A 72089-nucleotide genomic window follows, 5' to 3' on the forward strand; every position below is an offset into this window, starting at 1 on the left:
AAGTTTCTGGGAAGCTTCAGAAGAAATCCCAGCAGACATCTCAGAAATGACTAACCACTGTTTCTCAGAATTGTTTATCTAATGTCACTATTAACTTGTTAAACAAAATGTTATTCATCAACATATAGATTACAAAAACAATGCCCACTCTACTGTTTCTCATAGCTCACCACAGACCCTGAGGTCAGCAAGCCTGTAAATAACAGAATGTAACTCATCTTTTGAACTGGCCTGCCTGACTGTATTGATATCAAAATGTAGAAGTTACACCTGAATTCTGCCACTTCTCTGTACCTTTCCAATGCAAACTATTACTTTTTCCATTAGAGTCAGTGAATTCAGAGCAGTCCTGAGTCACTGAAAACAGGAGGGAAAGAAATCTGTGACAAGAGCTCATGAAATCACAGCTTGAAGAATGTAAATAGAAAACGACTGCTCACCATCCAAGGACAGGAATTAGGGACCACTTCAATGATTAAGGAGCAACTGAAAACAATTGAAAGAGAGATTTTCACACCATGGGATGGTAAATTCTGTAACACATTGCCATAGGTTGCACACATGCCAAAAATGTATGGTTAAAAAGTGATGAGGGTATCACAGAAAAATGCAGGGACAAATAAAGGTATAATACCAGCTCTAGCTGTAAAAAAAAAAAAAATAATAAAAAAACACCAAACCAAAACCCCAAAAAACCACAACAAAACAAAACAAACAAACAAATAAACAAACCCAAAAAACCACACCAAAACAAAACAAACAAACAAATAAACAAAAAAAATCAAACAAACCCTAACAGCCCAAACCTTTAAAATTCAGGATTGCCCTAGTCTGTTACTCTTCTCTAATCCTGACAGCCCAAACCTTTAAAATTCAGTTCTGTGGAAACTGGAAGTTTATATCCAAGAAATTTAGTAAAAGGATTGCCCTAGTCTGTTACTCTTCTCTAAGAAGCTGCTGTGGGCCACAAAGACAGCATATGGAGTTAGATAAGCCTTGATCTGGACAAATCTAACTATTCCAATGTACCCATGAGCATCAAGACCAAAATACCTGGTGGCTAGGATAAAACAATAATAGAATTTAAAAAAAAAAAAAAAAAGTGAAGTTACCCATGTGAATTTAGTGAAATTTATATTCCCTGGTTCTTTGAAATTTATTTTAACTGGCTATATATGTTAATGTATCCAAGCTATATGGAGGCTTCCCTTTCAGGAAGCCAACCTTTCTTGCTGCTTCTCAGAAGCCCCATGTGAATTTAGTGAAATTTATATTCCCTGGTTCTTTGAAATTTATTTTAACTGGCTATATATGTTAATGTATCCAAACTATATGGAGGTAAAAACCCCTTTCAGGAAGCCAACCTTTCTTGCTGCTTCTCAGAAGCAATGATTACATCATATGTTATTAATTTAATGCTAAGAGTACATTTGGCAGAAATGTATTTAGGAGAAAAATGTGAGCAAAATTAAAGTACAGGTATTATGCAGGTTTGACAGTAGAGATTTAAAGAAGCATGAAATTAAGTTATGCTAAGAGGTGATTTTTTAAATGGCTGATTTCCACCAGAGCAGTACTGTATTCATGTCAAGTATTTTTTGCTCTCAAATCCATAGCAAAGAGCATAGCAGGCTCCAGAGGCAGCAGAAAAGATTGGTAAAGTGGAAATGCTAAACATGGGGAGATTAATACAGTTTTGATTAAATGACCAACCAGTTTGAAAAGGCCAGATCATCTAACTTTTTAATACATAAAATAAAGTGATCGTTAATACAAACAGTGAAAGATTAGAAATTGATCTTGAACTCGGGAGGGAAGCAAAGAGCTTGCAACCATAGCACAACACAAAGACATTTAGAATTTCTTAGCCAAGGAAAAGGTGACCTCCAGGATTTTAATTTTGAACACACTGCTTTCCACTCCTCTATACCATGAGGCTTTCTAGTAGAGCCTGCATTGCTTCATGCCAGCATCTCACAGGAGGAAGAGGCATTTGGACTAAATGGCAGAGCTGGACAGCAGAGATCACTGCTATGTTTCCAGGGTCACAGAGTAATTCCAGCTGGAAGGAAGTTGGGGAGCTCAACCAGCCCAACCTCTGCTGACCAACCTCATCTTCCACAGATGCTAACAGGTTTCCCTGCCTCACTGCTACATTTACTCCATGCCCACACTACCATTTCCCTAATGCTTTTCCTGCAAAATAAGCATGACCAATTGTCTCATATAATAACAGCGTATTTTTTAACGCATTAAACACTTGCATCTTCGCCTGCATCCCCAAGCCATGTCCGTTGTGCTGGCTCTTGGCAGCAGCTCCAGCTGACTCTGCACAAGCACTGCAGCACTGTCACACCTCTGCTGAAAGGGGTCCAAAAGTGGGCACAAAAGCAGACTGTTTCCACACTGGAGAAAAGCCAACGGCCACATCCCACAAGTGCTCTGTGTCAGCACAGATACCATTTAACACGTTCAAAGATGATTTAGAAGTGAATAGCAAGGTGGCAAAGTTTATGGATGATATGAAAACTATCCAGAGTAGTGAAAATGAAAGCTGCCTGTGAAAATTCATCGAAGGACCTTTCTCATCTGAGCATCGCAATGACAGCATAAATTCAGCATCAGTAACTGAAAGAAACACAACTGTGGAAAACCAACCTTAGGTAAACCTAAGCAGTGGCGAGCTCCAAATTAGCTGTTACACACAGAAAGAAATCCTGCATGATACAGGCTATTCTCTGAAAGTGTCAGTGTTGTGTGAAGTGCCACCAGACAAACAAAATGTTGCAATTTATTAGGGAAGGAACAGATCAAAACTACATTTTGCCATTGTATAAATTATGACGTTGTTTTCTGTATCTCAAAAGAAGACGTGGAAAGATGTATAGAGATACTGCTCCAATGAGTAGACATTCAAGACAGCTTCTACAGCTTATAGAAGAGAGAAAACTGGTAGAGAGAATGACGAAGGCTATAGAAACAAGAATGACATGGGGAGAAAGCATAAATGAGCCATGGTTATTCACCGTTTTTCATGTCAGTATGGAAAAAAGACATCCAATAAAATTAACAGGCAGTAACCTGAAGTAATTCAAAAGGTAATATTTTTTTTGTAACACATGTAGTTGATACCCAAAATTTTTTAACTCAAGACTTTTGGCTGCTTTTTCTGTGATCTGCCTCTCCAAATCACCACTGACCACTCCCTCCTATGGGACAGGAGCAATTTGGACTGCTACTGTCATTCAAGGTGCATTACTCATTTAATGCTGCCATTGTCTGCTCCAAAGTCTTTTTTAATCCCTACTCTCCAAGGACACACTTGGCTTTGCCAGACATTCAACATGATTCAACAATACATTTGTCAAATACATAGTTGTATATTTCTTTTATATTTCTCTTAAAAATATGTCACTATTTTATAGTTTTAAATAATAGTCTATTAATTATATTTGCTCTGATTTTTCATTCAGAATTTATTTCCAGTGCACTCGTTTCTAGAATAAATGAACTCCACGAAACACAGTTGCATTAATATTCCCTCAATATTTGAACTGGTCCATAGATCCGATTTCCTGACACTCCAGGCAAGCATTTCCTGAACAAAAGCAAGTGGAGGTGTCAGTGCTCAATTCTTTGTAAAGTCCCACAGTCAAGAGGATTTCACCAAAACATGGGAGCAGCCAGAAACAAATGTTTCACCTTTAACATGCCTGTCTTTAGAAGTAAGTACTGATGCGCTCACTGTATTTCGGTCAGAGGCAGTAGCTGTAAAGAGGACTAGGCAATGATGAAATGCAGCCTAATGTTTTCACCATTGCACTGTCTCAATAAATAGCTGCATTATCCCTAGTACAGGGAAAACCATGTCAGGAGCAAGCAATTTCTCCCATCAATGGCAAATAAATCTAAATACAATGCATCTAAGTCAAAGAATTATATGAGATAGTGTAGTACTCTGGTGCTTAAATTCATTATATTAAAATAATCTTAAGCATGAGTGATCTCAGTCGCCAGTAGAGTTAAAGACTCTACACTGAACCAAGCTTATCTCAAATTCCTACGTCTCTAGAAAATACTTTGTAGGTTTTATATGGATGAAAAAAATAATACCATTTTTGTTTTCTTCTGCTGTTTGCAGATGGCAGAAAAATAAAAGGAATGAACATAAAGAGAACCCAAACTGTGTCACAAAGATCAGCACCAACGCAGAATACAGAGGAAGAAACAGACTGAGCTAATACATCCACTCCAGCACGATGCAGTGCTGCACAGGAACACTGGCGCCAATCTGGAAGCAGCATCATTATGTTCATGTGCCATAAAAAGTCTCATTCGGGATGTTGCTGGCTGCCTCAGTGAAAAGAACCAGACAAACCAGCCAAAGCCATCTCATTTCCCTGCAGACAGCAGACATGCCTGTGCATTACGCTGTCTGATGGGGTAGGGATGGACCAAGACTGTCTTATTCAGTTTCACTGAATCTCCTCTGGGTTTGAGTAAGACCTCTGCTTGAGCATGGGCGATGCACAATAACCTTTTAAATCATTAGAGGAAAGGAACTACATTTGTCAACAGCAAAGTGCTGTTGAACAGCAACTACAGAACCTCCACACACCAAAGAGGAAGCCCGTGGTCCTAGTGGAAGTAAATTAAAATTTTTCTGCCTATAGGTCAATTCTCCTGTTATGATCTGTTTCAGGGTTTGCAGAAATTTGTTGGTACAAAGGTTCATTTCTATCAGCAGCACTGACCCAAAGAGGTACATTTTTACAATAATGGTTTGTTATTTTTATTACTTTGAAATGACTGATGGGCAACTAAACGTTATAGCCATCAACAAAAAGCAATCAATTTTTCTCATTATTCTATATGATTGCCTCATTGCTATTTATTTAACCTCTCCTTCACTGCAATGCCTTGTGAACGGGACATAAATTTTTACTTGGTATCAAGGCAGGCATGAGATGTGTCCTGCACTGAACTACCATGGTGAACTACCCAGGGAAATTCTGTTTTGACCTCTGAATGCATAAAGCCTGTAACTCAGTCACGATAGACCCTTTCCAAACCTTTTCACATGTTCTAGGATATCTTTTCCACAGGAGCCTTTTCTTCTTAATGTCATTTCAACCCATAGTACTAAAACAGACATTACAGAAGACAGAGAAACTTCAAAAGTTCTAGAGAAAACTGCTTTATGTTGTAGCCAATATTTGTTAAATCATGAAGTTATAAGCACTGCCTAAATAGGAGAGGCAGCCTTCCAGGAGACTGATGCAGCGCTTTCTTCCATGGTAGAAATAAGTCCGGTTTTCCTAAATAGGATTAACCACACAAATCTCATAGAAATTTAATCATAAGCAAGGCACAGAACACTAAGGAAATACACCAACAAGTATATGAACAAATTCTGTTACAAGCAACACAAATTTTAGCCATAATTATCCCACAGAAGTAACATTTGGTAATTTTGTCTAGTCCTTTGCATTTACAAATTCTCAGCCAGTTTTTGAACAGTCATTAATTTAGTCTCATGACTCCACCTATTTCCCAAATATCACTATCATCAGTTTAGAGAGAGAGAGAGAGAATTTTCTCACGAAATAACAATTTGTTCAGGGACACACAATCAAATAAATATTCAAAAAGCTTAACCTCCTTGCCTCTGTTCAAAATTAATTTATCATCCACTTTCAGTCTGTAAGTGAGGCTACAAACTGAACTAAATGGATTGTCCCCTGAGGTAATGTTCCAGGAAATAAAAGAGTAAGAGAAATCTTTAAAAATAATAAACACTGTTGATCACTAATTATGCCAAGTAGATGAGAACAGCAATAAGAGGAGAGAAAAAAAAAAAAACAAACCCAACCATCAAAAGGTTCTTCAGATACAAATAAAAAGAGAATAGGAAGTGTGTGGGACTAGCCTTCAGCAAATATGGATTAAATAACCCAACATGGGCCCACACACACTAAGGTGATATCCAAACAGGAATTTATGCGTTTGGATATTCAATACAATGACAGAATTGGATATCCAACTCCATAGATCAAATTCACAACTCCATAGACCAAATTCACAGCTCCATAGACCAAATTCACTGGACTAAATGCTTGAACTCACCGTACATCAAAATGTAGGGAGCTGAATGTGATTCTGAGATCCAGCCAGCTGAAGAATGGGATGCCTCTGTCACTCAGTAGAAAATGATGAATGGAAGAATGCACGTGCCTGAAACTCACCCCTGTCATCTCTTCTCCATTTAGCTGTCTATGCCCAGATGCCTATGAGAAATCAGTATTCAAAACCAGCCATTTATACACAGATAATGCTTTTTTGTTCCAACAACTGGTCCATTTCTCTTTTTAGAAAAGCAGTGGCTGCTTCCATCTTCCCACGACAGCCCAACAGTTAGGCAGTACCACAGCTGGCCAGACAGCTTGAGTCCTAAGACCTCTACAGCCATAAGTATTTAAAACCATAGCTCATGCATCCCAAGAACAGCCCTATAATCAATCAATAGGCCCAGGAATAAGCTATAGAACAGCCGGAGAAGAACATTGTTCAGTCTAGTAAAACAAAAGCATTTAATTACTTTGTAAACATGTCCAGGTACAAACCAGACAGGGAAAAAGCAGTTTAAATTAGCAATCAATACAACTGCAAATGTGTATTTACTACATTGGCAGCTGAGCAACTGGCCATAAATAATTTTGAACTGGTAATTAAAAAGACAACTTTTCAAACACAGCATTTTGTAACAGCTTCCCCATAGAAGGACAGGAAAACCTGTCCAGCCTCTAGGATATAGCCTGAAAATTTTCTTGGGGCATTTTAGGAGGTGTTGGCAGGAGCTACTGACCCAGGTCCTTCCCATCCTCCATTTCTATGCTGCTTTTGCATAGCAAGCTACCAGCAACATGGCTCCTGGCTTTTTAAATGACTGGAAGAGCCATTAAGGATATCTATGTAAGAGCTGGGAGAGTTGATACCAATTAATTCACAGTAAAACATTTAAACAGACAATGGAAAAGCATGCCATGAGTTCAACCTATTCAACAGAAACTGCTGAGGACAAACAAATGCACAACTGTTGCTGTAAATCTGGGAGGGTATTTGGGGGATGAACCTACTCATCCTAAGGGTCTACACTTTGAAGCTACAAGAGAAAGTAGTCTCAGCCAAGATTTAAAAGAATGAAGGTAAACATTTAAAACAAACAAACAAACAAACAGGGAGTTAAATTTAAACTCCTACAGTTATATTTAGGGACCATATGGCCATATTTTCAAAAACACAGGGATGATTTAAGAGCGAAAGCACTGTTAAAAGGCACCAGGACGCAGACACTCTAGAAACTGTTACCCAGCTGAGTGTGCATATCTTCAAGAATTAGGATTTACGTAACCTCATGTAATGATAGTTCTGCAAAATTACAAACAGCCTCTAAACATCTGTTGACGTTCTCAGAAGCTGTATTTTAACTGCTCCTGTCAAATGGCACCGCATGGCAAAAGTGGCTCAGTGTTTTTGTTGTGTGCCTGAACAGCGACAGTCAGCTTGCTGAAAACGTACCCTGCTGTGGGGAATGCAGATCGGTGTATTCTTCTGCGACCCCTGCTTCGCATTTAAAATGCTGTGATTGACCCAGAGGGTAGGCATAACCAACCTCAAGTCCACCATCAGCTACCAGCAGGTAGTAAAAGCAGTCCTTCATTGGCTATAAAAGGTCTCTAGAAGCACATATTGAGGTATTTCAAAAAATAGCAGTTCAGGGGTTTGGAATAGAAATTCCCAATAATTTTCATGAGAATTCAGCCCACGGATTATTCAGGCAACTGTGGACCTCTCAGGCAAAGTGTCTTCCACTGTACTTTTCTGTTCAGTCAGTAATTTTTCCAACACCATTGTACCTGGATTTCACCATTACACCCAGCCTTAACCGGCTTCCCAATTTCAACATAAAGAGCAAAACCAAAAAAATGAACAAGCAGGGGAGCTACATGCTCCTTTTTTTTTTTTATTCCTTAGAAATTTCCTCTTCACGTGACATTTGTGATAAACTGGTTTGGAAAACAGTAGGGCTGCCCATGGATCTATCTGTCCTTTGAAATTGATCCGTTTTGTAAACTAACTCTGAAATTTTGAATTTTCCTTCTTGTCCCCATACATAAACTATCCAGTTATATGTTTGAGGATTAAGGTTCTAGTTCTTTGCACCATGTTCCACACCGGTAGGATTCATCTGGATAAATTTTATGATTCTTTGTCCCTTTCCCAAAAAGAAAAATTTACTACTAAAGAAATGAATCTAAAAAACATTTCAGGAACTACTTCAAAAAGTGGTTAGCTCATGCCATCAGACAGCCTTAGAAAGGCAACTGGCTAGAAAAGCATGAAAAAGATATATAAATAATATAAATATAAATGTTATTCTAGTTTGTGTAGTGGATTACCCATATGTGATGGATTACCTTTCCGTTAAAGGTTTTCCATGTCCCACTGGCTGGAACCACGTACAACCACCGTGTCTCATGAGAACCTAAAATAATTTACTTTAATTCTTTAGGAAAACAAATTGTGCATGATAGTATGTTTGAACAGATGTTAGTGGGTTTGAGCATTTCTACTTTGTTGGCATTTTTCTGCTACCACAGTATAAATTTTCAAAATTGCACAAATTTTTCCAGTGTATTAATTTTATTTACTGTAAGTGGTTGTTTAGCTTTCATTAGTAGTGGATGCTTCATATATTTTTGTTCAGGAACAAAAGAAGATCTAAACATGTATTTGTTTGTGGTGATTACACTTTCATTTCATTTTTCTTTTAGTTTAGCTGGCTTGCAAAAAAAAAGCCCAATTAAAATATAACCTGGTGGTTTAATTACATATACAATCTATCTGAACTCAGTCAACTAGTGCAATATTAACAACATGGAGACAGTCTGCCTCCTTGGTCATCAGCAAGGCAAAGCAAGCTCCAAACACAGGTGAACTCGAGCTCCTCTCCCTCTCTTCCCCTGCAGATCTACTGCAATGCATTCCTAGGAGCGAAAAATCAGGCAAGGGAAGTGGGAGACCTGCATGGTTGAGCAGGGAGCTTCTGAAAAAAGTCTTACTGAAAACTTTGATGTGTGAACTCGCATACCTGCGATCACCAAGCCTTTGTTTGCAAAATTGCTTCCTTCTACCTGGGTTTTCAGCATGGTACTGAATTCCAGCTTGCATCCCAGACCTGCTTTATGGCCACATTAATTTAGTGAGGGTGAAGACGGTCCACAATCCACTGTTTATGAAATATTCTTAAATTAAAAACTGTTCACAGCCAAATCAAGAAAGATTTCTGAAAAGAACAGTGGATAAAGCTTATTACATTGATTCATCTAGCCCCAGGCAAAGCTGTAGTAGTAATTTCCTTACACAGTAAATTTTGCAAGAAAACCTGTAATTATTTGCTCGGTTATATGGTAAAATAATCACCGCAGACATGTCTGGTACAATTCTATTAGGACAGATTGAAGATAAGGATGCAGTAAGAAAGCAATAAAAGAGAACACATTCAGCACTATTGCCCGTGATGGCTTTCAGGAAGGATCAGTATGCTCTAAGAATGTAAGAAGAAATTATGACTTATTTTCTTTTGCCCCTGGAAGCTTCTTTGCATAGAATAGGCAAAAAGTAACACCAAAAAAGAAAAAGATGGAATTTACAGAGAACCACGTCACCTGAGAAAGGTAAAAAACTTCTCTGTACAGATAGTAATTGTGGTTTCAGTGCAAATCAGATAACCCTATGTATGAGCAGCCAAAAATATAATTTTCATGTAATTAGTGAATGTATGACATTTGTACATATTGTGTAGTACAGACATATGCACTGCTGTACATAACTTTGATCAAACAACCCAGATGGATGTAAAAGCAAAGTCTTTGGTGCTATTAAGGCTTAAAAAAAAAAAGAGGGATCATTTAGGCAAATTCCAGCTATCGCATCTACATCACCCACAGCAATGATGGTAGCACAAGGTGCAGACCAGTTTTCAAGCACAGACACTAGGTTCATGTGTTAACTCCAAAATTCACGTGCACAAAATACTGTTTTCTAAGCATAAAGTTGCATATAATTCTCATTCCTACAACACCAATATGCAATACAAATCATGCTACAATGTAGGAAGTTTATCCAAGCAAATTGAAGTAACGTGAAAACTCCTTCAGAAACTTCTGAATGTTATTCCTTGATTTTTTTTTTCCAAGGGTATAATTGTGTTATTTTTCTCCCAAAGTAAAAGATGGTAGAATTAATACAGCAAGGGTCTACAAACCTCTAAAAGCTATTTCCAGAAAGAAGAAATAAGCAATCCTGATTTAAAAAAAAACACAGAAAAATTCAGTTTCTGGTGAATCTGTAGGGCGGGTCCTCTGATCTATAATCTTCCCATTATTCAACCCACAGACCACTGGAACTGATCTTGATCTCAGCTAACAACCAAATTCTTGTTTGTTTATGTTAAACCAAATATTCTCAAACTTTGAAAGTTTATTCTTTGCTAGGTAAATAATTTCCTACCTTCGTAACTCTGAAAAAGCAAAGATTTTATTCTTTCTTAGTGATTTTGGGTGTTATCATTCTGAGGCAACTGAAAGAAGATGGCTTTTTTTGGCTTAGTATTTGAGAATTTTGGCTCTGGTCAACTCATCCAAATCTGAATATTTATGAATTAGCCTTTCCCCAAAGACATTCAAAGACTGTAAATTACTTAAAATTACCATGAAAATGAAGCTACTGGGGATAATATAAGCTTCATATCTGATATAAAGAAAATTATTTCTCTCTCTGTTGATGATAAATATTTTTGCAATGAATAAAGAGAGTCATAAATAACTAAGCTGTGGAATACTATTTCCAGGTGTTGTTTTTTTTTTTTTTTTTAATTAGTAGCCAACATAATGCCACTGTAAATTGTTTAATCAATAAATTCAGCTACAGAAATGAAAATGTTTAAATATTCAACTTAAAAAAATATTTATTAACCATAAGAAAATATAATCAAGGCAATAAATCATCTCTTAAAAACATAATTATTCTGACCTGAAGTATTCCTATAATAATTATTCATGAGTAATGGAAATGACACTCTCAAAATTAAATTCTCACCCTGTCTAATAACTGCTTGTAATCAAAAAAAAAATCATAAGCTAATTAAAATTCACTGACTTTCACAGTGAAAGAATATAAGGAACACAAACAAAGTATGCCATTTAATTCAATCACCAGTTAATTCAATGGAAGACTTTCACAGTGGAAGAATATAAGGAACACAAATTATTCCATTTAATTCAATCAACAGTTGATTTGATTTTCTATATAATCTTATAAAATCTTAAAAATTGAGTTGTATGGATTTAAAGAACCTTCTTTCATGTTGCTTTTACTCTTGTATTCAGCTGGGTAAATAAGAACAATAAATTACTGATGTTAGTAACATTAAAACACTTGTATGCAAACACTTCTTAAGATGGTATCATGACAGCGCTTACCATGCATTTTGACTGCAAAATGAAAATCAAGGACTCATTACGAAAAGAAACCCTACACTCAACTCCTTGAAATTTCCCTGAAGAGAGCTTAGTAACTGTTTCTTTCCAAACCCTTAGCCCCTCTCTCCCCATGGTTTCTCCAAAGCTCCCCACCTCCATAAACCACCACTGACTACCCCACCTGTCTTTTGATGTGATCTCTTGGCCTCAATGTCTTCTCTGAGGTGTCCCACATCCCCTAGGACATCCTCCACTGTTGCTAGTGACAGATTGAATGTTTTCATCTAAAACTAGAGGACGAAGAATTTCTCTAGAAGTAGAGGAAATTTTTTTTTTCCTGCAATAAGAAGTATTTTAAGATTTCTACTTCTGTCAGCAACAGAATAATCAATTATTCTTAGAGCTGTAATGTGCACATTGTTACAATTTTCTTTTCAGCTGCTACTAGACCCTTTCTTCTTTCTCTAGACAAATGCCTAGGCTCTTCATCATGACTGTACAAAATTTTTACATAAAATTAAATAGCGTATATCAATGGAACATTGTATTTAATACAAATAGCACCATTACTTGGCTACAGAGGACCGTTTGGATATACCTTTCAGCTTTTTAAATAATTCCAAGAGCACAGCTGCTCACTGTCTTGGAGATGTATAATCAGATATTCTTTTTAATGCACTGTGAATCATTACTAGAATGAGGTTTTGTTCTTTCTTTTCATAGGAAAAAGATTTGAAGTTTCACTGTATTAAAAAGACGCAATCAAATTTGCTTTTCTTCCCTCATAGTAACACTCTTTTCCCTTCTCTCTTTTATTCCCAGTAAAAAGGCTTTTTGCCTCTTACCCTTTTCTACCTCCTTGGTGTTCACTCACCATCCTGAGCATGTGTGTATCCCACCAGCGAGCCTCTATATTCATCAGTTCCCTGCTATTTCCTCTAGGATTTGGCTGTGAAATGGGGAACAGCTTTCTCCTGAAAATTGCAATGGGATGGCTGTTTGAAGTTTCCCTACCATTGCTCTTGTGAAGGTGAACGCCTTAGAATAGCAGAGCGGCAGGAACAGAAGAGGCACATAGTAGCTGCACACAGTTAATAAATTTTCAAGAACTCATTAAAAAAATTACTGCATTTCTTTGGCAGAAAAGTATTCATGGCTTACATAACATCCATCACCAATATGATGAGATTTGTACCTTCCTTATGGTCTGGTATTCAAAGACAAGCAGTGCCTATTGCACTATGGCATCTTTTCCTTTTGTTCTCAAGGACTCATTTTTCAGCAGGTTTGAGTTATTCTTTCTCATCTTGTTTTTATGGTTTATTCATTAAGTTAAAAAAGTTGAGCATTATATGAAGCATTTGTCTTTAAATTCAACAACATACCTCTGCAAAACATACTAATCCCCCTTCTTTATTCTTTAGGGCATATGTGTGTTTTCTTCTGGAAGATAAAAAAATATGATATTACACTAAATTATGGTCATATGCTAATGAGAAAAATGAAGCTGAAGATAGGATTTTGTGTGTGTGTGTGTAATGCATCTATTTTTCTGACTTGACTTGTGCTTCATTGGAATTACTCAGAAGCACTCTGGTTGCAGTGACACTGTGAAGTCCTCCACTTCAATGGGACTAATAACCAGAAGTTTTATAAATCAGACGATCGCAATTTACTGTTTCCAATAAACGTCTGAATATATGTGCAGGTTGAGCTTTGCACCAAATTCAAATCAGTATACTGCATTACCTACAGAGGGTGGAAGAGAACAAGTTATTAAATTTCTGTTCTACATTTGAATTAGTCTGGCACTCCACAGGACAATAGTTTGATATTGGCTTAAAAAAGGCATATGAATTTAGAAAGATTTGCACAGTTTATAGTTTCAGGAAAAATAAAAGGTGAACACCACCTGGTTGGCTCGCTTCTGACTTTTCAACATTATTTCCAGCAGTTTGTCTCTTAATGATGTGCTTTTTAATGAAATTATGGAAGTCATTCCAGAGTAGAGGTGACATCCAAATTTCTGATTTTTTATCAGCTTCAGCATCTTTATATCTAACTTAGCCCACAGGGCCCTCGCTGTGTAAGGACAGGACAGGCCATGGTTGAGATTAAGGTGTGCTGTAAGAGGTCAGTGGCGGCACATATGTCTTTCTAAGATAGCTTTTGTCCTGAAAAAGACACTGAGACCTGGAAAAATACCATGAGCTCTTCACCACAACTAGAGGCTCACTCTCCTCTCTCGTTTCATTTGCATAGTTGATCAAATAGCTTGGCACACCAGGCTACTGAGTAACTTGTTACCATTATCAGTGAAAAAAACAATTTTCAGGGAAAAAACAATTTTGGATTGGAGCTTTCACATCTGTGCTGAATGCTCACCGCGATACATACATCCTTCCAACATCCCCCACACTTTGTGGTCTGATGCACTTTATGAAAAGAGAGGACATGCAGGGTATTGTAAATTACTCTGCATGGTATACTGCAGTAACATTGGAATGCCCTCTGTAGGGTCATGACTGTCTAGAACTGGCCATCATTTTCTTAAAAGTTCAACCAGGGACCTGGAAGTCTATCTTGGGGAAAGTCAGCCTATGTGCCCAGTGACGATCCCCAGTATAGGCACGTTCCCCTACCAGCTGGGAGTCTGACCCACAGGACTTGATGTGCACAGTTTTTGATGTTCCTACACATTCTTCAAACTATAAGCCACTTTTTTAATACAGGGATTTGTAAAGTGTTACAGTCTTCTTTCATAATTAAGACTTCTCCTGTGTTTGTTCTAAATAAAATAGTTCAGAGATTTTCTGATCTTGCAGAAAATCCAAAAAATTTGAGGACAAAACATTTTTCTCAGTGCACACACAGAATCACTTTTAACAGTCATTCTCCCTGTTAACCCTGTACTAAAAACATTTAAGTCACCCTAAACTGCCTTTGAAGAATCAATTGTGATTCAGTACTACTCATTACCTGTGAACCGAGAAATGAGAGCACTAAGCTGGTGCCTGAGCTTGCTTGCAGAGCCTGCCCTAGGAAAGGACAAATGATTGGCAAGTTATATACAAGCAATAATAAAATCAACATGGTTGGACTGCTGTAGAAGTTGTCAGATCTTGGATCGTTGTTTTAGATATGCTTTAGAGGAGACCACCAATTTTTTGTCTACACTACTGGAGCAGAAATTTTTAAATTGATAATATCCTCTGTTGGTTTTATTCATTTTTGGTACACTGAAAAACTCCATCACAAAGACATCAGGAAATGGACTAGACTCTTATCTCAGTAAATAGTAACTCTGGGTACCTCTACAAATATAAACTGCACCTGAATAAGTCATTAAAGCAAATGTTCTCCAGTAGCAGATCAGGAATAAATAAATTCCACATTAGACATTAATTCTTTGTTGTTATAAATATTCTCTTACCTCTATTGCTATATAATCTATGTAAGGGTTGTGTAAATGGGATGTGCCTGGGTAAAAAGCAGTGTGTTGCCAGAGTTGGAGCCCAAAGTTAGAGCAAAACCTTCATTCTTTTTAGTCACAAGACTTCCGTGGAAGGGAGTAACAAGGGCAATTATTATTTTATAGAGTTTTAAAAAGTGCTGAGCGTGAAAAATGAAGCAGACATCTATGCCTGAAAGAGCTCACAATTGAAATAGCTAGCAAAAAGACAGTTATCAGATGATGGCTAGAGGACGTGATACATCAAAAACTAACGCGTTTGAGCCAAGAAGATTAGCATGCACCATATTAGTTCCACTATTTTGTATTCATCCATCATCTGGGATCTTCAGTTTCAGAGAGTTTAGAGCTCCATACAGGTAGCATTAGAATCAGAGGTTGCTGGGAAAACAGCTGGTCAGAAATTTTCCCTTGAAACAAAATTTTATTCAAAACACCAGCAACCTGGTAACCTTTCATGAATGTAAATAGGGTTTGAAGGAAACCCTGCCCAGACTCCTAGCAGAAAGATGCCTTGAATCTTGGAAACACTAATTGGAGTGAGAGCTCTGAGAAGGCTGCATGCTATGAAAACAGGGCGCAGAGCTTTGAATTCGCAGGGTTTGTGTCTCTAAGAGGGTTCATATGAAATGGTGGTCGAGATGACACCTATCCAGAGAATACACTTGCAGCTGCTAGGGATCTTATCTATCCACTGTCCTAAAAGGAATTTCCTGTCAACTGGTATCTCACCCTGCAGTTAGGAGTTGTTTACCCAGGCAATTTAAAAATTCCTATCTTTGCAGGGATTTTAGGACCTGGCTACAGGGTCAATCTTGCAGACAGTGCTTGCTGAGAGAATTACTTCTGTGATAAAACATTGGAATCCATCCAATTTCACCAAAACTTATACCAACAGTTGCTTTTATTTGTGCAATGTCTGTCATTTTGGCTTCAAAAATTAAGGAAGATAAAGAAATTGTAATGTAATAGGGGCAATGCCAACTCATTTCATGTTTAACTAATCAGCTAGCAATTTGCAAGAAATTTCAGGTTGTATTGACCTGGATCAGATTCAAGTAAGTGACCTAGAAATAAACAGCTATGTATCTCATTACAGCTCCCCTCATCCATCTTGTCCTGTGGCACTTCCAGGTTGAGCCTGAGCCAACAAAAGAAATTATATTTCCTTTGCTTTTAAAGACATCACAGTTTTTTGCTCAATGACCAAAAAGAAAAAAAGTCCAGATTTCACCATTATCTGCCAAAGGACATGCTTTTGAACCATGCATCCTATCCTAAAAAAAAATAATCACGGTTTACAGAGAAAGGCACACACATTTTCTATTTACTCTATCATTACAGAATTAATTAATTGTATTTTGCTATAAAGAGAAAAAAATGTCAGAAAGTTCCTGTTCATTTCAGGCATCATAGTGCTTCACATTTTAGCTTACTGCAGTATAAGCTGTAATGGATCAACAGATTTGGCATGCCCTTTGTTTACTAAACTCATTACTATGTTTTACCTGCTCACATTCATCATGCAGGGACAGAAGAAAAATCTAAACTGAAGTCCCAGTCCCTAAGTATGGGTGCTACAAAAGAACCATGTTTAGAAAAAAAAAGAAGTCTCTTAGTTGTAATAATTAAAAAAGACAATCTGGGGTGGGGGTTAAGAGATTTAAGATTTAGTCCAGATGTTGGACTATATCCAGTCCACTGCATGAGTGGAGGGATATGCTAGTTAAGGCACAGCACAGGAGGAAAGGGGAGAGGGGAAAAGGTGTACTAAAGGAGAAAAAGAGGAGAAAAGAAAGATCAAAGGAAGAGGAAAGGAGACAAGGACTTTGACAGAGACATTAGAAATGCTGGAAAGGTCTCTTATTTTGTAAGCATAGAGCAAAGCTTTCTTTTATGATTACTTTTGATTTATTATTATTTTTTTGGTAAGTCTATAGATTAAATTCTCACTCTGATGCTTTAATTCATGATAACCAGGCATTTGTTTTATTTACAGGAAAGCCTGTCTGGTGCTGTAAAGCAAAGACCACTGCTGTGAAGCCAGCACACGCAGGATTCAATGGTTCCTCAGAGATTGTAAATTGTACTAATACAGAGGAACTCTCTCAATGAAATAAGTTTAGGAGGCTCATGGGCTTGGAAATACCTCCTCCCTGGCTTCAGGAAATAAATACAAATATACAAGTAATTGGCAGTTGCTAACTTCTGAGAATTAAGTCTATTCACATCACCCTTTCTTTGCTGAGTAGGCACCAATACTATCTCACAGCCATGGTCACCATCTTTCTCAAAGCAGCACACACACATATATTTACATAAATAACAGCCTAGCACACCTTAGCCTGGAACAAACACTATGGAGAGGGAAGGTAAAACGGTGATCTGTGAAATCACACATGCTATGGGAAAGGTAAATGGTTCCCTGCCCCTTCCAGTACCAAAACCATAAGCCATTAAGTAAAATTTCAGAATGCGTGTCCAAAACAGCTAAAAGGAGGTGATTCTTCACATAGTGTACAAAAAGCTGTGGGCTGCTTAGCGTAGGAAACTGTGAATGTAAAATTTTACACGTTTGTGAAAGTGACTGAACACATGCAAGAAAAAAATCTTCTAGGAAAGTGTTTCTGAATCAACTACATGATCAGCCCATGATAACCTCCCAGCCTCCAGCAAGCACGTCTCCTGTTCTCATGTTCTTGTTATTTATTACTTTCAGCATGACAACACAGAGCTAGATAGACATTTTGTCAGAGTCATTACAGTGACTCTCAGATTCTTTAACTAGAAAAACAAATGTTTTTATTACTGTTCCTTGTCACAAAGAACTGCCACCGACTCTTCTGTTAAACTGGAAAATTACACTGCAATGCAATTAATGACGTGCTATTTCCAAGAGAAAGCTTTAATACATTAATAAAGAGGACATTTTCAGATGTTAAAGAATATTTAAACAAGCAGTTTCACCACTTGATAGTACCATGCAGGTTGTAAGGGAACCTCCTTTACTCATTTAATCAAACCTTCTGCTCATAGAAAATCTAGTAAAAGCAGGTTGCTCAAGATCATTTACAGTAGCATTTTGAATAGATCCACTCCTATGCTAAAGAAAAAAAAAAAAAAGAAAAATTGCTGTATCCAAGGTTGTATTCACTGCCTTTAAACACGAGGCTCCAAGAGTCTGGCTTTGTCTTCACTGCTGCCAATCCAGAAGATAGATATCTAATACTGAAAAAGAGAAGGCACCTTTCATAGGCCCTGTGTCTGGTGACAACTTGAAGAGTAAGTACAGGAGAAAAACTGTTCCCAGTGGATTGTGACTATAATAGGAAACTGGTTTTCAATTTCATTTTTTTGAGACCCAGACTTCTTACTAAAATCTCTTTAGAACCTCTGGTATCTGAAGCCTACAGCCTTTAATTTAAAGTCTGATTAATTCATAAAAAATCCAGATTAAACTCCATGATAAGTACTTATAGGAAATTAATCCATACACATTGTATCACCTCTCAGATTGGAGCTTCATCTTGTTTATAACTGCATGACTGTCCTACTTCATCATGTCATTTAAAAAGCAACACTCAGAAGCATGTGTAAATTTGTGTCATTCCTTACACCTGCCAAAGTGTCTCATTTACAGTAATCAATATCAAGCATATATTTTCTTATGGTTTTTCTCCTTTACAGACAGTTAAGAGGCACCAGAAATTCAGTCTCACTGCTATTTACTAGTAAACAGTATTTATTAAGAGGAAGAAACATTAAAGTGATGAGTTTTTCAGGGAATCTAGATTACATGCCTCAACACACCACTCTGTCTCTCTGAAAAAGACTATGATCTTTAAGATGTCCTCTGAAGTTCTCTCATCAGAACTGATATGCACCATTGCCAGGATTTCTTTTCTGGCTTGGCTCAGAAGCCAAATTATAAACACAATTTCATTCCTTCTCTTTGGTACTACAGGACACCTGCTTCCTTGCTTTATGTCCCTTGATTTTTCCACTCAGTGCAGTCTCCCTAAAACACCTGGAGATCTTGGTCAGAATGGTCTATTTATTTCTCTTCGGTTTTGCATTTCCTTGATTTATCTTGTTTGTGGAAGTAGATTTTCTTTTGGGTGACACAGCATCCCCATGAACTCAGACATTTTCAGATCAACATGATGAAGTGTTATATATTGCTTTCTTGTTCATATTTCAGTTTTGCTCCCATGCAAGGCAGAAGTGCAAAGGAGCATTTCCCTTCTTTCCAAATATGTGATATTTTCCTGGAATTGATTTTAAACAGTTATTTATAGCTGTGATTACAGCTGCAACTCAAGGACAGGCTAGACTGCTCTTTCTCTAAGACTCAAAAAAAAAAAAAAAGTCAGTATGAATGGACCTTGAAAGCAAACCTGTTGTGCACTTCCTTTCACCTTGTTCCCATAAACTTTTGATGGTGACATAATATCTGCAGCTCAGTTCAATTTCGTTTGCCAATTCTTCTTCTCCCAAAATTGTGTACGATGTGCAGTTTGGATGTGTATCCTGACAAAGTGCCAAGTGAGGTGGTGTGAATGACAGCAAATATTTTGGGCTGCTGAGGGTAACAGAGCAGAAGGACTAAGCTGCAATTGTTTTAAGTTTCCTGTTCTCACAGGAAGAGAGGGATGACAGTAAGTCACCAAGCACAAGCTTTACAGTCAGCAGACAAGCTTGGGCACATACTAGTGCTTTGTGGGAAGCAAAGATAAAATCACATGTAAGGGTCAGAATAACATTTTGAACATCCACAGACAAAAAGGGTACATGGCTTTTGAGTAGTTTGGGAATGTTCACGACTCCTTTTAACAGAGTAAACAGGTTTATGGAAGGTTTGCTGATCTTGACTTGGATCTGGAAGTATTTGTGAGCCTTTGTGTTTTCAACATCCACACTCAAAGCCAACAGAAAGTGACAGAATTCAGACCTCTGTGTGTCAGTCATATAGAAAAGCGATCAACTATGAAACTAATGAGCTTTTATGCAGCAGAGCCTCGGGCTCAACTTTTGAACATGGTGCTGTCCTGCTGCAATGGGAGAGAAAAATCTCTGCCAAAAGTACAAAATCTCAGCAGCTCGACTGTCTGCGACAGAAGCATATTGAAAGCCCTAGAAGAGAGGGCTTCTGCTGACTGCCCAACTGCATGATGATTTACATCACAGTCTCTAAAAGGGAAATGCAGAGCATGCAGGGAGCATAACATCACAGGCACAAACAGCTTTGAACCCCTACATCAGAATATAGACAGGGCCTGTGGGTCAGAGCAGACCAGAACAAGTTGTCTCTTCAAACACCTGCCATTACATAATGAGTACCAATGTGTTGGGCTTTACATTCTATAATAAATCAGGATTTTTAAACTGAATGCAGCCCTCTGTCCTCCTCCTTCATTTCTAGCTGTGACTACTGAGTGCCTCCCAGCTTCAGGGCCTGGATCTACACTCTGAATGCACACTCATACCATGCTTGGACAAAATCCCACTACATAATGATTCTCCCTCCTGCATCATCATTTTCACAGAATGCAGGCCAGGAAAAAACTGCATCATGGTCCCACAGATCTGCAGTCTTTACACAGAGCACTGTCACCAAGGGTACCCTATGAAGTACATGCAAGCCTGAGGCCAACCGTCATTGTTCAAAATTGTCTTCTGTCTTTGTTGTGCAATGGCTGAATCCTACAGCTCTCCTGCTTGGTCTGCTTGCTAGGTTATGGCAACCCCTGTGCCAAAAGTACTCACTGACTGGACTCAAGTACTTGCAATTTCTCTCTTTGGGAGAGCTGTAGCTAATAAAATGGAGACTGATTGAAGATTCCTATGTACTTAGGCACAACAGTAAAAAAGTAAAGCATAAGCAAAAGTCAAAGTTTTTAGTCCTCAAGAGACAGCCAAAGGGAATTTATCTTCTCAGAAAAAAAGAAATTTTATAAGAGCAGCGACTCTACTCTTATTAAACAGGGACACCTGGAGTACTGCATCCAGCTCTGGGGCTCCCAGCATAAGGACATGGGCCTGTTAGAGTAAGTCCAGAGGAGGGACACAAAGATGATCAGAGGGATGGAGCGCTTCTCCTGTGAAGACAGGCTGAAAGAGTTGGGGTTATTCAGCCTGGAGAAGAGAAGGCTCCAGGAAGACCTTATAACAACCTTTCAGTACCTAAAGAGAGCCTACAGGAAAGATGGGGAGGGACTCTTTATCAGGGAGTGTAGCAATAGGACAAGGGATAATGGTTTTAAACTGTAAGAGGGTAGATTTAGATCAGATATTAGGAAGAAATTCTTTACTGTGAGGGTGGTGAGACACCGGAAAAGGTTACCCAGAGAAGCTGTGGATCCCTGGAGGTATTCAAGGCCAAGCTGGATGGGGCTTTGAGCAACCTGGTCTAGTGGAAGGTGTCCCTGCTCATGGTTGATCTTCTAGATGATCTTCCAACCCAAACCATTCTATGATGAGTAACACCCAGAAATCTTCTCTCCCAGAGAACTGTTTGATGCAGACAGTCTTCCTTTACCTTGTTCCCTCTGTCTCCAACAGTGTCATGTTCCCAGAAGAGCTTTCAGAAGAAAAACAGATTCTGTCCTCACCCATTCTAGCAGATAGGCTGCTCTGTGTGCAAGAGAAATGACATTTGACTTTTTCAATAGAAAGATACTTAATCTTTGCTTCTGCCTCCTGGGAGATATTTCAACTCTTGTGACACTCTTTAGGAAATAGTTATAGGCATCATGATTTCTTTCTTTAAAGGAAGGCTACCTTTGGAGAGTTACACAGAGTCTAGATCCCACACAGATGGAGACATATGAAGAGGCCACAGTCATCAAATGCACATGCAAGGGAGCCCTTCCATGCACTCTCAATGCAAGCAAACATGCTGTCCATGTACACACAGCTATTCTGTACCTCTACAAAAACTCTGAAGAACATGCCAGTGCACACACTTGCTACGCAGAGGCAGAGAAAGGACTCAGGACATAGGCCTGTGCTGTAAAGTGTGAGTGCTACCTTTTTTAGCCTAAATCCACCATGTGCAACTGAAACAAATTGTTTCAGATAAAGTCTAAGTTTAATGCTTCCCGATTCATCTGGAGTGCCACACTTCACACTCCATATGTCACCATACACGTTCTACATTGCTGTAGAATGCTTTAGATGAACTGAGACTGAAGGATACATCAAAGAAATGCATTTAAGGTAAGCAGAAAGCTGGGAGTCACAAGTGCATTGATTTAAAGATATTAAAGACATTTCAAACAAACAGAAAAAGAAATATCTAGGTAGACAGCAAAAGAAGTTTTGATTGATTGAAGAACTGGCCACTGAAATAATCAGATAAGAATAAAAAAGATTAAGTGAGTGGAAGAAAGGTAGAGATGCTGAAGAAAAATCACAAAATGGAGACGGTCATAATAAAAAAAGCCAAAAGGAAATGGATTTTAGGGATAAATGAAAGAAGCAAAATAAGAAGTATCTCCAAGTCAACAATATGATGAGAGGGTAACTCAGAGTAAGACAGAAGGAGTCTTGCAGAGAAAAAATAAAGTTAAGTTTGAATAATACCTTTGATGAGCAGAGGCAAATACCTGGTAACACAATTTAGTCTGGAAAGACTGAAAAAGATAGGTCAACAAAGTGGCTTCCCACAAAATAAATATTTTATGTAAGTAAGGAGAACAGGCCTGATTACACAGTAATCTTTGCTGTCATTTAATTATGTTGTCTCATTCTATACAGCTGTCTTCCATTGTGATACACACATGCTTCAGTCTTCAAAATCCTTTACAAGAAAACAGTCTTCCAGGTCAAAAGCTAAGAAATGTGTATCCATCCTGGAACCTATTTAGAATGGATTCTCTATGTCTACAGCTTACCTATTTATTAAGAGCAAAATGGAATATTTGTCATATAATGTTGCATACATTCTTATTACATATATTATTGCAGTGTATATATTGCCCTGACACTGGACAAATTGTAACATCAGTTTTGATTAAGACTTCAGTCACTAGGAAAGCCCTATAGAGTAAACACTCTAATCTGGCTGTACTCTGAATCCACCATTTATCCTTTTTTACCCAAAGTATTTTCATAATTTCTTAATACATTTGAGGGCTGTTTTTTATTTTCCAGATAAGCAGATGGCATCAGAATTGACATAGCAGAAAGATTTTCTGCACTGTCACACAAAAATGCACACAGTCTTTGAAACAGCTGATCATTGTCCTTGAGTAACTGAAACTAAAAGTTAAAATTATCCTTTAGGTCCTTGACAGTTATTAAAGCAGTAGCTCAATGGTTTCAAACTTCAACTGAGATGGGAACACAATCTTTGAAAACAAAAAAGATTAAGCAAAGTCTGAATACTTGGATATAACACTTGGGTGGCTTAGAGTCATTTGTGCATAAAAACTGAGATGCTGAATACCACAGTCCTATTGACTTCCATGAGATCAGCCCCAAACTTCTAAGTCCCTCACCAGTTGTTAAGTTCTGCTGTCAGATACAGATTTACAGCCTGGTGCATGGACATATTTTGGGTTAAGGGATAGTCACGTGAAAAAAGAAGCAAAATTCTCAAGATCTTAGATCACTTACTTCCCTTTTTTTAAGATGGACTTTGAAAAAGGAAAAAAATGGGAAGTGCACAAGTCTGAGCACTACTGACAGGGAAAGGGCTATTCTTTTAGCACCTGGGGTAAAGTACATTCCTGGTCAGCTCTTGGAGGTCACTGGGTGCACATCTATGTCTTCATCATCCCACAGCCTCTCCTTTTCTTGTAAAAACTGACACTTGTAGGGCAGAGAAATGTTTAAGAGGGAAAGCTGACCAGGTAAATGAAAGGGAAAACACTGTACTTGGCAGTCCTGCTCTCCCTTTCAACCACGGACCAACACAGTTCAAAAGAAATGAAGACAGAGTAGAAACAATGGGCTGTAGAAATACACATTACAGCCTAATAGGTAACAGAAGACAGTTGTGCTTAGGTGACAAAGAATTATTCTGAAATATATTTGCAAATAAGAGAAGTCATACACAAGCAGAAAGTTGTAAGCAGAAATAATGAGAAAGATGCCTGGTGACTGACAAATACCCCAGTGCAAAGGAAAGTTAATGAAATGTCTATTTGTAATAACAAGACTATATTTCAACCCTGATATCCTGCACCTTTCGCTCAGTGCCTCTGCTCAAAAATGCAACTTATTTTTCCTCATGTGGCAGTCAAGAAGGTAATTTCCCTTGCATAATAGGGTTAGAAATGGTACTGATCCCAGAACACATAATGTGATCTGGATTCAAAACGGTGAATTTGCTTAAGCAAATGAGACAGACATGGAAGTAACCCAGGATATGAATAATGGTCAGCTCTTGCAAAATTGTAGTATTTTCAAGATGTAGAACTTAATCTTCAATTAATTACTTATTAGAAATTCTTCACTCCAGGGATAAGGAGGTTTATTTACAAGCACACATTGCAAAGTTTACCCAACTCCCCCATGTAATTGTGAATGAACTGGGAAATGGTTATTTCTGTACTAAATGTCAGATCTGCACAGTTTTGAATAAGTACAAGCTGATCAGCAGGACAGCTGTGGCAGTATTTTTGGCTTTGCTCCTTCAAGGCTGCCGAGCTACTGGTATAGTTTCAGCACAGTCTTGTATTCAGGGATACTTACAAGTGCTTCTCTCTTAGTGATCTAAACCTAACTTTAATTTTGCTCTCAGTGCTGCTAATATGAAGTGGAATCTGGGCTGAAACATTTCGTTTCCACAAAGGGATTTAAACTGCTCCAATCACCCTCATTTCAGGGAAACACTTCCTGGTTTCCAGCTGAAAGAGGCCCTAAATTTTCATTCAGCTGACTTTCAGAAAAGGAGCAAAACACAAGCAGTCTTTCTGATTAAAAAGCAAATGCATCCTCCCAGTGAAGTCAAATGAGTCTAAATCCCAAGCCATAGATCCTTTTGGATGCTCCTTATCTAATGAGACAGAAGACACTGTTGGGAGTTAGGCTGTAGAAAAGCAGCAGCTAGAATTGCATATGAAAAAGTGCAAAGTTTCCAAAGGCCTTCTCACAGAATAGATCTTGCTTTTTTTTTTTTTTTTTTGTAATCAGAGGAGTCAGACTTTATAATGACACAGAAGCATCTGAGCTTGCATAGATGGGGTGTCCATCCTGCCTGATTTCCAAATCCCCATGGGGTGTCTAGGTTCCAGCACTGATACTTCAGAAAGCATAGCATGAGACTCAGAGGACTGTGGATTCACAGGTTTCCTCCTCAGAAATACACAGGAGTAAAACACATCACACAGATAAGCTTTGCATAGAATTTCTGAAAAGCTATACTTTCCTTAGGAGAGACAGGAAAGAGCAGTGAAACAGAAGCTAAATGCACCTCTGACCATTCTGCCTGTCTCTCTTCCACCCACTCTGGAGACACTTCACCAGATGAAGGCTACCTGCAGCCTCTCCATCAGCTCTGCCATTTCCCTCCTGCTGTTCCAGACCATAGGTTTACTAAAGGAGAAGGAGGCTGTTTTATAACCTTGCCAGATGATTGCTTAATCAGCTTCATCAGCTGAGCAAGGCCTTCTGATGAAGTGATAGATTGCTGTGTTTCTACCAGTCAGAGCTTGACTGACTGCTTTGCCCTAGCCAACAGCTATCGTTGTTTAAGGATTTTCTGTTTATTTATAAAAGCTGGATGACCTATGGTCCCATCTTATCTATTTTGTCAGCCTCTTGGTGTCTGTGAGTACTTAGTGTGGTATACATTTGGAAGTTGCTTGCTGCATATCTATTCAGGGATGAATCTTGCTAATTATTGATCTCACTTTGCAGACATATGTGTCAAGAAACAATAGTTACCTGGCACTGGTATTTCTGGTTCTGGGAGAACTTAGATTCTGCTTTGTGAAAATTGCTACACAGACATGAAGGCTTGGTCAGTCCAACTCAGTCTGTCACAGAACAGACCTTCTGGAAGGAGATGAAGACTATCTCATGTTTCCTGCAGAGCAGACCTCCAGTGGTCTTAAGGTTTTAGACTAGTCATTGTTAGAATTAACCCAGTGAAATCCAGAGAGTAGTAACAGGCATCATTTGCCGTATGCCATTGTCTTCCAAATTACCTTCCCTTCTGTCCCCTCTCCCAGATGGGTTATGTTACCCGCCTTCCTCACAAATGGTACATTGTATTTCGGAAACTACCCACTGCTTTATTTGAGATGGTTCTCTACTGCTAACAGTAATGCTCTACTCATCCAAAAAGCACTTTCTTTCTCACTGTCAGAGCAATTTTTATCTCATCTGATCTTATTTCATGTTTCAGAAGAAAAAAAGAAGACTTTTCTGCACCCTGGCAAGAATAATGAGAGGAAATTAATTTGTTTTTATACCAAATCTGCTAGAAATCACTTTCTCTAGCTTTCTCAAAGGTATGCCAAATCTATCTACTTATTTGCTACAACACTAAATGTATGAGTATCATATGTGGATTACAGCCAATTTCCATTCCAAATTGAAATTGACATGTTTAACATAAAGTAATAAAAAGACCCCTATTTCACTTCCTGAGTCATTATAGTCAAACGGCTGTTTGACTGGGCACATTGTAAATGTCATGCGGGTCTTTCCATTTTAAAATGAATGAGAAATTATGCTAATTGCTTTTTTTATGATAACTTGTTATAAAAGACCGGTTTACACAGCTTAAACTCTGGTAGTGCTTGATTGCACGGCATAGCACTTTTCACTCCTTCTCTATGTACTAGGTACTTGATTCCTTCATCTGCACATACAATTATGTTCTATAATTGCCTCTGAGATTCACTAGTGGGAATATTACTCTGTAGATAAGCAATACCAGGTAGCAAGAACCTTACATTTACAATCTACCTCTTTATTTGTGGGTTGATTATGTGGGTTTTTTGGTCAAAAGCACAAATAAAATAAATAGGAAATTATTAGAAACATCAATAAGTTTTCCCTACAAAACAACAGTTTAGAACATTAACAGATGCTGATGTTGGAAAGAAAAAGAAGAAAACCTCCAGGCTTCTTGTGCATCTCACCCTGTGTGTCTCATAGCGAGAGTTTATTCAAGAATAGCCTTGGGTTTCTTTGCTTATCCCAGTAAGAGCAGTTTTCCCTATTCTGCTGACTGGGAACAAGCAGACACTTTGTGTTCTAAATGACTTGCCTTCAACTCTTCACATAGCCAAAAACAACCCACCCAGCAACTTTTCCGTTCTGCAGGTGGAGAGCAAGTTTGCAGCAACAACGGGAGCACAGCTTATTCCACTTCCCCCCATCCTTCCCATATCAGCCTTGAAACATCCATTTGACCGAGTCCGGCACCACAGTGTTTCTAAGGGAGGCTGGAAGGGGATAGCTGGGGGGCTGAACATGCCTAAAACCACTGTCATGTGAGCCCAAGAAATAATGATACACCCTTGTTTGCCTCCCAGGATATGGGTACCTCTGTCAGAGAGATTTCCATGAAGAAGGATTCCTTATTCCATCTTCTCCTTGTTCTGGCCTGAAAGCTGCCCCATGCTTTGGCTGTGCAAAAGGATGCTTAATCCATAATTTTGTTTTCATGGGCATTGTTTCTTTCCTGTTCAGCTCAGAAATCTGAGCAATTTCCCATCCTTACTCTCATGTGAAACGCAGCTGAAAGATTGGCTCTGGTTCTTCTGTAAAGACAATGCATGACAAGGGAGTTATAAAAATAAACTTGGTGCAAAAAAACCCCACTTCTTTACAGCAAAAACATGCTTAAGTGAAGGATGTATTTCAGAAGGAAGAAAGAGGATAGTGGTGGCTTTCAGAATGTGATCATATGCAGACTTTACAGGATAACAGCTTGTTAAATCTACTTAACTGGAAATTAAAATTAGAACTTTTCAAGACATATCTGTACTGAATTCACACACAAAAAAAGTAAAAAAGACAAAATCTAAGGCAAATAGGGCTAAAAAGAATACAAGACATTTATGTTTAAGAGAAAGAAAAGAAATTCTGTTATTGTTAATGGCCACAACAAATAGAAACTATAGAACTGTCAGTTAAATGACAGGCATAAATTTTCTAAATTTCTGTTCTTCATTTGACAAAAATACTAGAAGACAATGACAGTAACTTAATAGTAACTCAGTAGGGTACAATAGCAATGATGACTAAGACTAGGCATGACAGCCTCTATGAGGAGCTTTGAAGTGACAGCCAGCAAGCTTCCTGAGCCAGGAACAGCGATTTTCAGTCTGAGAACCTTCTGGAGAATTCAGAGCGCTGGAGACATGCAACATTTGAGGCATCCATCTTACAGGCTAGCTAGGCTGATTGGGTAATTGTATGTCTTTCAGACTGATATCAGCAATTCTGATGAAAATAAATATAATGGCTGAAACCAGACCAGCTAAATACTTCAGAGGAAGTTAACAGTTAAAGGTGTGCAACAGGCAATGAAATAAAAAGTTATGGTTAAACTAATTTAACTAATTGATTCTGACAGCAAAAGTTTATTAACAAAGAGCATATTCTCAATGCCATACAGTGCTGTAGATTACTTGTCAGCCTGACACCAACCAAAACAAATACTCAAGTGAAAAGACATCTGTCTATTCAAGGATAAAGCCTAGATGCCATACTTCTAGCATTGCTACCTCAGAATGGATACCTAGGTGAAGGATTTGGGAAGGCAGCATGATATACAGGTGCACGTGTAAATGAACATGAACAGCTTCTCCCTTGACTTGCTTAGTCAACAGCAATGGTTAAAACCATTGCCACAGTCACCCAACCGTGTAACCCAAATCCTAGACCCAGTGCTGTCTCCAGCAGCCTTCGGGCCACACCTAAATCCTTGGCCAAAATGTTAGTGCTGTCTTCAGGTGTGTGAGCTGGAGGATGCTGAGTAGAAACCCCAAGAGTTTGTCATCTCTGCCTGCTGCAAGACTACGGTGACCATCTGAACACATGCATTAACAAGCAGGCAGAATGAAAGCCAAGGCATGAAGGGAGTCATGAAATAAGTTTTGAAAAATGCCTTATAATAAGACTCAGAAAACTTCAACCATTTTCCTTATCATAGAAATGGCTTCATCTAAGCCTAAGTACCTCATAAGGATAGAAATATGAGGGCTCTTCAATCTGCTTGAGAGGGCTTTGAACTAAAGTTGAAGTTAGATGAATTTAGACCGAAATAGATGTAAAAATAAGTGTAATAAACCTTTGAAAAAATTTGCCAAGACTTTTGTTGGAGCTTCTGCTACAAACTTTTTAAGTTAACATATTTGGCTTTTTTTCCGTAATGTTATTAAACCCAGGAAAAAACAACATTCTATACTAAAGAGATTATCAAGATTACCAAACTAGTCCTTTTGGCTGTAGAAGTCACACAGCTGCATTTCTGTAAAACTTCACAGCTTTCATATGAAAGTTGTTTTAAATAAGATGTTTGGTAAATTTCTGTCCCTTTACACTTCTTTTCAGACTTTTCCCTTTTGCTTTTCCTAAACTCTGATTTCATTCCATTGACTCTGCTTGGACCACTTTTTCTTTCTCTCTTACTAAGGAATCTGATCTTCTCTTTCATCACCTCTTTCTTTTCTTCAGTTTTAGTTTTCCTTCTAAGGTTGTGCCCCTTCCAATTCCTTGTTTGCCTTTCCTTCCCATTTTCAACCTTCCTCTTCTGTCTCTTTTTTGTCCTGTTTTTTTTTTCCAATCAAATTATTTGATGTGATCACATATGGAACAAGTCTTTCAGAGAACATAAAAATAAGTTAATAACATCTCTCAAATAATAAACAAAAGTTATGCACTAGTCTGAGCAGGAGAGGTAAAAAAAAAAAAATAATGAAAAGGGTCCTGCAACGCATATGGAGATGAATTATGAGCATGCTGAAATGTAGTATCTCAGCTAATTGCTTTTTATTATGACTTTGACAGCTTCACTCAGGCTGAATTTTCTAAAACATAACAGCAGATATGTTGAAACCACTTAAAAGTCACCAGAAAGAATACACATACGTTTTTCCATAAAGATCAAATCATGGCCAGAGGCAATCTTATGGTTTTAGAAATTCTGACAGGTGTATCTGAAAGGCGTTATCTTTGTTTGGATTCCTATTATCCTTTCTGAGATAAGTTGATGCATTCAATTAAATTCCTGGTGTGCTAACCCAGAGTCTACAATTATTTTTTCTCCCACAGATCCAGCAGGGTTTCAGCCCTTCTGTCTCTTCCCTTCAGGACCTCATAGTCCAAGCTTGGTGAAACTAACTTTGTGTCTAGTCACTGGAACTAATCACTGGAGCAAAATGCTGCAATTTAGCTCTCAGGCAGAAAATAAAGCTTCTGATATCTGATTGAGAACTTTACACAAAAGTCTGACATGCTTTACTTAGTTCATGCGACCCCCACATCTTTCAGTGAATTCACTAAACAATCTTACATTTCCTTATGAATAGATGGAATCTGGGTTAAATGGTCAGGCACGAAAAAAGTTCTCATCACAGTCAAATTTCTGCTGAACATTTCCAGATCACTTTTATTTTTTCACTTAGTCATGAGTCTTGTATGTTTCACTTTTATGCCATGTTATTTCTGTGAATAAATCCATTCAGCAAGGCTGATATGCATTCAGGATTCACGTTTTTCTTAAAGGCAATAGATATTCTTGTTAGATGTTACTTTTCCGCTTCAGATGTTGTTACTCTATCAAAGGCAATCTATTTAAATTGATTTACGATGAAATGTACACATGACTGCTCCTGAGGAGCCAGAATTTGGCTTTTGAACAGCTGGGAAGGAGCCCAGCTGTTCAGAAGTTAAGTAATAGTCTACAAGTAAGACAATGCATTCTTTCTGTACATTGCAGTGTTCAGTTCAAATGACAAACAGTACATAGGGAATACTAAGGAATTTAAATCAGAATTTGAAAAAATTTAAAAAAAAAATCACAGGTAATTATAAATAAATTCTTCCAGGAAAATATTGTAGATACAGGCTGTAGCCCAGGACCCTCAGCAGAGGCTTTCTGCTTCTTTCCTTTCCTTAATAAATGTATTTATTTATTTGTATGGTTAAACATCAGCAATTTTCTTCAAAAAGGGAAGAGGAGAAGTGAGGAGGAAAGAACAGACAGAAAATAAGGCAGTTTAGATAACGATTTGAAATACAGGATCAGAGACCTCATCAGGGCAGTAAGGTCACAAATCACTGAGTCTCCAGCACAGAGAGCGGCAGGTAAAAGTGAGTTAGGAGTGAACAGAAGATAATTTACTAAAGTGGAAAGGAATCCATCAAAGTTAATGGTGCTCGTGGGTTTTGGCAAGAGGAAAGCTTTGTCTGTATTAGAGGTAGCTGAACCTGATGGGCACTGGGAACCAGCGAGTCTCCTCCTGTCCCAGTCCCACAGCTGTCCCAGTCCCACAGGTGGATGGGAAGCTGCTGGGTTTCCATCTCCACAGGTGCAAACAGTAGAGAGGCTGAGCACCTACACCTGACAGTGTGTGTGCACTCACACTACTCCCCTGTCCAGCCACAGAGGTTGATGCAGAGAGAAAGCACTGCCTTTCCCACCACCCACTTACACGCACACAACCCTCAGTTCAATGTGAACAGCAGGGGTGGCCCAGTCCTATTCATCGTCTCCTGCTGATTGGGATTGGAGTCTGCTAGAGCAGTATGGCACACATGATATATGGGTCACTGCTGCTGTTGGCCTTCTCAGTCTCTCCAGGAGCAGCCACCAGTGCCCCTGCCCTGCTCCAGTTGTTGGCTTGTGGCACCCATGAGCTCCTGAGGTTCACAGCTCACTCCAGATGCTGACAGACCTCTCATGTTCACCAGCTAGTGTGGGTTAAGGTCTGCAAGCATTCGCACATCCACACCCTAAGCAGAGAGCGCAACCACACAGAAGGCAGTCAGAAGTCTGAAATCAGATTTAAGCAGAATAGAGGACAGACAATGCTCATCAAGCACAGGGCTCTGTCAGATAAGTTGCTGAACTTTGCACTCAGTTGGCCCCTTCTTCCCCTTTTCCTTATTTCTTTTTTTTTTTTCTTTTTCACTTTTGTTCCTCCTCGATCCACCTCGACCCCTCTCTTTCCCCACATTTTGTCTTTCCCTACCAACTCATCTTTGTGGGTTTCACTCCAGGGCCAGTCTTTCCCCCAGCCATTGGATGGTCTTCTGGAGCAGCCGAGTTGTCCAGTTCCTGGTTAGGTTATTCGGCTTCTTCTGCCTGTCATTATTCTTCCAGCCCTCAATAGGTCTTTGAGTTCAACACGATTAGTTTTTAATCACGTAACTGAGCAGCCTGCAGCAAGAATAACTGTGCTATGAATAACAAAATGACAGAAAGAGTAAGAGCCAGCTAAGTTATTCATTTGGGATCAATGAAAGAAATGCCCATAACGTAAGAATAATCTTAAGAATAGTCTTAAATAAAAGGAGGTATCATGAGAGCCACAAAAGGTCATCTAAGACAGCAAAAGAAGTATAAGCAAAGGTGGATACTGGCCTAAACTACAGGCATAAAGAGGAAGCATCACATCTCAGGCTACGTCATGAATGAGGCACAGCATAAACCCCCGAGTCAGTCTGTGTCCAGAAGGCATCTGGCTGCACACTCATCAAAGTACACACTAATTACCTCTCCCTTCTCCCCCCAGATAAATCAGCACTCTATATGCATGAAAGTTGCAATCAGAGCTGTGGACAAATGTCTATCGTCCAGTGCAGCTCTTTTTTTGAGGATGGAAATGGAATGAGGTCAACATGGATATTTCTCATGTGCTAGAGGACCCGGTGTGCTGCATTTAAGATGATCATTTGACTACATGTAGCCTTAAGTTAGTACTTCATTTTCAACTTTGCAGAACAGGACATATGCTTTTACTGCAAACAAAACGAAGCACCATCTCAGTTTGCTTTTTTCCCTCTGTGTCAGCCCTGCTCTACGTCAATCATGCAAGCGCTATTCATGAGAAAATTGGAAAAGCATTTGTAATTAGTTTCCACCCAAAAGCAAAGCTACTGCCATCTAGCACCACCTGCAGCAGTGCAATCACAGATACATCTAAGGGAGAGGAAGGCACTTGGCTACGTGTGCTTTAGGGAAGATCCTTGTGCCCACACCTACACCAGCACCAGAGAATACTCCAGAGCAAGGGATCTCCACCACCTCTACTGTTAAATTGTTAGTTCCCTACATGTTTCTAGCTCTCGCTAAATTTCAACTTAAATAATACTTACCCAAATGATTCTTAGACCTGCTTGGGGCACAAGGCCAAATTCCAAAAGGAAATTTTGATGCAATCCCCCAATTTGGGAGGTAACAGAGTTTAGAGACATGGACACAGGCCATTGAGTGCCATTTGCCTTCACTCTGAGAACAGCTCCAGGTGCATTTAATTTACTGCTTCAAATGTACACACAGCTACTGTGGATGGCCTTAAATCCAGTGTGGGATACAGGAGCTACAGCAAACTGCTATTCCTGAGAATCCAACTAAGTTACCAGCAATTGCACTATTTCTGTAGGATTCCTGGTGAGACAGGAGCTACCCTTCATAAAGCAATGGTTGTAGAAACTAGGCCTAAAGCAGAGAATTCACTGAAAAGGGGGAAAAAACACTGAGTTTTGTTATTACCTTCTTTTCTGAGCACAAAGAGGCCAGCAAAAAATAAGATAAAGCATTCTATATGAAAGAAAACCTATAATTCTTAGCAACTTTTTCAAGGGACTTGTAGCCTGAAATAATAGGTATGCCAAGTAAGATTTCCACAATGCTGGATTAGAAACAATGTTCATTACCTTTTCATGAGGCTTTCAACTCATAAACATATTCCCTAAACTTCAGAATATAGCAAACAAACACAACAAAATGTTTCATCTTTCCCCATATTTTAATTCGTTGACATTTTAAAGTGCAACTACTGTGCTATCTGTGATTATTCCACACAAGGAATTGGATTTCATAATGCCTAATGCCATACAAAATAGCTGCAAGAATCATAAAATTTCCACTACAGGGAGTAAAGATATGATTGAGGAAGCAACACCTGGTTTTAATCAAAGATCAGAAAGAGCAAAATGGGTGTATTCAGAGCATTTGGTGGTTTGTTGTTTTTTTTTTTTATTTCAATGTTTCACATTAAACATCAACATTTTAATTATGAAAATAGAAAGTATCTTCTTTCAAAGAGATTGAAATTGAGATTACAACTTTGCTATCATCTCAGAAGAAACTTTTCCATCATTTTATAAGCTTTCCATGCATTTCTAAAATGAGAAATGCACTGAAACAGAATTTCTGCCCTGAAAAGGCTGGGGTTTCAACTAATTTCCATTTTCTTATGGGATGGAGATGAGGTGGAGATAGAGAGTGAAAACAGTCTCATCATATTCTCAACCATACAAATCTTTGCAGTTGCTTGCAAGCTCAGTACCTCCAGGCCAAAAGGCAGACCCAGAGCTCAAAGAGTTGAGTCCCCTCCCTATATGTTGAGAGTTTACTGACCAGAAACATGAATAAAGATAACTTGCTGAGCATTCACTGGCCAAATGATTGCAAGCCACTGTGTTTTAGAAAGTTATTTGGAAAAGGCCGCATGAGAACAGGCGGTGAGGCACTGGAACAGGTTGCCTCAGAGAAGTTGAGGATGCCCCATCCCTGGAAGTGTTCAAGGCCAGGCTTTGAGCAACCTGGTCTAGTGGGAGGTGTCCCTGCCCATGGCGGGGGGGTTGGAACTTGGTGATCTTAAAGGTGCCTTCCAACTCTAACCATTCTATGATTCTATGATTTCTACAGGATATATCTGGAAAGATGCAGATTTTCTTTTTGGTCTTCCTCCGCTCTCCTCCTCCCCCCCCCCCCCCCCCCCCATGAGTTCAAAAATGTTTTCTAAACACTTAATTCTATCTCTTAAATTTTGAAACTTTAAAACTGAAATTCCATCTTGTTAAACCCTCATGCAATAGGAATGCTTTGATGCCATGATCCACTAATGAGGCTGAAATCATTTCAGAGAAAGAAAACGTAATGAATATAAAGGTGAATGCTTCCACTTTTCAGTCATGCTGGAGATGCCACAGTCATTAAATTGCTTCTGATGCACACGTCCAGGGACAGGAAAAATGTCAACAAAAAAGACATATGAGTTGCAGTGAAGCCTGTGGAATTGCTATACTGCCAGCAGTTACGAATCTTGCTCTGTTTTCAGATGTTGCTGTGCATTTTATTGCACACAGCAAATCTGAGCAGAAGGCAACATTGTCACTGGTAAAACAGCTTGTTAAAATAAATTTGGAAGTGCTTAATGTCAAAGAAAGTGTGTCATGTTGTACCCAGAAGCTAGCCCAAGAGGCAGAAAAGTAAAAAGCCTCTTTCTCTAGATGACCTTTTTTATACGGTCATAACTTCCCAGACAAGACATTCCTGCTTCAGCAGCTGTAAGAAGACTCTTAAAGTTCTGGGGGTTTTTGGTGGAGCTGGGAGGGTGTAGAGGGGTGTTTTGCTTTGTTACATCAGACATTACTTGCTGAAGGGTTACTACCCTCAGTTGCCTTTCAAAAAATGAATCCATACCCCAGATAACTAAGTTGAAAGATGGGCAGAAAATGCACAGCATTTGCAAGCCCTGCAACCTTGAAGCAGTGGAGTGAGCTTCATTCACCAGGACAGCTGGATCAGAGAGCAGCAACTTCTTGTACCCTATTGCAGCTGCCACTGCAGCCTTAAATATCCTGAAGAGAGAAGCAAAGCCTGCTCAGTACTTAAAATCTGCAGCCTGTGGTGTCAGTTCAAACTGTTGACTCCTATAAATAACCTGTCTTGAGAATCAGCAGGCTTGTGCTGGTCGCTGGAAAGAAGCAGTTGCCTGATTTTTGTAGGTCTACCATTGTACTGTGTAGCCTGTCCCACTCAACCAAGTACTGGCTGGGGCACAGAGCAAGGTGTACGAGGTGTCCTGGGATGTGCTGGGAAGCATGAGGAGGTGCTCAGTGACCACTTGCAGAGCAGTAAAGGCTCCTGGGTGTCTATGGTGCAACATACTGAGCTCTTGGGGTACTCTGATCTGTCCTAAGACAGTGCAGTGTGGCAGAGGCAATGTGTTCCACCTTGCAGTATCACCACAGAGATGGTCCCAGCGAGCATCCTCAAAGGGCCTCAAGAAAACTGAAATGAGGAAAGAATGTAAATTAAATGTTTTAAAACACCCAGCCTAACAGCAAAAGCAGAGTGGCATCAGCACATCAGCAAGTTGGGGAAAAAATTTCCCAGAAATTTTTTCTTTACACTGACCTCCCTTCAGGAAAGAGGGAACAGAGACTGGATGTCCCTACTGAGAGCAGGAGTGGAGGCACTTGCAGACAAAGGTGCAGGCTAGAAGTATTTGATCATTGTAGTATCTCCTATCTCTCTTCTCCCAATTCCTTTTTTCCTTAGTTCTTGTTTGCTACAGTGGGAAATCACCAAGAGCAAGATGGGAGAAGAACATGAGATACACTGTCTGCAAGTCCATTTAATAAAATTATTGGTCTGGTCAGACAGCGGCCACAGGTTCGGTGCGTGCCGTCTGGGCACAATTTCCCAATCAGACATCCATGCCATTTGTCTGCATAACTTTTAAATACAGCCCATTTTGAGCAAAGTAAAACGATTAAGATCTTCCAGTCTGCCCTCAGAAAAAATATACAGCTGTGCATGGCATTATGCTTGGGATGAAGTCAAATGCTTCTTACTGCCTTGCCCTAAAACCAGACTGGTATTTAAACACCATTCAAGCAGGTTCCTTAGCTATTGTAATGCAGCACAGAACATCTACATTCGGGATAGCTCTTGCTGATTCTTGTCATTTCAGGACTTGACCTTTTCTATCTGCACTGAACTTGACAGCAGAGCCTCAGAGGTGGATATGACACATTGAGGTACAGAGTTCAGCTCTGCTCCACACCTGGCTTTGTTTTCTTGTCTGAAAGGTGAACTCAGAACCATTGAGGAATTGCATTATGGTGTAACCGTTCTCATGATAAATGAGTGGCTTGGTGACTTTAGGGGCTTGTGACTATCATGATGCTCTGATTTTATTCTGGTGCTCTGCATCATTCTCTAGCTGGAAGACTCACAGTGGAAATGAGGATTTCATTGAAAGGCAGAAACAAAGAAAGAAGCTATTTTGCTGAACTTGCTTTTAACTGGAAGAGAAGAAAATAATACAAGCTATTCTTGTAAATGTCTGATTAAATAGGTCTGCACTTTCAAGATAAGGGTCTTCCTTAACATTTTTTCTCATTTTCAGTATGTGCCACTGTAGTGAAATCAGTACTCCAGCACTACAGGCCATGTCGACAGTTTAAAGTTATCTTGGCTATACAGTAGGAAAGCATAAATGTACGCACCAATTTAGACTGTACTGAGAGTATGACTATCCTTGCATGTCGACAGGTTCTTATTTCAACTCAGTTATTTTGTTCCTGTGCAAGCATAAGAATAATAATGTAAGAGAAGCAGGGTTTGCAAAAAGAGTTGTTATATTAGGTCTACTGATAGAACTGAAAAAAAAAAAAATTAGGTTTTCGAGTATGCAAATCTTCAACATTTAATCTTCAATGTTTAAAACAGAAGCAACACACTTCGTTTTTTGCTTGAGTGCATTTTTACCTCAGATACTCCTGAGAAGAAAATTTTTGACTATTTAGATACAGGATTTACAGGGAAGACTTTCAGGAGCAGGAGTCACTGGCCATTTCTTATGCAGGTCTGATGTAAAATCAGAAGTCTGACCCTTTCAATATAAAAACAGGCATATTGTCAGTTTTATCTCATGAAAATGATAATAAGGTCTATTTTTCCTCTCAATCTGAAATAAACACACACTGAAACCTCAGTAGGTTACAAAAAAGAAATACTGTCTGTGAGCCAGCTCTACTTCTAACGTATAACTCATCAATAAAAATCATCTATGTGCACAGGGTTTGTCATTCTTAGAATATTCTTGGATTAGAAAGCATTCATTTTTCTCGAATCCTGTCAACTCCAAAGGCAATGCTTTAAAAAAAAATAATCTGCTTAAAAACACCTCAAAGTTTAAGAGTTTCTATTAATAAAAAAGGACTGAAGACATATGCCATGCAGATGAATTAAATTAGTGGACAATATTAAATACAATTCCTCTCTCTCAAACATACCCTTATTCTGAAGCATAATCCGGGTCTGTTGTTAAGAAAAGTCCAGATCTTGGCCACCAAACACATGAAAATATAACAATGGGAAAACCTCAGCAGTAAAATGGTTTTATATGGAGAATACCACATCCAGTAAGCTAAAAGGCACCATAAAAATAATTGTAGTAAGATTTTAACATAAGCATAAGGCATTTTTATTAATAGACAAACTATTGAGTGATATTTAAGCATGAATATTAGAAAGGAGCTTATAGGAAAGATGGAGAGAGACTTACCAAGGCCTGTAGTGATAAGACAAGGGGTAATGGTTTTAAATTTAAAGAGGAGAGATTAGCTACAAATAAGACATTTTTTTATGATGAGGGTAGTGAGACAATTGGAACAGGTTGCCCAGAGAAGCTGTGGACACCCCGTCCCTGCAGGTGTTCAAGGCCTGGTTGGATGGAGCAACCTGGTCTGGTGGGAGGTGTCCCTGCCCAGGGCAGGGGGGTTGGAACTAGGTGATCTTTAAGGTTGCTTCCAACCCAAAACATTCTATGATTCTGTGATACCCGAATAGGCAGTTGCTGAAGCAGCATGGGTTAACTACCGCCTACAGAAAAACAGTAAAACATATATCAAATTCTGTTTACCTTCTGCAAGTGATTTCTTGGAATTTATAACTACATAAACACATGCTGAGGTTCACCTCGACCCTTCTGAGCTTTAGAATTTCAACACTTTCCCCTCAAACACTGCAAAGTGTTAACAGCAAGCAGCCAGCACATGATTAATTCAGCTCTCATGCACTGACTGAAAAAAGTAGCTGGGTGAGAGCAGCTATACGCTACTGAAAAGTAATTATACTTTTTCACTTCAGCTCTTCAGTGGGCCTGGGTAAAAATAGTTGCTGAATATTCGAGATCAAACATATGCTATCAAAACACTATCTCGTATTAATTAGATTCTTGTGGATACAGTTTGAAATGTTACGCTACCTTCTGCTGAATTCCACTCGGGGGACAAAATGCCCTACAAAATAGTACTTACAGGCATTCTGTCCCTTGCAGTTTGTACAGAATTATTTTGTGGAGAGCTTTCACATAAAAATTCTTCAATAAGCTTTCTCTGAACACCCTCTTAGATTCAGTCTCTTACAAATAACCATGCTTACTTGAGACATGGAACTCTTACTTCCCTGGTCTTTTTCTTTAGAACATCACCTAGACAACCTGGTAGTGCCTTTGTGGGACACTGACGTACGCGTATGTTTGAGAGTATTGCATTTCGAACTCCTGCCTGATATGACTGCACTTTCTTCTCAAGTCCTTCAGCTTTTAAGATTTCCTCCAACTTCCTTTGAAGTGTATTTGAAAGGCAGTACACAGTGCTTATTTACATAATAATATTGTATAATGATACTTGTATTGTATTGCTCTCGGTGTCTACTACTGCAGTGGCCCCTGTACTTTCATTAAGGTTACATAATGGTAGCCTTTAGTCTTCAAATAGATGTCTTGAAAGTATCTTGATGCGACATAGTCGACAAATGCTAACTGATCTCCTAATAAAGTGATTTTATGAGATAGGAGAAAACCTTCTGGAAAACTGAAGACTCTTCAGATGCAGTTTCCAGGAAGAATATGAGCACTTTAGCACCTTAAGAGGTAATTGCATGGCTTACTTTATAACGGGTATTTTCAAAGCCAATGATGAGAATATTCACAGATGTTTTCCACACACTGCATGATAAATAGACACATTGTCAGTGATTAAGTGGCTTCCTTCCATTTTGAAAGTTGTTGACATCAAGAAAAGAAGCTCTTTGCTGCAAACTAAGAAAAACATCAGCAGAGTTTTATTCCTTGTCATCTTGCTAAGAGAAGACCAGCTGCTCTTCTACTTTGTAAGATATGCAAGACGCTTAACCACCTTCCCCAAACAGGTTGGTTTGTTGTAAAGCCATTATTTGTAAATGAATGTTATCTAGAGATATCTAATCTGCCTAATAATCAGTATTTTTGGTTCTTTTTTTTCCTCTCCTAGAGCCAAAAAACCCACCCTGGTTCTCTGGTTCAGAATCTACTGAGTCCACGAAACACTGTAAAATACCCTCAGCAATTGCTTCAGCTTCTAGGATTATTGTCCCAATTCTGGCCAAAACTCTCAGAAATAGGGAAATAGGGAAACTGGTCTTAGTGTGACATATAACACTACGTTCTTAAGACTGTGCATTCTGTGGGGCATTTTACAGCCTTCCTCCTAGACAGTTAATTACACTTCTTAGGAAACTGAGCCGATGATGAACTACACTTGATCTTCAGCCCTAGGATTTCAGAGCACGCTTGGAATAAAACCTGCTGTCAGTAAAGTCAGTGGCAGCACAGAGGATAGCCAGTGGTGTTGGGAAGTGCTCTCTCCTACCTGTGTCCATGGGAATGTGTCAGCACATTTTCTGTACAACTGCCCTTAGCCCCAGGAAACTTCAGGGTAGTTTTTTCACTTTATGCAGCCCTTGGAGACATTGGGGATACTTGCAGGGTTTACTTGCAGGGTTTGCTTGCACAGCAGCCACATTACAGCTTCAATGTATGAACAGGAGTAGCTTGTATCTTCTCCCCTCATGGACACCTGCATTACTTTTAATTTGGTCAAAGTTATTGCTTTTTGTAAAACTACCAGAGGAGAAAGTAATAAGTGATTTATTGTTAACTGCCATATGGCTCTAACTAAAGCTCTGACCTGAAGCAGTTTTCCAGCTAGTTAACGTTCTTTCATCATTGTTAGATGAGCTTCTGTTATTAGCGAACTAACTCTCATATGAAGGAAGCATAGCAGAAGTTGCTACTTAAATAATAACTTTTTTTTTTTCCCTTGAGTTCTGTAAAGTTCAGATTGATGCTCCACAATGGGAAAATGCTTTATGGGTTCCACATTGCTCATAATAAAATACATGACAGTCACTAATGTTTGGTTCATTATGAAACTAGAGGAATCAAATTATAATGACCGATGAATCAGTTTCCAGCAACTATTTCTATAAGCAGCTTAGAGTCAGAGAAGTCTGTATTTCAAAGTCAATATGGTCTAGGAAGCACGCATCCTAAATTTCTCTACAGTCATTTTTCTTTCACTTATCTTAGTTATTGCATTCAAAGTTGTTCTCTGGCTATCTGGTAGCCTTCCACAGAAACACCAACATGCCTTTAGCATACCCCTTGGTTGCTTGCTGTAGCTGCTGAACACTGTCACAGTCAAATACGGAGTTTTTGACTTTCTACTGGAGTTTCTCAGGTTGCAGACTCCAGCCACGAGTTCACAGTGTGCCTTTGCAGGCCATAGTAAGTTGCCTTTTAGGTCCTCATATTTTCTTTTAATGAAAATATTTACACACCCCAAAAAAGGAATTGCAATTCACTGCCCTTAGCAGACTGAGAGCTCTCTACTGTGAGAAGCATTTTCCCTGGCTCTCAGAACTACACTGCTTTATTTTTTGCCTTCCCTTCAAATTTTACAAGTCCTTTTACAGTGACAACAGTAGGGCTATACACACTATCCAGTCTTATCATTGCTCTACATCGACATAAAAATCACCTTACTGCTCACGTATGTAGACATCCTAGGATCACATTAATATTTTTATTACAGACTGCACTGACTGCTCATATTAAGTTGCCAGTATTTCCAAGGCCTAATTTTTTTTTCAGAGGCAGGACCTTCTATGTCTGAATCTCCAATAGCAGATTATGACTCATTTGTATTAAGAGAACACTCTAGATGGAGGTGGGGGGCTAAGATAGGGAATTTTTCTGAGTGGTTAGAGAGGCTCTTGAACTATGATGACACTGGGATGCAATATCGTATCTCTTACAAAGTAACTTAATCTAGAAAAGTTTATAGCAACAGTTTTTGTCAGTTCTCCTTAAGTCTTACTGCATCCCCTTTGTCCCTACATATGTAATACATAATTTGACAGTCAACATTTTCATTTACAGTGACAATTAAAATACCTGTCCTGTACTGTTTTTTATAAGGGGTCATTTCAATCACTCTGATTAGTCATGTTCCTTTCATTCTTTTTTTTGCTCTTAAAGGTTTTTCACCTGTTTTCATGTTTAAGAATTGCTAAAAGAAAAGTTTTGAAAGTGATTTAAGGATGCTACACTAGATAGTGATATTGCAGATAAAGACATATAATAAACCATGGAATACGGGGGCTAGTGTCTGTCTGTGTCTGTAAACTGAACAAATGAACTGTTGTTGAGCTTGCCTGTGTCTATATGGCTTCTGCTGAAGGCATATAAACTCTCCAGATAAATATTTGTCAGCAAAATTACTGTGTTCTCAATTTGCAATTATGAAGGAAATGTGACAGAGTACTAAATGAAAGCAAGCTCTGAGATGTTAACATGATAAGTTTGTCTTTGAACAAGCCAAGTAACGAAAATAAACTTTATGACCCTAATAAATAACATAATAACTTACTTAATCAGTATTAAGATTAATAGTGCAGCTTAGATGATGAATATCAAAAGTGATTCTTTGGGAATGACCTACCAAAATTTAGAAAATAATTTTGACTGAATTATTTTTTTAGTAGACTGTAGAGAAGGCATTGAATTTAGGGAATACCTAACTAGACTTCTGAAAATGTTTTGGCCTTTCAGATCTATCAAAATAAGTGTTAATTTAGTTAAGTTGCTTAGCTTGAGAGGCATTGTTTTAGTTTTGTCATTCTATCTTTGTGTGCATTAGTGGTTGAATCAAGCTTTACATATAGAGAACAGCAGTGATGATCCTACATTTACTTCTTGATCCTACATACTGCTTCTTGGACCAACAGATCCATAAGTGATTTATATATTATGTTTCACAGCTGCCCTGTGACCATGGTTTCCAGTAAAGTTCATAAACAAAATAGCCAAAGAATCAGACTCCAAACTGTCCCAAACTCTCATCACTAAATAGAAAAATACCTCAAGCACGACCTATCCACCATAAAACTTATTGAGAATAGACAATGGACATACCTTACAATTGAAAGCACAAGACGTTAGCCATGCAAACACAAACTCTGAAATTTGGAGTGGACGAGAACAGCACTCCCTTCTTTCCTGAAAAAAAATTCCCATTTATTAACTACAATGGAAGCACAAATCTCCCCTCTAAGAAGCAAATCCACTTGGCATGAATAGAGATTCATACAGGGCTATTGCATACTTTTGAAGAGCCTCGCTCTTCTGGCCCAGTAACTGAGCAGCAGAGGTGGAAGCTCACCACTCCCTTCTGCTGAGCTGTCCAGGCAGCAATGTTCCATTGCTGTTTGCAGAAAGCCTTCATCAGCAGATGTGCAACATATGTTTAGTATATTATGCAAAATTCAGCTCATAATTTGAAGCAAGCTTTTTACCTTAGAGTCACATAAAACCAAAGAGGAAAAGCTTGGAATCATAAAACTTGAAAGCTTAATAAAACCAGGATTGCCATGTTTTGGAAAGAACATTTCATTCATAGGATAGGCTCTCTAGACATATGTTTGAGCCTGCTTATTTTCTTTAAAGAAAACCATTGATTTGCTGAGAGAGAAAGGGCTTAACTGTAGTCATTTCAGAGACAGAATTGCAGAAAAAGATAATGTTAGTCTGAAGCCTAGTGCGTTCTTCAACAATAGGATATCTCATCACCACTAGGAATTTCGATAAATTTTATTATTATGTGCTGACCTTCGCTTGGGTATGTTGATTTTTAACGGTTTAAGACAAGTCACCTCATAGTGCCAGCAACTGAGTGCTTGTTGAAAGTTCATATGAAAGTAGATCGAGCAATTATAGTCACTTGTGATTCAGAGCCCCTCTGCTCCTTCTTTTGGGGCACTCATGCATAAGTGATGATGTAGAATTACTCCTAATAATTATTTCCTAACCCAAGTGATATATTCAGATTTTCATGTTAATTAAATTCATATAACAAGCCTTACTGATTCTACTGAGGCTGAAGACTTGAAGAGAAAACATTTCACAGTATATGAGAGTTCATTAGTCTTCCCAGTAACGTAAACTGTGATTAACTTGTATATGCAATTTCCTTCTGCCTGCAGAGATGCTTGTACTACGTGCTGCAGAAAAGACTCCTAGAAACTGGACTTATACATGCAAACTGCATCAGGATGCTCTTTACATCTGATGCCTGATAATTCCACTACTCCTGCATCAGCCTTAAGCAGACTCACCGATGGTCGTGTTTGCACAGGCAAAATGTTTGCAAGTAGCTATAACAGATAAAAGAAGTTCATCCCTCATAGTAGTGAAAAACACCCCAAATTACCTGATGCAGCTAATATAAAAGCATTCACTCTTCCACAGGTTTCACAATTAAGTTTTGGTGGCTATGTTGAACACAGCTGTAAAGGAACAGCCTCCAGACTGGATGTGAGCAGTTCCCTCTGCCTCTTTTGGCAGCACCTTTTCATGGCACCAAAATGCCTTACAACAATGTTTTGACTAATTCCCTGCTTGCTCAGGGTATTTGGTCACCTCAAATGTGCTGCTTGCTCTGTCTCTTCCAGATCCTCCCACTTTGGTCTTCACAGCTTTTAGATCTAGTTTTGAGAGTACCCCTCAAAGGAGTTATCAAAAGGTAAAATTAAGAAGTTTAACTTAAATCTAATTGAGGATGGTACTCTTGGATTTTGCCCTCTTCTTTCACTTAAATTACCAAGTGTTTCCATATTAGACCTTAAAATTACCGTCACTTTTTAAATTTGTTTCACTTTTTTCTTTTTTAAAGAAATATAGAGCAGTACATCAAAGCCTTCCACAATACATATGTCAGAAAAAATAGTGACAACTTACATTGATGAAATAGCTTTTCTGAGAACTTAGCAGAGATTCTTAGCACATAGCACAACCAGATTAGTTTGGGAAGAACAGAATGAAACAAAGTGAAATTTTGGAGAAATGAAGGAGACTGCAAAAGTGATAAAGAAGAAATATGTCTGAAGTTATTGTTTATGAAGCAAAAAAAGTACCTAAAAATTATGAGAATATAGAATTTATAAAGAAATCTTATCATCAGAATAGCATGAACAATCTTTTTTTTTTAAAGAAAAAGGTAACTGATTTTGTAGAAGTCATCAGCAACAACAACAAAAATCAGTGCTAAAGATTCTGTGACAGGTAACAGATTTCTGTGAAGCTGGAGATGTATGTTTTGCTGGATTTTTCATATATTCTTTCTCTGGATTTGAACCTGTGAGGTGTCTGACATGCTGCTACTTCCTTTCCTCCTATACCACATGGAAACAATCCCAGTCAGCCAAACTTTTAGCTTCATTTACTCCCTTAAAACATAACCAGCTGTATCATTTTATCATGGGAACGAAAGTTGGACAAGGAAGTGAAACATGGGTGCGTTTCCATGGCAACTGCAGCTAGAGGTCCTGCACCTTCCACCGCTACATCTTCACCCAGAAAGACAGCAACCCACGCAGCCTGATTCGCATAGGTAAGTGCAATGTGCAGATAAGCCCTAAGTGATGGGGTCCACGGGGTTTATTTGTGCTCTGCGAATTCAAGTGCACTTACTGGCAGGACTGAAGTGAGGGAAGTTCCTTCCACCCAGGAGGTTTTACATGACAAGACCTGCCGCGTTTACACCGCATCCTATGGGGATGGTACCAGCACTCACTTGGGGTGCCAGCAGCATCATGTTCAGCTGAGGCTAGGGGCCCTCCAGGCAGCTGAGAAAAGAAATACTGTAATCCAGATAAGAAAAAGCTCTTGAGAAATAAAAGCCAACTGATTATAACCGCAGCTCGAACATATGAGGATTAAAGTTTACTACAGAGCACAGACAATGTGTATCTTATTCTAAAAATGCTTATTCTAAAAATCCCTCCTTATTCTAAAAATCCTACTGGACCTATCACAAATCCATGCTTTCTTTCTCAAAATTATTGTTTCAAAAAGCTGGGCATTAATACCATAGCATATGCTTGTATACTTATAAATAAATGCATTTCTTCAAAACGAAAAAGGAAAGAGATCAGATTAGTTTTGAATATTCAACCAGGAAAGAGTTCGGCCTATTATACAGAGCATCAAAGAAAGAAAAATCTCATTTTCCCCCAAAATTTAAATATTTAAAGTGTGACAAAGTTTGTGAAAAGTGATGATATCCTTTCTTAGACCAGCTGTTATTGTTGTGAAAAAGAGAAGCTGTCAAAAACAAAGCTCTATTTCAGAACTGAAACAGAAGCAGAAACCTTCAAATATAAATGCTAGTTAAGAATAAATGGTCCATATTTAGCATGATAATTTTAATTAATTGGACAATCTCAGACAAAATGTGGCTCGTATTTTCCAAGTAGAAGGGGGTGCTGGGAAGAGAAAGGTGATAAAGTTACTAGTTCTAATGGAAAATAGAGAAACAGACAGTTATTATCTAGTTCATCATCAGTTCATCAGTTCTAGTTCATCATCACTCAGTTTTTTCTTCAATTTCTTGTTTTAGTCTTTTGACTTCACAGTATAACATAAGAGAGAGTTCAGTGAGTTTTCTGGGAACTGGCTTATGGGCAGAAGACAATAAAATGTATAGTCTAATTCCCTTCTTATTTTTAAACTAATTGTATTTTAATTCTACTCATGAACAATTTAAAAAAAAAAAAGCAAACCATATTTTTTCTTCCAGCTTCTGTGTGGCTAATATGGTTTTTAAAACATCATGCTGCTTTGCATGAAAAACTGTTATTTCTCCTCTAGACAGAAACACTGTTTTCCAAACACTTTTATTCAAAAGGACTGCTCGTGCAAAAGCTGTGAAAACACATCTCATTGAGACAATTATTCTTCAAGCCATGTGAGGTATTATTACTGTGTTGTTTTGGAGGCAAAACAGTAAAACCTGTGCAGGCCAAACATTGCTTTAACTTCAGAACATGAGACTGAATAATAATGAAATAATAATATTTTTGTTATACACAGCTACCTAAATGCATGAAAAAGAGGTTTAACTAAACAGAAGTTAAAGCAGAAACATCAATTTAAACAAAGTCTAAACCTGATTTTGATTAAAAAACCCAAGAACTATATTGCTTCATTGCTATGCCCATAAAACTGAAGGCATCTGTTTTTTCTGGAAATGACCAAATTCAGATCCATTACAGGTGGCTTCAGGCACAGACAGACGAACTGTCCTGTGGTTAAACAAGGGTCTGAAATTACAGCATGGCTACTACATCTTAATGGCTTACATGCACGCTCCAGCATGGTGGGAAGCACGTGTTAGCTCTCCTCTCGGATGCAGGTGGTTGGCAGAAGCCACGAGCATGAACACAGGTGGTTACTCATCACAGTCCATAACGTTGTGCATTGGCACCCTCCCTTGCTTCTTTAAACCTCTGCCCAGAAACTCGCTGTTCCTTTACGGCACGTGGGCCTTAAGTATTGAATTTCCATCAAATAATGGAAAAGCCACACAAAAACCCTCATAAAGGGGCTTGTGGTGGTTCTGCCAGCGCTCCTCAGGTCATGTAGAGAGAAAGAAAGGCTATGGCCAACCAAAAGCCCTAGTTGGAGCCTTTTGACATACTGATTTAATTTATCTCGTGCTGCAGCAGGCTAGAGGTGGGTGTGTAAGAAAATGCACACCCAAAATACACCTTGGGCATGGAGGACGGGGATGGTGGGAACTGGGCCTGAGATTCAAACTAGGAATTGAAACTACACACTTTCCTTCCCCTTCTCAAATTTAGTCAAGGGAAAAGTATGTATTATCAGATGAAAAAAAGCAGCCAAGTTAGTAAGGCTGATGACAGCTGTACAGGAAAGTGGCCCAAGTGTCAGAGATTGTAGAGGAAAATACTCTACGCTGAAAAAAGGCCAGAGACACAATCAGTAAGGATAAGCAATGGAGAAAACACACATCAGAGAAGATTTGACAGGTGACATTGTTATCAAAAAACAAGCAGCAGGTCTGCTCACCAGCTCAGCAAAAGAAAAATTCAGTACAGTAATGAAATTTTTACAAAGCTTCAGAGAGACAGGTGAGACAGGCCACTATTACACTGTCTGTAGCGCTTTCCAACATCTCTGAGACATTGAAAACAGTGGATTATAGGGACACCTACTTCAGAAGCTCTCAGAGCAGGCTTGTTATTCATACTCTAAGACAGCTGGAAGGTCTTTTTAGCTATTATTTGAATGCAATGGAGCACGGAATGTATTAATTCATAGTTGTTTTCCCTTCATATCCTAATCTATCTCACATGTGTCTAAATAACATGAATCACAGAATCACAGAATGATTCATGCATTATTTTCTGGTGCCCAGTACTATGCCTGTCAAGGAATGTAAACTTGTATTTAAAAGGCGTCAAGATATATTTGGCAAAGTAGGAAATTATTTGGATTATTCAGTAACATCAAAGAGCCTTCCATATTGTGCCCACAAAACACGACCCTTTAGGTCATAATTACCCTCTACTAACTTGTTATTTGTGTGTATGTGCTGTGCAGGACAAAATACACAATAGAAAGAGTGTGATCAGATCAGACACTTTATTATCATGTTGCTCTGCTCATGTGCCCAATTATGATTCATTTTGCTAGGTGAAGTAAATGATACAGGACTGAAATACATAATCTCTGTCCCCTGTTTATCTTCAAGGCACTGTGAGCAGACAATCTCTGTTCCCTGTTTATCTTCAAGGCACTGTGAGCAGATCTGATATTTCCCAATTTAAGGTCCCCCTCATGGGGATTCTTTGAGTTAAGATAGGCTTTATCTATCTTCAACTTCTGCATTTTCAACAAGTAGTGTACATGGGCAAGGGGTTGGTGGAAGAAGTGCTCCCTTTTAACAGTCCACAAAGCTTTAAAACTGCCATTTTTTCCAAATTAACACAGATGTGGAATAAACTTTCCCTCATTCAAAATATTCATGGGTAGAAAATGTAGAAACTAATTACAGTTCCACCTTAATAAACCTGCCTTATAATTAGGAAAATTATTTTCAAAGATTTTCACTGGCAAAGCCCTCTTTAAGTAAAGCAAATACCACTGCTGAACAACTAAAAATTATTGACCTCTTTTTTTTCACTTTTGTATTGCTTATTTTTACTAACCTGGTTTTGAATATTGACCAGTTCTTCAGCAGCAGTTAAGAATATGTAGGTAATGTGAGTGTTTTCTTCCCCATTTTCCAACTTTTCTTTTTGCTTGCATCCTTGCAGAAGGTCAGCAGCACAAGCCACAGGACGGCAGGAGATGAGAAGGGTTGAACTTTGATGTCATACTGAATGAGAAAGAAACAACACAAACCTGGTAAGCTCTGCCCTGAGGGAGATCCTCCTCTCTACAGGAAAAGGAAGGTTAAATGAGGAAGAAAGCATGGTTCCAATCTTCTAGATATAAATCTGGGAGCATAATTAACATTTTTAATGCAAATAAATAAAAAAAAAAATCACTTCTGTAGTCTGGTAAATAAGGTCAAAGGTAATTCATACTTTAGTAAGGGCATGACAGACATGAAAAAGATGTAAGGATGTGGAAAGGAATGGGGTTGCAACAGCTTCATAAGCTGTGCTTAGGTAATGTCTACACCATGGGACTGAGCAGCAAGCCAGGGCTCTGTCAGGACTAAACCCAAATACACGTCATTCTCCCTGTACTCTGGTTTCCATGTCAAGTTGGTTTTGACACAGGTCAGAAGGCATCTTGATCCACTCAGACAAATTCCTTGCCTAGACAGGCAGGGGACCAAGGACCTAAAGTTGCTCCAAATTTATACACCTGCCCCTGCAAGAAGGACAACATGGAGCCATCCGGAAGCACTGACAGAGATCTCAGTGGGGACAAGCCCTTCTTGACCTACTGGAAAGCTCTCCAGCTGCACCCAGGGATCATGTCCATGTTACTAATGAATAAGATCAACATCATAGGTCCAGCATCAGAAGGGCTTTATCCAGCTGCAAGCTGCAGCAAACATGGAATAAAAACTGTTCTTTGTATTGACATTCTGGTGATACTTACATGAATCAGAAAAGACATTATCAGAGCATAAAAGCACATGAAAGAATTTTTAAAGACCATAGCAAGGCAGGCTAACTCTCCAGCCTCATCTCAGAAGGCGTCAGAGGTCCTTACCCTAGTCAGCTCTGGCATTGATGTCAACAGGGTTGGTTTTGGATAAGAATTCATAACAAAAGAAAGGTTTGCAGAGCTTGACCTCCACTTATGGTGCAACTCCTCAAACATTCTAAGTGCCAGACTATTGCACAGACTTTCATACTAGAATAAAAGGAAGATATGAAATGCGAGAGCAATTAAGAAAAGACAGTAAAAAAGGAGCTGTAACCCACAGACACTACTGGTAAATCAAGCTTATTTCCATTCCCATTACCAATCTGATGAAGGCTAGATGAATTCACCTCCAGAAGATTATCTTTATTTCACTGAGCAATAAAATATCAGCAAATATACAAAACAAATAAATCTTTTTCCCAGTGTTACAGCTTCCCAACCCTTTTCTCTCATTTTCTAAAATAATTTTATTTGTTGCTGTTTCACAAAGTATTACAAGTTGGGTGCTTTTCTCTAATTTTAAATTCACTCAAATTCATAACTCGTGGCAGCAGAGTGTAGCTATGATTAATGCCCAAAACCTCTTCTGTTTGAGTTCCCACTGCATTTCACTCTGCAGTACCTGAGCACCCAGCACCATCTCTGGCCAGCTGCATAAAGTACAAGCTTAAATTCAAATAAACAGAAATCCCCAGTATGAAATACACGGGACTCAGGAGAGATTAAGTTGTCATGGTGATTTTTTAGACCAAAAGACCCTTGCTCATCCGGAACTTAAGGTGCCCTCATGAGTGAAAAACATGTGAAATCGGATTTAGTTCTTCCTATAAAACTCTATAAAATTTCTATACATTTCTGTATTATGCATTATGTTTTTCAATTTGTGCTTCAGTTTCTCCTTTATCTAAGAAGCATTAAAACCCTGTGCTTCCTTTTGCAGGATGACAATGTTTTCTGCCTTTAGATTAGTCTCACTATTTAATAGCTGCAGCGTGATGGACTAGGCATGGAGAAGCAGTGGGGAAGAAATGCCTATTGGGATTTGAACCCATATTTTCTGCTTGTTTCCTTATACATAATAAACCAAACCTAACCACAGATCCAAAGACTTATTACTGAAATACTGAAAATACTGAATTTGAGCTTATGCATCTGAACCAAGATGCCCTCTCCAATCATCTTGCCCCATATTGAAGCCTGCATCTTTCCTTCATAAACTAAAGCGCAAATGTACTTGAAGGACAAAGGTAATATGTGGAATCTAATTTGCACATCACTTTTGCTTTCAATCTTGGGAAGCATCAAGTTTAACTTATTTGGTTGCATGAGTCCTCTTTCAGGGTTGGAGGCTGAACAATATACAGGAAATATGAAATGACTGAGTTGAAAAACTATTCCGCTGAGTCACATAAGCTGTCATAGGCATACACCCTTCCCACACATACATAAACATGCTTACATACATGTATGAAAAAACAACAATTTTGAGGCTGTGTGGCCTAAACCAAGCCTTAATCTCTAAGAGTGGTTTTATTCACATCTGCTTTTCTTCCCATTGTCTCAAATGAACACTTAGCAAAGCCCAAGAGGAAAACAAGATCTTCAACTGCATTTGCACACACATAGGACAAGGATAGTGACCTCCCACTTATAAGTCTGTGTAAAGTGCAAGAGTATATTCCAGTTGCACATTAAATTCTACTCCCTGACCCAAAATTACTCAGAAACTCACACTAAAGGCAAACTTAACACAAGTCGTCCTTTCCACCTTTATTCTGTGGTCTGACATTCTACAACATTGGAATGTTTTTCTTCCCACAAAAAACTGATAATCGCTTCATTGGTTTAAATGGTTTCTCAAAAAGAGGGTTGACATAAGAGAAATTTCAGACTTCAAATCTACAAGGCCTAATTGGAAATTAGAATAATATTATTATGATAACCTAAATCACAGACAATGCCATACCAGAAAATCCATTTATCATCTATTTAAATATATCGTTGCCATGCTAAATAGCTAGACACGAAATGTCAATGAACCAATCCACTGCATTTTTTCAGATGTCCCATAGACATGAAAAACAAATCTGAGTTTTCCTTCAATTTTTTTATTAGTCTATGGCAAGCATGAAAAAGGCTTTATTCAAGAATCAAAAGCAGAAAAAATGTCATATATTCACCCAGTATTTGCTCAGATTTTTATGCTAATTGATTTCCTGTGTTTTCCCAATCCTTGCATGTTCTCTTCCTGTTCAGGTAAAAAACAATTGATTTTCAACAGCATAATGTGGTTTTAGAAAGTAAATTTAGCCATGCATCCTTGAATACTTGAAGTAAGTAGATTTAAAATTCAGTGTTTGAAAGAGCTTACTTGGAAAGTTGATTATAGTCAGCCAGCTTTCATGCCATCCTGGAACTACAACAGTCAGATGTCACTTGTGTCCCAGCCATAGAAGATCACATTCTTCGCAGCTTCTGAAAGTTGAGCAAGTGTTACATGAGCAGGGTCTCTTTCCTTTCTCCTTTTTATTCCCTCATCTCCCTGTGTGCTGTCCATCCCCCTGCCTCTCTTTCTAACTCATCCCAGGGGTTCCCCTCTTCACCCTCCTCCATTTCAGCTCAGCTTCGTCTCTGTGGTCCCATGTTTCTATTTTCCACATTAATACACACAAGGTCTCCCCATTGCTCTTTAACACTGTCCTTTTTTTTCACACCAGGACTCCTCTGTAACCACTACTTCACATCCCCATTTTTTTCTATCTTTTTGCTAGGCAAAAGGTTTCCTTTTGTACTTGAGCTTTCCTCTTGCCTCATCCTTCCATCTCTCAACTCATCTGAATTTGATCACAGATTGGTGCACTTTCCCTGGGAGTAGGTGGGGAAGAGTGAAGTTGGGAGAAGCAGTTTTTAGATAACATTGAACCCTGCTCAGCTGAGGTGGCAATACTAGGTGGAAAGAGAGAAAGCAGAAACCATGAAGATGAAGAAAGCCCTGAATGTTGTTGTCAGTTTGCTTCCTTGAATAAAACAAACAAACAGTAAGAAAAAACAATAGGAGATAAATTTGTCTCCACTTTCTCTCCATCATCCTTTTTACTCCTATTCTACTCTTAATTCAGTAGGGTTCTCTCTGAGATTGCCAAGAACCTGATCTGAAATTTTATTCATGAGATGCAATGTTCAAAAGTTCATTTCCCAGAGAAATGGTCTAACGCACCATGAAGTAGTGTGCAATCATGGCTGATCCAATCAAGCAAGTGCTGATTTCAGTGGTGGCTCCTAGACTAAACATAAGCATACAAAATACTATTAATTCTTTTCCAGTTAGCGTCATTTAAAAAATGGCCATTCTTTTCCCTGAAGGCATGCTGCAAAGAGAAGAGAACAACGTTATTAAAATAACCTTTCATTAATACTAGTCTCAACTCTTGAAAGAAGAGCCTGAGAAAACAAACATGAAAGAGCTTAACTTGAGAGAGGAGAAGCTGTTGGCAGAGTGTGTGGCACGTCTTCATTCAGTTGGGGTTTTGTGCATCTTTTCTGTATTGCAGATTTCATGATCTTAAGCCCTCATAGGGTTGGGATGGCAGGTTAGCTACAAGACCTTTCTGAATTGTGGTTCCAAACTGTATGATAGAAAGAAGTTAGAAAAGAAGAATTAGCTTAGCAGCAATTCAGTGGTCAACCACAACTGCAGGCCATTATTAGGTTAAAAAGGCATGTTTACACAGGCAGAAATCTCAGCAGAATGCTTACTTGCTTCTAAAAAGTACAGCAGCACCTTCAAGGACAATAACAGCAGGATCCTGAAAGTTTGTGCCTCTTTTGTGCCTTGGATGACAATTCTTCAAAGCAATACAGTGTCTCCTAGCATCATATTGGAGTTCTGGCTCAGTAATTACTTTATGGGAAATGTAACACCCAAATCATCAGCATCACTTAACGGACAGTGTATCACTCCCTTAGAGTATTTCTCAGTTATAAGTAATGTAGCACCTCAAGAAAACAGTATGGAACATCATGTCCTGCTCATCAGCTCCTCAGTACAGCTTAAATATAAAAATGTCATACATTACTGGAGAGACCTGTTAGTAAATTCTTGTGATTGGAATACAGTGACAGCTGCTTAGCTGTCATGACTTGTCATAACTTCAGTGACTTCGATAAGACACAGCTTGTCCCATATCCCCTTACAGCTGGGTTCTTTTAATAGGTTCTGGATGTTTTTTTAAAAGTGAGCTTTCCTCCTAGAAATAGGTCTTTGAAAATAAAAGTGATTACTGATGGTTGGACAAACTCTAGATTCGTTAACATATTGGTACAAAACCAGACTAAATTTTACTTTGTATTTCAGATGTGTACAAGTGCTTGCAGATGAGATTGGTTCTTGGCTGTTGCACAGGGAAATAACCCAAGCAGACAGAAACGTTACCTCTTACATAGCAGTAAGACAGGATTAATTTTTGGCGGTCCCATTTTTTATCTCTTCTTTCCAGATGTTTGATGAATATCAGAGCAAACACCAGAAAAACAAAATCAAAATACTTACACAAATCCTGGTCATGTGTAACCCTCACTAATGCCTCTGACTTCTGTCACACAGGACAGAGACTTCACAGGCGTTTGACAGAGCGGAGTATGTGCCAGGGATGAAGTCTTAGAGAGACTGGCCAGATTTGCAGTTGGAATAAATCAAGAAAGCTCCACTGGATTTCATACTTTTGAAAATGTATGAAGATGGCCCATATCTTCAGAGAAGAAAATCTGTAGCTGCTCTTTATGAAATCTTTGTATAAAATCTTAACATTAAATCATGAAACAATGGCAAGACACTGACTGCAAGGCAGCAAAAGTAAGATTTGAAAGGATAGCGTGACAAAGCAGAGACAAATGTGTACAACAGATAGAAATGTTTCAGAGCTAAAAAGCAAGTGCTACTCCCTTGACATTTCTTTCCTGTCAAAATATAATTAAAGAATAGCAAAAATGTGTTTCAGTAATGCATATAATTATGTCTCCAGCTGTAGACATATTTGCTTGAAGTGATAAAAATAAAGGCATTCCCAGGTGCTAATGTTGACTAATCAATCTGCTATTAACAGGTAACACACACCTTCAACTGAAAGAAAGGAAAAGGGCATTCTCCTATATCAGTCTGTGCATCAGTCAAGAAGTCAATTGAGAGAAATCAGGGTAGCAGAAGCACTAGATACATACCACAGGCCCTGAATTAATGTGAATTACTAGAACTACAAAATATTTCTACCCAAAAAGTTAATATTCCCCCAGCTCCTGTGAGAAAGGTAATACTGTTGATACTTTTCTTGAAAAGCCTGAATTTTAACTTTTGCATATTATTCTTCAGTAAAGAGGGAGAAATTATGAGCTTCAACATGCACAACTGTTTCCTGATTCTTCTTTAGAGATGGAGCAGCAAATTGCTGCTGCTCCCTGCCTGCCTGCTCCTTCCAAAACCTGTAAAGACTCCAAAACGTTCAGTGGAGGGAAAATGCATTTTCATCTAAGCTACCTGATGACATATGGACACCCAAATCAACACACACACCCCAACCTTGACAGAAGAGTTTGTTTTACCATTGCCATCCTTGCCCCTAACTCTAAGAGAGAATGGGAAAAATAATTTCAAATACGCAACTAAGTAAGTGAAAGTCACAGCAGACTTTGGCCCACCATTCACAGTGCATGTTGCTTTGCCTTGCAACCACTGAAGAAAATGCTCCACTGTAGTCCTTTAGCACAATCCCGACACTCTTCACAAACCTGCAGCTGAAATCATAGCTAGGAGCCCCAGAAAGACCATACAAAGGCCTGTGTCAACTGGGAAGAACCTGAAAAGTCTAGTTTCTGCTCTCGGGTTTACTTTTGATTTATTGCTTACTGCTGGGCAAGCTGTTGGCCAGAGTCCTCTGCCTTGTAGTTCACATAGATCCTGCTCTGGAAATGCAAAAACATAGCAGTGTCAGCTCTTAAGGGACCTCCAGGTCAGCACAGAAGGTATAAAGTTAGCTAAGTGCTGTTGGTATTAGGGTGAAAATAGTGATCACTGTATGGGATCCTAAAGTCCGTCTGAGTCCTGCTTTAATTGTCATAATCCTTCTCTAGATGCTTTTCTCTCCCTATAGAAAACTTGCACCTGAACAGCAAGCATCAAAATATCTAGCTATTTTGCTGGTGTTCTTATTGTATTCTTCCTCTCCTTCACACATTTCTAACTGTTCCTCCAATGGCTCTGCAGCACTAGTTACCTCATTTATTGCAAACCTAATGCAATGGTAGTATCAGAACATCAATCTGGCTTGCTGATCAGCCAAACAGTCCTTGTCTCCAAAGGTAAAAATACTGCTAATGGAATAAAAAAATTCAGAAAAATCGAAATTATTTTTGTTATTAAAAAAGGTAGATAAATAAGCAGGGTTTATAAACCCTGTAAACATCACCAATTTCTCTTGAGATCTTTCATTAGCTACCTTTTTAATTAATATACAGATAAAGGGTTAAATTTCTGAAAAGTGGTTTCTATTAGCTGTGGAAATATGTTCTTCTCACAATAAATGTAACATTCAGGGAGTCCTTTAGATGGATCCAGTTCAGCAAAGCTCTTAAATGTTTATACTGCAGTGATGCTATGTACAAAACAACAGCATACATTTCCTGTTTTCCCAAAATGAATGATTACTGGAATACCTACTTTGACAGACACATTTCCAACAACTATACACCACACCAAAAAAAAAAAAAAAAGGAATTGTTGAGTTTTCTTCCTACTAAGGAAAAATCATATTGGCAAAGAAACTGATGATAATCTCCTAGCTCCTAGGGAAAAAGGCCTTCCGTGTCTGTGTAGAACAAGTCACATTTAAATCCTGCTTTATAACTGGGACTCCACAACGCTATTGTACTTAATAATAATAGTATTAACAACAGCCTGATCCTTGCTCTCAAAGATATCTCCTTTCACACACAGTGACTGCTATGGTCCAGGAGAAGCTTCTTGTACCTCTATCAGGAAAGTGAAGGAAATGCACATTCTAAGCAAACACACCTGAGTGCTGCTCTACCCACGCTAACCCAAGGGCACACAAATAAAGAAAGCTTTTCAGTCCTTCCCAGCACGTGGACTCCCTGAGCATCATGAGGAATGCAGACGGTATCGCAACCAATTCCACTCTGCTTCTCACCAAGCGACAGCTTAGTGATGACAGCTGCAGCAAACCTTCTGGGGAATGTGGACATGGACAGAAAATGGTGCATTGGCCTTCGAGATGTTTTCAGTTAGTCCAAAAACATCTTGTTAAATTTCTAAAGGAAAAAAAAACAACAACAACAGTTTAGTGCTTTGGGTTGCTTTGCTGCTTTTTAACAGTTTTTCTAGCCAGATAGCCAATGATGATAATACTTCCACTGCAACAACTTTTCTTAGTAGGTAACATTTCAACACAAAAGCACAAACAGTTAAGGAAAAAAAAAATGTTGATCAGGGATTTATATGTTAAACCACTATGCGCTTTTGGAAAAGAAAATGAGGTAAAGAAGTAGAAATCCAGGATAGTTTGTTTTCCCATGAGTCAAAGGCATCGGCTCTTGTCTTTCCATGTCATCTTGCTATCAATAAGCTGTTGCTAGGATGTGAACGTTTCCATGGCAATGAGTGAACTCTTCAGCTTCACTAACAGCACTGTTCTCCACACCCCCCCTCCTTAGTTTTCTGAGACTATTTATTTTTTTGTACCTCTGGAACAAATATGGAAATGAAAATAGAACAAGACGGGGGAATCTGCATTGAGCTAAAACCTACGAAGGCTTGAGGTCTTCAGTGTGACTTTCAAGTCATGTCACTGAGAAGAGACCGTGGCTTTAGCCATAGTGTGCTGCTTCCTTTCTTTTATTTCAGACTTCTGGCCAGGAGCAGAGCACTATGTCACACTCAGAAAAAACAGCCTAGGAACCTGAAAGGCAGCGGCTTGTCCAGAGGAAGCTGAATTTTAAGCGCCGACTTTGCCGGGTTTGGAGGTTTGGGGAAAGAAGAGAGGCTCCTGCGCAAGTGCCGGGTGGAGGCCGGGCTGTGATTGCCACCTGTTGGGCCTGAAATGGCAACTGCAGGGCCAGCAGCATGGCGGGGGCTGCCTGGGTCTGTGCCTGGGCCCCCTGGACGGGGTGAGGCCACAGGGTGGTGGGCCTGCTGCCCGGCAGCCTCACCCCATCCGGGGGTCCACACTCCCTGTATCAGCTCTCTTCACTCCCACAGCCCAGCCATGTCCTGCTTCTTTCCATGGGGAGGAACCATAGGGGCTTCCACTTCCATGGCATTCAGAAGGAATGGATATAAGGCTGTAACTCTCTGTTGCTCTTTCTTCTTCAAACCAAACAAAAGGAGGCAGGGAGATAAATGGCAGAAGAGGAAACTGAAGTGCCCCTTCTCAGCCCTTCTGGCATCTCCACAAGCCAGGTCTAAACCCTGTTGTCACACACCTATTGCTAAGAAACTCTAGGCTGGCTTGCCACGCTGCTCCTTTCAGAAGACTTGCATCCCATCCAGTTGCTCACTTATTACCTTCAGCCTGTCAGCTTAGTCACCGTGGGTTCCATTTTCACAGAATCACAGAACGGTAGGGGTTGGAAGGGACCTTCAGAGAACATCTAGTCCAACCCCCCTGCCAAAGCAGGTTCCCCTAGAGCAGGTTGGACAGGAACGCATCCAGGTGGGTTTTGAATGTCTCTAGAGAAGGAGACTCCACAACCTCTCTGGGCAGCCTGTTCCCTTGCTGGAACAAAGCATTTCCAAAGATTTGGTGGATAACTTTTATCTAAAGGGCAAAGCTAGAAAGAAGGAAAAATGTAACAGAGAAATCATACACAAAAAGACAAGAATCAGCAAGAAATTTTGATTTGGGATATAAGAAGTTTTACATAAGACAATTAAGGAAATCCTGATTTGAAGTAGCCTCTTTGCCTCCATTCATCAGATGGCTTTCTAGGAAAGAATGAGTGACAGTAAATCTCAGCAAGTATACTCCCTGTGGTGGTGGAGTTCGAGGGCAATGGAGATGGTTAGCCACACCAGAAATGAGACCAATGAACTCATAAAATACTTAGAAAGATCTTTGCTTTAGAAGGAATCAGATCAACCGAAAATGAGAAGCACATTTGTTCTGTTTTTCTTAATGACCAGGAAACACAATTTCAGAGCCCAGTTTATGAGCTCTTTACATCCCATCCCTTCTGCCTCACAATACTTCTGTGGCAGCTTGTGCTAGGTTTGCAAATACACTCCACATTATTTTTTTTTTTCCTTAGGAGTAATGCATAAATATTTCTGGCATTAAGTACTTTGTGTGTTTGCTTGCCAAGTGGTTTTGACAGCTCTCCTTGACTATGAGACAACATTTTTCTTTAAACTACTCCATTTTCTAGACATCCACCTCAGGCACAGACAGTTTCCTACAACAAAAAGCATATTTATGGAACTACATTTTTAAAAAATTAATGATATGTTACTGCTTTTCATCATTTGGCTGGTTCCTTGTTTTCCACAGTCAGCTCCTCTGCTCAGCTGAGACAACCCAGTCAAAGTCTCACCAGAGGGACATAGACTGATGTCTAGTCAGGAACTTCAGAACCAATGGATTTCTCTCTTGACAGCCATTGCCTTCCCTCACTTTGATAAATCTGCCTTTACACGGAAGAGATTTTCCAGTGCCACACTGAAAGTTAAAGTGCTTTCAGTGCTTCCTCCTGAGAGGCCAATGAATCAAAAGTAGATCAGCTTCTGACCCATATACCTATTTGAAACATTTATAACTCAAAAATATTGTTGCTTAAATTGCAAGATTAGCATGGGGCCTGTGAACTGTTACAAGCAATAGCAATACTGATCTTACTGGGCCACTTGGCAAGAGAATTAACTGATTTCTCATAGAGAATGCCTTGACAGTGAGAATACGCCTGTCTTTTGTAATAAATGTCACCTGAGGATGCTGATTTATGACAGCTGGGGATCTAACACTACATGCTTTGTAGCTCACAAGGAACCAAGTGTTGGTGGGGTAAGCTATATGATGGTAAGGTAGGATGTGTTGGGTATAATCAGGTTGCTAAAAAGCTGGAAGTGGGGACTGTTACTGGCCCAAACAACTCATAAGGATAAAAAATAAAAGCAGAACGCTCTCAGAATTGCCATTAGTTGTGCTAAATTCATTAAGAATGTTAAATGTATTCGGATCCTTTAAACTACATAGAAAAATTCTGTTCTGTATCTACTTTCAGACAATTTGATTTGAATAAAAAAGTGGATCAGCTTGAGACATGGCATAACTTATGCTCAGAGCTGACTGTTTGCAATGTAGATGAAGATACACTACATAACAGAATCTGGTCCCAAATCCACACAGGCCAGTGGGAATCCTGTGATAGACTTCAGTGGGCTTCAGGATTCCCTTTACAAGGGAATGAGAAGTATTGAAAGTAGGAGGAAGCACTGACAGAAGATGACACTTTTTGAAAGGAACAACACAAAGGCTTACATTAAGTTCCTAAGCACCAGCTTCACGTGAAACTCAAAACAAAAGCACACCAGCTCTCTTTTCTTTCTGCCAGTGTAAATGATTTTCAGGGAGTAAGAGGTATCCCTCCACTGCAACTGTGAAAGCTCCTCTGGGTTCTGAGCCAACTTCAAACCCCAACAATGGAATTCTGCTGGGAAGATCACTGGCAGAACCCAAGACTGTCCTCCCAGGCCAGAGATAACAAGGGAATAGCACACAGCTGCCCTGAGCTGCTCCCAGGGCTTCAGAGCTCCCATACCCAAGCAAATCAGTTCAAAGCAAACGTGATGATAGTCCTTTTAGCCAGCATCCTACCACAAGGTACAAACATACTTTGCCTTACCTTTGCAACTTACAGTTCTCATTCTTCCTGCCTTGAATGCAGCATAAAAACTTCTCTTTGCAAACTGGGAAACATGTCCACAAAATAAGCTAGGGGTACAAACCCAATCTTTACCCACTAGCTCCCCCAAATCCCTACAACATTTCATGCCTTAATATTCTCTTACAACCAGGCCACCAAAGAGCCAGGAGATAAAACTGTATGAGAGTTAAAATTTAGTGGAGTAAATGAATTTGGATCAATAAACATTAAAATTACTTAAACACAATCTTGTATGCTTTGTACAATGTCACTATGATGAAAGGCAAGATTTCTTCCAAAGGAAGTAATTTTAGTGAAGAAAGAAGAAAAAGTGGAGGCAATATCTGAACTATGTAGTAGGCAGAATTGAAGACTTTAAACCAGGTGAAAATTTGGAAAGGTTCTGAAATGGAATATTGCAGTTCCTAGCTCACTTAAACACATGTTCTTATGCTGTTTAATGTTTAGATTCACCTATTTAATAATACATTCTCTTAAATTGTTACTTTTGGGTTTTGACTAATTAATTGCAACAGCCTATAAATATATTTAAAGATATTTGAACTTAAGTTGTTATGTTTTCAATCTGGACTCTACCTAAGTGAAGTTTTTGTTTGTGGATGAATCAAAAGAGCTTGAAACTACTCATAGTACTCTTATTTGATGACAGAATTTGATGCAAACAGAGACAAGCCTTTGTAAAAAAAAAAAAAAAAAAAAAAAAAAGCTATTTTTAAATGTATGAGAGAAGATGCAGTGAAGGACTCCACCTGAGAAACATAGGGATGCTCAACTTAATTATGGAAAGCCTTTTAAAAAAAAAAAAAAAAAAGAATGATACAAAGAAAATCTACACAAAATATCTACTATCCTACATTATCTTCAGTACTTACCAGCCGTTCTTGAATATTATACTGTCTTCAGTCATGCTGGTTTACGCAAGATAAAATTAATGTTGTCTTACTATCAAGCAGCCTGATGTGCATTTATTTGTTTTCTGTATGTTTATCACTTATCTGTTTCAGTTTCTTGATCTAGGGCTGTCATTGCATAAAAACTGTCCTTTTATCTATATTCATGGAGTTTTATGTCTTGCATACACTCAAGACAGCTCGCTTTTCATTTTTGTTACTGCTAATAAAACTTATTTTCTTTGACTGTTTAATTCTGAAAACATCTTTATTTCACCCCTGAGAAACATAAGACAATCTCTAATGTGGAGATGTGGCATATAAGGAAATCTGGATAGCAGTTTAAGTCGAACAAGAATCAGCATCTACCATGATTATACATCTGCTAAAAGGCACAGATTTCAGCCCTATCAGAGCCACACAGCTCTTCCTCCCATTTGAAAGTCATGTTATCAAGGGTGAAGGAGAGCCAAAGGGGGGGTAATTTGTAGGAGATTTGATCTAATATTATTTTGGCAGCACTTGGGAAGTGGTCATATGCCATCAGGAGTTGGTACAGCCTATGGAGAAGAGAAAAAGACATGGGAGGCTTGCTGGTGGCACCAAACCATCACAACAAGTTTTTTCTGGGCCAGCTAGGCGGGCATGGTTTTCTGCGGATCTTCCACATGACCTCAGGCAAGGCATCACTGCACATTTTATAAAAGGATGGACAAACATTTGTCAGAAGTGTATTTTGAGTATTTAATTCTGTTTTAAGGCTAGGGATGAACTAAGTATGTCCCAAGGTTCCTTCCAGCCTTACAATTCTGGGGAGTAAATCTATTTCTCTGTGTATTCATTTCTCAGTTCTCACAGACCTTATTCAGTTTATTAACTTATAGGATTTAATGGTCAGCAACTATTGCTCACCTTGTGTTGGTGACACAGATTTTCGTGAGGTTTTTAGACCAAAAGTTCAGAGAAAGCATTTCATCAGTTACAGCAGTATTAGCATACTTTCTACAGTTAAGATACACTTAATATAGAGCAAGGTTAGCAAAGATTTTTTTCATGGACTACAGCACAATACTGTCTATAATACTGTAATATTTCAGAGTCTGAAGTTCTGATTCACTTTAATCCATCACAGGTATCAGCTCATCTACAGTTACTTGGGTAGTAATTATGTTCCTCCCATAGCACCTCAATAAAAAGCCTCATTGTCTGGTGTAAATTCTCACTTTGAAAGTGATCTTATCTGGATAGTATTGGCAAGTCTGGGTCTTTTTTATTGTGTGTTGTGTTATTATTGCAGAAAGCCGTTCTTGCCTTTTTATCTGATTTGCTGTTGTTTGTAAATTGCTTAGTGAATGTAACCTCTAGGAAAAGAATATTAACAATTAACTGGGAGCCAAGCTAGAATACTAGCAAGAATTTGGCTTGGTAGCTTAGTATTTTGAACATTCAGATTAAAGTGAGGAGTCTTGTGTTCCCAGCCCTGGTTTACAGACCATTTGTGTACTCTAGCCAATGGTTGCTTGATATAAATACTCAAGAGATTGTTGAAACAGGAGCCTCAAGCTATCTAACTCCCAGGTGAACATCCTAACTACGTAGCTACAGCTCAGACCTTTTTTCTTTACCTTCTTTCACAACTACCCTCAACTCTTCTATGAATAACACAACAACTGTAACAGAAGAGCCTGACAATATTTTCCTAAGATAAAAGCATAATCCTTGGAGAAGGAAAATATAGATTCCTTTTTTTCAGGGGGAAATGTAAAGACATGGCAAGTGATGCAGACCCCTGCATGCGTGTTGTAACCAGGGAGTTACTGGATGTTAGTCTTTTTACTGAATATTCTCAAGTAGCTGCCAGATGGGATAGCTGAAATGAACTTTAAGTCAGTGCCAAAGTCCATCGTTAAGTCTTAATTCAGATATCTGCAGTCTTTTCACGGATCTTGCCATAACATAACATTTCTGTAATGCATATACCTCCATACAATATTATCTCTGAATAATGCACAGCAGCTAGTTATAGTGGTTTGGAAGTCTCTCTTTGCCTATTTTCAATATGTCACAACCACCAAAGAGAATTGAATGTACAGAGTTTTACAGAAATTTAACATAAAATAACCTTCTTCTGTTCTTTAATTTATGGTACTTTAAATAAACTATAAATGTTGAACTTGTGACTTTCTGCTTGTCACAAACATCAACTTTCTCTGTACCTACCCAAAACTCAGCATCTTACTCTTCCCTTACAATTATTTGACCAAAACATTACAAAAAATTAAGTCCATAGAAAGATGATTATTTCCCTAAATAGCCCTCAAAGAATTTGTTAGTGGTCAGTACTTACACAGAGTTCAATTAGTAAGCAGAGAGCAATTTGACCTCAGAGGGACTCGCACAGAAGAAATGCAAAACTGGGCCTGTGTATTGATTCATTTCGTATGTTTCTTTAAACACCATCAGACATATGACATATATTGTTAGTTCCTTATTTAAAATTTCATAACGCATGGAGCATGCTACCAGTGCTTGTCTTTCATGTACCAGTGAACAGATTGCAGGTGTCACAATGTTCAGTTTAACTCTCCTCAATTTTTTGCCCATGTGGCAACTCCTTCCCCTGGTACCAGAACCAGGTCCATCCTGTTCTCAAACAAAATTGGACTGAAATCTTTGGAAGGACTGAACTGTCAGCAGCAAAAGTCTACCTATTGCCTCTTGTCCCTTTTCTTCCTTCCCATTCTTCTCTTAACTGAGTACTTCTGACTTGACATAACAAAACCTGTAGGCACCCCATGTGATAATTAAGAATTTGAGCCAAAAGCTGTCAAGACACCCTACTTTTACCTCTGGTTTTGAACAAAATTAAATTAAAAATTATGGAGAACACTACTCGGAATGTCTGACTGAATGATTAAAATGAATAACTGACTGAATGAATAATAAAAATTATTAAACTAAAAGTGACCCTGAAAATGAAAGGTCATCTACTCTGTGCCTCCCTAATCAGGATTAGTTGTTGATGAGTGACAAGTGGGCTACTCTCCAACTCTTTTTAAACTCTCTAGTGCTGAAGATCCCATGACCTCCCTAGGCAAGGGTTACCAGTCTCCAAAGAAGACACTCCACTGCCAGGTCAGAGAATTGTCCCAGGCAGTGAGCGGTCCTGTCTCACCTGTGACACAACAGTCCCCAAAGCATCAGGCAGAGCAATGGCCCATTATACAGCCGCAGCTCCAGGGTATGCCTCAAAGATCAGGTTTACACTTGACTACTAAACTACTCATAGGTTTTGCACTTAAAAAAGAGCTCAACTATAAAATAAATCCATCAAATATGAAATAGCACCTTTGGAATGAAACCAGACTTCCTCCCTTAACCCTTCTGTCCTGTGTTTTGCTCAAGCCCACGGTTCAGGGAAGACTGAAATAAGAATCTCACCACAGTAACTGCAAAACAAATTTTACGTCAATTATTCTGATTATTCAGGCTACAAAAATGATTGAGCAATAGAGGTAAATTCAAAAAATGTTTCTTTACTCTAAAGACTGGAAGCCTATCTGGCACTGAGTAAAACCAGAATTTATAGCTATTGGATTTGGGAATAAAAAGGGCTAATGTAATTACAGCCTTCAAAAGAATCCCTTCACTGCAGTTGTTTCTAGCTACTTGATGATGCATTGAACAGCATTTAAAATGCATATCATTGGTGATTATGTGGATACCAATTGAAAACAAAAATTAATGTGAGAGAAAAAAAAAAACCTATTACAAATCAGAAGTCAGACGCATATTTGAAGCTAACTCATTAAAGTAGAAAATTTTGCCTAAAATCAGAGGAAAGTTTCAAAGAGGTTTCTGAAGCATGTGGAAAACTCAGTATGTATATGAATTGAGTGCCAGAGGAGCACCACCTGGGAAAAAGACTGTTCTTTTATTATCTTAATCACTAATATAAAATCATTTTAATGTATATAAAATGACTGGATACCGTCTTAGCAAAATAAGATAAAATATATGTCCACTGCAGCCTTCATGGTTAAGCTAGTTTGCCTGACTTGCTGGTGAAAATCCTCAAGTCACCTCTTTTTCTCACGTCAGCCTTCCAGTCATCTAATTTTCAACTTAACTAAAGCTATGCTGACATAAACCACTTGAAACGGTTACTCATATATGCTACATTGCTATTTGTATCTTACTCTGTCCCTAGTGGTTGTCATGTAATATTTCCTTTTTTATCTGACAGTAGCTCCCACAGTTAGGACTGCTAGAACTGGTTTAAATAAATAAATAATGCCTGAAGACATTGAGACTTTTTTCTGATTTTTAGAGCCAAGCCTGACTTTAATTAACCTAAAGCATGTAATTTAAATAGGAGGTGAATGCATGGATACCTCTCTGGCTGAATCACAAATCAGGAATTCATATACTAAGGTCACAGCTTTCTTAACATTCATAAAGCATGTCTACAGATTCGATTTTTTCCTCCAAACATGGCAGCAATTCAAATAACACCAAAAATTAATCCATCACTGCATTTTTGCTCATGCAGTAAACAGCACTCTCTTCTTGAGGAGAAAACAAATGAGGTAAGACCAGTTGTCCTAAGCCAGTTTTCCACAAACTATGAGGCAGGGGCAAAGAAAAAAGAAAAGGAAAAAAGGAAGTTTTTTTTTCTGAAAAAAAAAAAAAGAAAAGAAAAAGGAAAAGCTTGCTTTTCTGGTTTTGCTTTTTTTTTTCTTTGACAGAAATATTTTTTACAACCCCAAGGCTCTCTAGTCTTGCATGCCTTGTCCCAGTAGTTTTCTTAATGGAATGGCAGATGAGGACACGTCTAGCAAATTCATTCAGTTTTGATATGGTAAAGGACAATGCGGAGTAAAGTGTAGGTGCAGCTTTAGGAAAAAAAAAAAAAACAACAAAAAAACCAAACCAAAACAACAAAAAACCCCAGAACAAAACAAAACATAACTAGTTCTCAGACTGCATAAATTATGAACAGGATAAATGTATTCCCACTCCAGGAACTATTCACAAAGATAGTACTAGATATATGGGTAAAGTATGCTGAGGCAAACTGGATGGTCAGGGTGCTTGTTTGCACGCCAGCACTTGGGAAACCCCTCCATCCTGCAGACCTCACAGGGCTGTGGTCCAGCCTGAGACCTGGGAGTCAATCTGAAAAGTGTGAGCTACTTCCAGCCTCTACAGACCATTCTGAGCACTTTTAAGGCCAAAACTACGCAATCAAATACATAATCTTTGCATCTGCAGTGCTGCCCAGTTATACACAGAGGTTCATAAATTCCTAACTGTCACTGAATCAGTAAATTGGGAAGGATTCTTCCCTGTTTCATTCATTACAAGAAGAATGCCTTGTAGTGTTGTCCTGCAGTACTGGGAAAAGCTTTTTCCATCTGCTACAGACTTGACAAAAGACACTGTTAGTCTCATGCAAACCAGAGCCAAATCAGAAAAGTCAACCACTGGCATCATCTCAATAAGAACTATTTAAGTTCAGATTTGACAATGGCATGATATAAGATTAATCAGAAAGTCAATTAGAGGTCAGCAAGTCACTCTTAAGAATTCATATGTAGTGGGTGGCAATCAGCAGCCAATAAAAGCAGAATATCATACAAGAAAAAATATGAATTGTTGTAGAAAATATCTGCATACCTAACATTACTGTATTATATCTTTGGAAATCATTGAACTCCATCATTAATTGCATTGCCTACTGGCACTCATGATGCATTGGTAGAGGAAGAGACACTGACATTTGGAAATATTACATTAAGTGCAGATGGGTGTTCATGTCTTTTAGACAAGAGAGGTCTAAATACAAAATGCCTACAACTATATTCTGTTGTTATTTACAGCTGACAGTGGATTTCTGAATAACATATTCGGATGATAGGCGTAGGCTGATCTCAGACAGTAGAAAATAGCATTACCACATGCCATACTTAGTTGTCTATGAAAAAAAAATATGAAGCTACAAGTGGGGGCCAGGGAAGGCTCACTGACAGTTCCTCCTGGATTATTATAGCTCATTATTACCATATTATAATAAAAACTCTTCCACCGGGGGGGGGGAGGGGAATGATGGTTGAGGAATAAGAAATGTAAGCATTCATAACTGGCATTGCAACAGTGACTGGAGAGCGATTCCCCACAACTTCTTTTCACTGAATTTCACTGAATTTCTAGAGTTGAAAGGGACCATAGAGATCATCTAGTCCAACTCCCCTGCTGGAGCAGAATTGCCTAGAACATCTCAGCAGAAAGTAGCAGGTACTTGGTTCAAAATGAACAAAAGGAACTATTTCTCACATAATGGATTGTTAAATCACATGCTACTGAATGCAGTGGATGGTAAAAGGTTATATAAGTTCAGAAGAGATTGGATGAATTCAAAGAAAAAAATAAGTTGTGTCTTAGTCAGTTTCTTCTCTGGAAGTCCCCAAGTGAAAATCTGTGGAATCAAGAAAAAAAATCTGAGGAATCACTGCTACAGGCTTGTCCTGCTACTACCCTGTTCCCAACAACACCTGCTATTGGTCACTGTCAGAGTCAGGATTTAGGCTAACATCCTTAAGTTCTTAGCCTGTATGTGGTTTTGTGAACCATAAATGGAATTCTGGTTTTCCCAAGTAGACACAACCTTGATCCTTCAAAGGTCTGAGTTCTGCTGAAACACATCAGTAGGTGATATGTTAACTTCAGCAGTTGCTTAACACTTAATTCAGTGGAACTGGTGATTTGATTCACTTTAAATAAAACCTAAAGACAGGATTCTTGTACTATTTAAGGACACTGTGTGGTTGCAACGACACAAGACTTCCTGAAGACACAAGAGGAGGCCAGGGAAACACCATATAGGATATCTTCAATGGCAGTAGATGTTTATGTTCAAGCAACTGAACTTCACCCTGTCTTGACTGTCCACCATGAAAGGCTACAACAGTTCAGGACTGAGTCCGATAATTCAAGTTAGCAGCCCACATTTCACAAAGATTTTAGGCAGATAACAGCTAAAAAGCACTTAAATGTGCCTTGGGACACAGAGAAGGTACTAATTGTCTACAAGCCAGAGGAGAAGGGATGTTCCAGGACCTGCTCTGGAGAAGGTCAGAAACTCAAAGATTTTATTAATTTCATTAATTAATGTAGTTCCAGTCTTTCGACCATAATGGGAGAAACATCAGTGACTCCCAACACTGAGTAATACAATGGTGCAGAGTAAGAAGACCTTTCCACGCACAGAAGCAACACAGTGAACCTAATAGAGATGCAATGGTAGAAAGAGACAAAAGATCTTGGTGTCTGAACTGGACATTCTGGGAATGCTAAAACATTACACAGACTGCCATGACTGTAGTGTAAACTGGTTTTGACTGAAATTTTTCATTTTAAAATTACAGTTAGAGAAGATGAGACTAATAAGAATAAATCACAGATAGAAAATAAAGAAAAAAAATGTTTGGAAAGTAAAACTTTGTTCCGTGTGAATTAGTTTTTTCTGGAAATTATTTTTGGCAAATTTTAAAATGTCAGGTTTCAAACATAATTGGAAGAAAAGTAAATTTTAAAAGCTGTAAACTTCTCTGAGAGAATGAATTTCTACATTGTATGTCTCAGAAAGGGATTCTGGATGGGCCTGAGAATTTTACACAGGAACAAGTAATTTTAGGAGGAGGCAGAAAAAGATGCAAGTAAAAATAAATAATTGAAATTTGCACTATCAGGCAATTTGAAACTGAATTGCCTTTTGGCTGCTGGTCTTGTAAATTACATCCAAACGTTGCTTGGGCATAAGGAGAAGGTATTCTAAATGAAAGTAGCACTATGGCCAGATAAAGAAGGCAACTTATGCTTTCCATTTTCAGAGTTGTTTGAGACATACTTTAGTTATATCGGAATGGGTCACTTATTTTTTGGTGCCCTCAATTTCAATCTGGAATAGAGATTCCTGACTTCTTGTACAGTGTCCTTGCAGAAAGAGATTTCAGAGGGAGGCAAACGAGCTGATCTCTTCTTCTATCTGGAGGACAATATAAAATCATGTGTTGTATACGTAATATGTCTCTCCATGGGTAGGTTGCCTTCTCTTTTTCTCTCCCTTCTTTACCCTTTCCTCTACTTCTACTGTTAGAAATAATCTTCACAAGTTTGGTGGGCTTTGTAGGAGTGGGGAGTTAAGGCCAAAATAGATATAGATCCATCTTTATATTAAAGAACGTCACATAAAGTGAATGTTGATAATACCCATGCCTATACATCCTTAAACACTGTCCAGGGATTACAAACCAACTCTTTTTGTAAAAGTGAATGGCTTCTAGCCTGCAGGCCACAAATCTACTACCTAAGATGACTGGAAATGTCTGGTAATGATGCCTCATCCCCTCTGCCACACAAATACGGATTAGATGGAATGAACAAATCCTTTAAAAAGGAGATATCAGGTTGTTCTGATAGCACATTGTGAAAAAGTCAGCCCTTCACTCCTATTTTTCTATACCACCAGCAAAAGTTTGAATCAATAGTTAAAAATAGTAAGATAGTTATGGTGAGAAGACACTCACATCATCTACTAACATCTGATGGCAGATACTTTGATTTATTTGCTCATATTGCTTATAGAAAACCACACAAAAAACAATGAGGAAAATGTAGAGCAGTATGTACCAAGTAAGGAATCAGCCCTGGCACATCCCAAGGGTAGCTGCCAGAAGAAGCAGGTGGGACAGTGGACACCCAACACAGTGAGGGCACAGCTTGGGATCTGAATGCACGTTGAGAGATCCAGCAGCAAGGAGCAGTCCGTAAGGAACCAGACAGGGAATGTGCCCAGCCCCAGCTCAGGATTAAAACCCTTTGAGCTTGCACTGGTGTCTGGAAGCAGAAGCGAGGAGTACCAAACAACTCCTTTTATCAGCAAGTTATATCAGGTCAACTGATCTTTTCTCCCCCACTCCATTCTCAGATCCATGCCAACAACAAGACTCAAACCACCCCCTCATTTGTTGCAGTTCACCTGCATCCTTTCCCCCTCTCCAGGGCTGTGACAAGAAACATCAGATTCTATCCCAAAGAAAGAAGCTGGTACTCTATTATACCACAAACTTACAAGGAAAACTAAGCAGAATTAATTCAAGAGAATATAGTACCAGCTGTCTTGAAAAGGCAAAAGTCCTCTGGCTCCTGTAAACCTACCCCAATTTACACCCAATAGAGCAAAAAAGTTATTCCTTCCTGTCTTACAATGCCATGGAAGAAAAGACATACATAAACTTAAGTCAAACCTCTGTTGCCTCAGCCTGAAAAACTCATGGTTTTAGTCAGCCAAAATGATTTCAGTTTATCCCAGGGTAATATAGGACACAGCACATTCTTATGGGCAAGTTATCACATGGGAATTAATGAAATTGAAGTCCACATTCATTTTCGTTATGTTTGGGCACTGAACAGAGGCACCTGTGTTAGGGATGTGGAGCATGGACAAAGTCAATGGAGAGACAGAAGCTTCCTCAGGAGGAAGAAATCCCTCTCGCACATGATTCAACGTACTTCCCACTCTGCCAGTAACTAATATTTCTCCCCACTGTCGTTCCGTTCTCTCTCCCTCTTGTACATTCTGCAGAGCTGGGACTCTCTTCAGTTCCTGACAGGAAGGAAATCTCATTACAGCTGGGCTGGAGTAACAGCAGGTGCCATAAGAAAAGTGATACTGGAAGTTGCTTCACTCTTACAATACTTGAGCACAAAGCATAACTTTCCTAGCAGGATCTGGAAGGGAAGAAATAAGCTCACTAGCTTGCTGAGTTATTTATTATAGCCAGATCCTCAGCTGCAATTAACTCTTCCATGTTACAGCTGAAGGTCTGTGTGCATTTGTTTACATTTTATTTTGCTCTTATGCTCTAACCCCAAATAGCATTTGATGGTA

This window comes from Calidris pugnax, unplaced genomic scaffold, assembly GCF_001431845.1.
Source record: "Calidris pugnax isolate Ruff unplaced genomic scaffold, ASM143184v1 scaffold24, whole genome shotgun sequence".
NCBI lineage: Eukaryota > Metazoa > Chordata > Aves > Charadriiformes > Scolopacidae > Calidris > Calidris pugnax.